This window comes from Papaver somniferum, chromosome 11 (assembly GCF_003573695.1).
Source record: "Papaver somniferum cultivar HN1 chromosome 11, ASM357369v1, whole genome shotgun sequence".
In the NCBI taxonomy this organism is placed as follows: Eukaryota; Viridiplantae; Streptophyta; class Magnoliopsida; order Ranunculales; family Papaveraceae; genus Papaver; species Papaver somniferum.
In genome coordinates this window covers 125,791,353-125,862,702 of record NC_039368.1, presented here as the reverse complement: position 1 = coordinate 125,862,702, position 71,350 = coordinate 125,791,353, and the positions used below count along the sequence as shown (strand labels likewise).

Genomic DNA, 71,350 nt, shown 5'->3' with positions numbered 1-71,350 from the left:
TATCTTCTTTTGCTGATTGTTTGATCTTACTCGTCTGCATCTTGTTGGTTTCCATATCCATTGCAAGCTACATATTGCCGGTTATTTGTGAAGCCGATTTTGTCGAGTATTTATAGAGAAAATAAGTAAACGATGTGTCTATTCAGATATTGAAATAAAAGTGCAACTCCAGAAAACACATCCTCTCCGGTTTTAAAAATAAGCAAACTACATGTCTTTTCGTGTAAGATTTGAAGTCTTTTAGTAGTACTATAAGATTTGACGAAAACATATTTCTTGAGATACTAAATTGAAGGGGCAACTCTAAAAATACCCAGAAATATGTTTTCTTCAAGTACGTATCTTCTTTTACATTCTAAAACTGTATTAGAAGATGCACCGCTTGGTGTCTTTCAATCAAATGTCGGTAAGAATTTACCTGAAAGGTAACGTTTGGTGGCCGGTGTTTCGTTGGAGTCTTCCAAAAAAAATCCGGGTCAGAAACTGAAATATGTGACGTTTGCTGTGAACTTACTGGGCTAGTTAAGTTGGCGACATAGTTGTGGTGAAATGGAAAGGTTTGCTGACGTGGGTCAACAATATATCAGAACAACTATGGTATCGACATGTGACATTTTTGGGGTCTCTTATTATAAGAAAAAGATGTGGGAAGAGCAATCGACCGAAGAGGTAACCAAGCAAAGGGAGGAGTGAAACCGGTACATGTCGGTCATAAAAAGGGAGATAAGCACGCATGGAGAAGTTGGGAGTGAAAAATCTGGGGACGTGGCGATTGCATTAACTGCTAGGGTATTCTCTTTTCTATCTTATTTCACTCGAGCGAAAAGAGAAAAGGAAAAATGTAGGTACAGAAAATATCTTCGCCACGTGTAGGACTACGAAGAAACGAAATCAACGATTAAATCTCGTTCAGAAGATATTATTACCAAGTTTCTAGACAAAGCATTTATTAAGATACCCAAGAGGTCAAATCAACCGTCAGAAGACACAACAAAACTTTTCTGAAAATTAGAAGTTACGAAGTGGCAGTCATGAAGCGAAGAAAGTAACAAAGTGTCAGTAGCGAGGTAAATAAAAGTCCAAATGAAAAACGCGAGTCGTCAATTTTAACGAGTAAAGAATATCGAAGCGAAGAGAAGCGATCTCGAACGAAGATAGAATGTTGAGCAAGAAATATGGACAGCTGTACTCACAAGTCTCCGGGGTTATCGCCGAAGTAAAATAGAATTTAACATCGAATCTAGGAGTAGCGAAGTAAAAATAGGATCACGTGAATTGTGTGAATATTAGTGAAGTAAAAAATGAGCTGTATTCCACTTCACTGATTGTGTATAAAAGGGAGCCTTAACGCATTGTAAGATAAGAGGGGTCGAGTAATTTTGTATTGAGAGATACACTGTGTGAGGTTTCTCTTAGTTTAAGTTAGGGGTTTTGATTGTAGTTTCACAAAAAGATTTATCATCTCTTCTCAATAATAACACATTCATTTCATTACTATATGTCTTGATTCATATATTTCGTATCATTTGGGTGTGGTGTAGGATTTAATGCGGTTACATTTTGGATAGGCAACAATAGAATACAGTTAAACCAACATGGAGCATAATCCTATACACTGACAAGAAAGAAGATATTTTGGAGCTTCAATGACGAGTGCATTCAGTGTACGAGCCCAGTTGGATGGGAGCTTATATATACATCCAATTTTGGTGCTGTCGACATTAGAGTAAACCAGTACTAGCCACGTCTACAAAGAATAATCGAGATTCCTCGTGGCATATTTAGCATGTTACGACATCAAAGTATCAAAATTCGTTTGTTTCCAATGAACATTATAAATACGATATTGTGATTGCCAATTACATAGATAGGCTCGAAGAAAGAAATCTAAACAAACAAACAAACAAATCAATCCTCCTCCGTCTGAACTCAAAAACCTCACACCATTCATGGTGGGAACTCTCAAGAAATTCTCAAGCTGTCAAGTCAGTAGTAGTAACAGTGTTAAGTTCGTTTGTAGCTATGGAGGAAAGATTCTCCCTCGTTATCCTGACGGGGAATTTCGTTATAGTGGTGGAGAAACTCGTCTTCTATCTGTCGCCCGTTCTTCCATTTCTTTTTCAGGTGCATTTTCATTTCATTTTTCATTTGTACCATCCACGTACCTTTGGATGTGAACTGACATGGGTCTTAATTTATTTATTTGCAGAATTAATGGTGAAGCTGTGTGAACTATGTGGATACTCGTCAGTGAGTTTGAGGTGTCAGTTACCGGGTGAAGATCTTGATGCGTTGGTATCGATTAAGACCGATGAAGATCTTATTAATTTAATGGAAGAATACGATTTAGCAGAGAAGAAATCAAGTAGGCCGTTTAAGATTAAAGCATTTCTATTTCCATTAAAATCAATTAGAAAGATCATTTCTCCACCAGTTTCAGTTTCTTCTGTAGCTGCCGGGAAATACTCACCGCCTTCATCAACAACATCATCTCCAGTTAGCAATCAGTCTGTTGTTAATTCTCATTATCAGCATCTTCGTCAGAATCAGATCTCTAAATCGTCACCAATGAGATCTTCAAATTTTCATCCACAAGCAGTACCACATGGTCCTTATTATTACCCTTCTTGTATTCCACCACATCAAGGAAGTCCTAGACAAGTCTACCTTGTTCGTTCATAATGGAAATACTAATATATTTTCTAAGTTTTCTATAATTTGAAAGATTAATAATGAGTAGAAATAGAAAAATTATGATTTCTTTTTATGATAAACCAATAGAAAAATAAAGAGAGAAGAATTATGATTCATAGAATAATTCTTGAAAATATCTGAAGTAGATATTTCTCCACTATTCAAGGACTGAACTCCAAATGAGAATGCATTTGGTTTTGTCTCAAATTTTTGTTTGTCTTTTTCTGCTTTAAGATTGAATGACTGCTGATATTTTTATTGACGATTTGATACCAATTCTCACTAGTCTCTATCTTATATGAGATGTGATTTGATATTTCACCATTAGTTTGGGGAGGTCATTTGATTTGATTAAAGAGGTGTCACTTCTTAAGTCATATGATCAGTGTCGACCCTGGCTTTGACACGCTCTTTTTCGGACCTTTGACTTGCTTACACTTTTTTTTTTTGAGTATTTGTTTGAACTTGTTTCCTTGGTTTGCAGGTAATGGCCACATGTTGTTGCCAAAATTTGTAAGTCGCAGTGTCGCACTATCCTTTGTATGAGCTGAACCCAAATTCTAGTACTTTGCTCAAAACTGCAAGCGTGAGAAGAAGAGATAAGAGAGCCAAGGGGAGATTTTAATTTGCTGAAAATTGGAGTTGATCTTAGAAAGGCGATTGACAAACAATTAAGCTGAGCATTATGTAAAACTGATATTGGAGTAGTGTGTACTTATGTAACTGTAACCTGCAAAAACTCCTACAGATTCTTCGCTCCATGACTCCGTTTGCAAAAATAAAAACAGATAAAACCACCGATTTGGATTCCACGACGTCACCTCTATTAGTCAACCAAAGACGTCCGCCATGTTCATTAGCTTTAGCAAGCTAGATCATGAATATTCTTCTACTATAAGAGAAAGCATAGTCTTATAGGTTGACTTAGCTAGGAACATATATATCAAGAAAGCATCGCATCAAAATGAATCAGCTTTTAGCTTGTCCGAGAAATTTGAAGTTACGGAAATTCATGGCAGTTACAAATTTGGCGCATTTCTGATACCTATTTTATGAGCCACAAAATTAAACTATTGGTGGCCAGCAGTTTGGTAACCCATGCCATTGTTCCGACAATATTTGACATGCTCACATGTTGCAGTGGAAAAGAACAATTTTATATGCCAATCTGATGGAATACGGGCACATCCATCGAATAGATGCAAGAGGTTTGTCAAATTGAAGAAAAGGGGGAAATGAGCCTGAGAAAATAGAAAAATCCTAGTACGTAGTAGATTAGATGCGGCACAAAAGTTGTTTAAGTGGTCACTCAAGACCAACAAGTAGGCAAGAAGTTGCATTATTCTCTCCAGTCTAGGGTAAATATACCACCTAATAATGCATATGGCCTAAAGATGTGGAAGAGAATATATATAGTAGTGTTTTCAAGAAAACCCTAAAGATGGTCTCTCCACCAGTTTCAGTGTCTTCTTCTTCTTCTGTAGTTGCTGGAAAATACTCACCACCATCATCAGCAACGTCATCTCCAGTTAGCAATCAATCTGTTGTTAATCCTCATTATCAACATCTTCTTCATAATAACCAGATCTCATCATTATCAGTGCCGATGGGATTTCCAAATTTTCATCCACAAGTAGTACCACATGGTTACAATTATTGCCCTCGCTGTATTCCTCCACATCAAGGAAGTCCTAGACAAGTCTACCTTGTTCATAATGGGAATCACTGGCAATACTAATAAATTTTCTAATCTTTCTGGGATTTGTAAGATTGATAATGATTAAAAATGAGTACAATAGAAAAAGAAAGGAGAGAAAAATTAAATTATTTGTTTGTTGTAATGATTTTTCTCCACTATATATAATTTTAAGTGCTTAATTAGTTATTTTTTTATTTTTGCTTGTAATTTCCTCATTTTGGGATTAGATGGACTCCCCAGGGCGGTAAAGAAAGAAAATGAAAATAGTAAGATGGAACAGGATAAAAATCTCCCCAAGAAGAAACTATTAGCAACTTAGATATCGTCATACAACACTAAATGAAAGAAAAACAAACTCTCTTCGATCAAAAAAAAAATCTCTTTGCAGTTCATTCCCATTAAGAGATCTATTATTCATGGCAGAATCAATACATTATGAGTTCTTTTTTTTGGTTTAATATATGTTTCATACTTAATAATAAAAGTTCAAGGCCTGCTCTCTAAATGAACATGCCGGTTTTCTTTCAATTTTTCTTTTTTGTTTGTGTTTTTCTTCTTTAAGATTGAATTACTACTTCTGACATTTTCTTTTAAGATTTGATACCAATTTCTGACTAGTCTCTATCTTCTTTGTTGTTGTGATGTTCGTTAACCCAACTCACTATTAATTTGAGGAGGTGATTTGATTTGATTAAACAGGTGTCACTGGTTAAGTCATATGATACTGTCCTCTGGCTTTGACACGCTCTTCTTCGGTCCTTGGAGTTGCTTACACGTATTTCTTTGTCAAGCTAGATCATGAATATATTTAGGACCGGTCACCGATACCTAAGAACATATGTATCAAGAATGCATCGCATCAAAATGAATCAACTTTTAGTTTGTCTGACAAATTTGAAGTTATGGAAATTTGTGGCAGTTATGAATTTGGTGCTGATACCTATTTTATGAGCCACACAATTAAACTATTGGTGCCAGCAGTTTGCTGGTTATCCATGTCATATTGTTCCGACAATATTTGACATTCACATGTTGCAGCAGAAAGGAAAATATGCCAAATCCGATGGGGAGATTGTTGAGGACAAGTATATAATATAGCATTATACAAATACAGGTATATCCATCGAATAGATGCAAAGCTAATCAAAGGTTTGTCAAATCGAAGGAAAGAGGAAAATGAGCCTGAGAAAATAGAAAAATCCTAGTAGTAGATTAGATGCGGCACAAAAGTTGTTTAAGTGGTCACTCAAGACCAACAAGTAGGCAAGAAATTGCATTATTCTCTCTAGTCTCGCCCAAGTAAGGTATATCCACATAAAGGTTGATGGATATGCCACACAAAAAGGGCTACCTGGTAATGTATGTTGCTGAGATGGGAGATTCCAAAATCTTGACGCATGTTTTAGGATCTGACTCTGGCCGGTGGCCAACCTTCAACAGATGATGTTGAACAATTAGTGCATCACTGATGTTGAACTATTATGCTAAAGTATGTTGACTCGCAATCTTCCACACCCATCAGAAAAATTGTTTAAAAAAAAAATGAAATAAGAGTTGAAAATTGAGCCTTAATCTACAGTGTTGAACAATGCTAACTAAGGTATTGATTTTTAACTGCTAGTTCCATTCTATGACCTCTTCTTAAGTGTTTACTCGTTCTTTTTTTTTTTTCTTCTTCTTGATCGGTTAGGTTTACTCGTTCTTCTTCTTCTCCCATTGTTTTGGATAGCTGCTAGTTCATTGTTATCTTATCATATCCCAACATCTGTTCCCGCTAACTTACTGCCATCTGGTCCCCATCCATTGTGTTCATGTACAAACAACACACATTCAAATGGAGGTGAAACTTTCACATCCTCGAGCACCTTAGTTAAAGTGGAACTGAACTAGCAATATAATTTCGTGCCACAGTAGGCCTTTCATAATAAATAGAATCCAAGGTCAGCTCTCTATATATTCTGTTGTTTGGATCATATAAAACTAATCCCCGATCGACCTCCCATAAAATCTCATTATTCTTGAAACTCCATATTAACTCCAAATACTTGCTATTAGTTATACACTCTTGTGTAATGGAAAAACTTTAGTCCAAGATTCTCTTACTCCATATTCTTGCATCGTCCACACATCAACGCGGATATTATAAACATGAAAAATTAAACATAGGAATCCTCCCATTACTACCACATCTATATATATGAAACATATCGTACTTCATAGGTTCTTCTAGATAAGGCATAGGTGCTTCAGGCACTGCTACCTCCTCAAATCTCTCATTCACAATATCAAAACTGACTCGTTTAATGGAGTCTTTATCGAAGGCACGTGCAAGCCAATGAAGAGATCCGTTGAAGAGTGTACCATAATTTGTACCGCTATAAATACGGTAAAGTATGCTTTGGAGGCTTTTCCAAGAATTTGATCTTAGTGTGTAGGATTCAACATTGGAACACTTTAAATCAGACTTGCGAACAATCCTTACCAATTGGTAGTCCTCATCAGTCTTGTAATCATGACCAAATTCATGCCCACATATGCAACCGTTGTCTGCTTGTCGTGCCATTGGTATGTTCTTGTATTTTGCGGTTGCCGGATTCCAAATATAAAATTCTTCAACCCAACTACGTATAATAAATTTACACACAAACATGTCTATCTTTTAGAGACGGAGGGAGTATATAAGAGGGCGTTACGTAACTTCTTGAATAAGCCTAGTTGGCCATGGGCCGGGTTCGTTGCCTCCAAGCCCGTCACAGTGTATTCGTAAAAGACAACACAACAGACTCTGGCTAGACACCGTACGAACGGCTTACATGAATAGAACTAACTTTTTGTTTGCATCCATCCATCATTAACCAAAACCTCTTTCGATCACTAAGCTAAGATGGTTTTTTTTTTTCCTTTTTTTTTGCTAAGTCCAAATGGTTTATTGCAACAAAAAAAACGTAATTACAAGAATTATAAAGAGCTCAAGGCCCCCATCTCCATAAACCAAAGGGGTGAAAAAAGAAAAAACACATAAAGGCCTATAAAAAAATATTTAAAATACAACTCGTAAAACTAGATAACATCACTGAAGAAAAACAAAAAATAGAAAAACTAGAGCGTCTATTTCCTATTTTTCTTCTTAGGAGTCTTCATTCTTCCCGATTGCTCTTGAAGTTCTTTGAAATACTCTTTTCTATAAGCTGAATCCTTCAAAAAAAAAAATAGCCTTAATATTTTTATTCTTAATTGTAGCATAAAGCTCCCTCTCGTTTTCATTCAAACTAGCCAGTCTTGTATTGTGCTTAGGTGAACTCCGTTGGGCTTTGTTTTCCAACTTTTTTCGCTCTAAAGACAATTCCAAATCCCGGCTGGTTTCTGAATCTTGTTAATCCTTACGCCTTGCCAAAATTTGATTAGCTTCCCCAGCCTTATTGTCTTCATCCATGTCTGAACCCTCACTAGAAACGTTAGAATCAGAAGAGAATTCTTCCTTTTCCTGATCAAAATTTGTTTCCCTTTCCTCATTATTAATATCCGTAGCCAACCCTAACTCCCTCTCAAGGGAACCATACTTGTTATGAACTATAATCTCTAATTTATCAACGCATCCACCTAAAGAGTCTTCATCTCATTAGAATTTTTATTTTTAACTTGCATCCAATCATCCACAACACCCTTAGAAACTGATGTACGAGCTAAATTATCAGCAAGAGCCTTCTTATTTTTTAACATGTCAGCCATAACCAATCCATATTTTTCTTCAGCTCTAGCAAGTTCTATCTCCAAATGCTTATCTATATCATTTATTTTCGCATTACAAATACCAGCATTCACCTTGTTTTCAATCTCGTTGTCCATAGTAGTACTTTTTAACGTTAATACCAACAGATTCTTCACATTCATCTTCAATGATATCTGGAATTACAGGAATAATAGGAGCTTGCTTAACTTTTTCTATCCGTTTCTCGTTGGTTAAAGAACCACCAGCACTTGAAGACGTACCACAATTGTTTTTAGCTTGTTCGGCACGCGCTGCAATAGTAGCAGCAACAACAACTTCTTGTTTTTTCTTAATTAAATTTTCCTTAGCCACACGATATTCCTTCTCGGAATCAGCCAACTCCAACTCTAACTTTTTATAATCAGCTTCCATACTGTAGGATTCACGTCAATAATTACATGAGAAGTATTTTTAACTTGTCATTCTTTTTTGCTCTTTGTATTGACACCTGCATATTCATTCAAAATACGTTTCCCATCTGTAACACGAATCCCAATATCTTAGGAGCTGCAAGACAGTTATCAAACTTATGACCCATAAATTTTCAATGAGGACAAACTTAATATTCTCATCATCTTGTATTTCCACATATTGCCAGAATTCTCTTCCATTGGTTTTAAGGCGTATCCTTTTGGGGATTTCCTTAGTAAAATCAATGTTAATAAGCACAGCAGCATAATTACCAACATCATGATCTAAATTTTCCGGTCAATAACAATTGGCTTACCAAGGATTCTTGCAATAGATAAAAGAAATTTTTTTGTCCATAATTCAATGAATAAGCCAGGAAAACTGTAGAAAATCTGATATCGAAGACTTAATGAAAGAACACGAAACTAAACTCAAACAAACTTCTCTTAATTGATGTATTTCAACTCATGGCTCAACAGTCTATTTATATGACTAACAAACTTGACTCTCAAGTAAAAATACTTTCCTAACATAATCAAAATTTAGCAAAGAAACTTCTAGACAATTCTCACATAAACAAACTCTTAAAACCAGTAATACTTGCAACCCAAGTAAACTTCTAAATACCGTACCAACGTATCAACAATACTTGTTGATCCCTTCACATCATGTCAACTGTACCATTTGATCCAACCTCATTCTGCCAACTATCATAGTTGATCCATACTACTTGTATCAACAATACTTGTTGATCCCTTCTATCTTCTTCATAGTATCTTGGTTTATTCTTCAACATCCTCCCTTAAACCAAGATACTCTTTTCTAATCATTCCTAGATTTCCACGCACGTAAATAAAAGTGTTAGACTTCAAAGACTTGGTGAAAATATCAACCACTTGTTCTTCACTTTCAACAAACTCCACAGCTATCTGCTTGTTACTAACAAGCTCTCTGATATAATGATACTTAATATCAATGTGTTTGCTTCTCTCATGAAGCACATGATTCTTAGTTAGTAAAATTGTCGAATTATTATCACAAACTATTGTTGTTGGTGTTGTTTGTTCTTGAAACAATGACTTCAACATCATTCTTAACCATACAGCCTGTGTAGCACAGTTGCTAGCAGCTATATACTCAGCTTTTGTTGTAGATAATGCAACAACTTGTTGCTTCTTAGATGACCAAGAGAAAAAACCAGTTCCCAACTGAAATCCATAACCTGATGTACTTCTTCTTCCTTCTGTATCTCCATCTCAATCATTATCAGTAAAACCAACCAACTTTGGTTCTTCTGAAACAATATAGAATATTTCCATGCTTGTTGTTCATTTTACATACTTCAGAATACGTTTTGCAGCTTGTAAATGTGATTGTCTAGGAGATTCCATGAACCTACTAACCAACCCAACTGCATACATGATATCAGGTCTTGTAGCAGTCAAATATCCAAACATCCAACAAGACCTTTAAATTCTGTTGAATTCACAAGCTCTCCTGATCCATCTTTTGTTAACTTCAATCCCTCTTCCACTGGTGTTAAAATTGGATTATAATTATCCATCTTGAAACGCTTCAAAATTCCTTCAGCATACCTTTGTTGATTAATAAAAATTCCTCTTTCAGTTTGTTGTACTTCAATACCAAGAAAATATGACATCAAACCAAGATCTGTCATTTCAAACTCCTTCACCATCCTCCCTGAATTCATTAATCGTCTCAGAATTATTTCCAGTAAATATGAGATCATCCACATACAAACATACTATAATATGATTGCCAAGAGTATCAGCTTTCAAATATAGAGTATGCTCATGTGGACATCTTGTAAATCCTTTCTTAAGAAAATAAGAATTTATTCTTGTATACCAAGCTCTTGGTGATTGTTTCAAACCATACAAAGCTTTGTTTAGCTTGTATACTTCATTCTCCTTCCCCTCCATAATGTAGCCAGCTGGCTGCTCTACATAAACTTCTTCTTCCAATACTCCATTCAAGAATGCTGACTTCACATCCATCTGAAATATCTTCCAATGCTTTTGTGCAGCTAAAGCAATGATCATCCTTACTGTATCAAGTCTTGCAACTGGTGCAAATACTTCTGAATATTCAACTCCTTGTCTTTGTCTATAACCCTTAGCTATTAACCTTGCTTTCAGTCTTTCTATTTCACAATTTGACTTGTATATTGTTTTGTAAACCCACTTAACACCAATAGGTTTCTTACCTGGTGGAAGTGTTGTTAGTTCCCAAGTATTATTCTTCTCAATTGACTCCAACTCTTCATTCATGGCTTGAATCCAACCTTGTTTTTTAGAAGCTTATTCATAAGCTACAGGATCACAATCTCCAAATAGTGCAAAATTCACTACTTCATCATCAGTAACTTCATCATCTCTTAATACAATATAATCATTCAACCTAACATGTATGATATATTTTCTTTTTGGTCTTGAGATTTTCTTGTTGTGTTATTGCTTCAGTTCTTGCTTCTTGATGTTGTTCTTCAACATTGTCTTAAGCTTGCACTTCTTCCTCAACTAAAATTGGAACTGTTCTGACAGCAGCAGGTGGATCAACATCCAATATTATGTGGATCAACATCCCTTGTTGATCCAATATTATGTATATCAACATCTCTTGTTGATCCAATATTATGAGGATCAACATCCCTTATTGATCCATTGTTATGAGGATCAACATTGATTGTTGATCCATTATTCCAATTCCATTGTCCATTGTGAATCTTCATCAAATATCACATCTCTACTTATAACTATCTTTCTAGTTTCTGGGTTATATAGCTTGTATCCTTTAGTCACTGAACTGTAACCAACAAGAATACATTTTTCACTCTTATCATCCAACTTCTTTCTCAATTCTTTTGGCACATGTGCATATGCAATACACCCAAAAATTCTCAGATGTCTTACACTTGGTCTTACTCCTCTCCATGCTTCTTCTGGTGTCTTGTTATTCAAATTATTTGTAGGACATCTGTTAAGTAGATACACTACTGTATCAACTGCATAACCCCAGAAATTCTTTGGTAAATCTTTTGTTCTTCTTATAGTTCTTGCCATCTCCATTATGGTTATGTTCTTTCTTTCAGCTACACCATTTTGTTTAGGTGTATATCTTGATATTAGCTAATGTAGAATACCATGTTCTTCCATGAAACTATCAACAACAGTATATTCTGTCCCTCTATCAGTTCTTAATATCTTGATGTTTTTACCAATTTGTTTCTCAGCATATGCTTTGAAACTTCTAAAAGCATGAAAAGCATCACTCTTTTGTTTAAGCAAATATACCCATGCTTTCCTACTAAAGTCATCAATGACAGTTATGAAATAGTTATTACCTCCATGTGATGTAACTTCTATAGGACCACACAAATCACTATGAATGATCTCCAACTGTTGTTCAGGTCTTCTTGCTTTGTTAACTGGAAATGTATCTCTATGTTGTTTGTCAAAGATACAATTTTCACATCTTGACTCTGGAATTTGAATGAAAGGTAATCCTGACACCATCTCCTTCTTTTCCAATGTTTGCAAACTGTTAAAGTTCACATGTCCCATTCTCTTTTGCCATAACCAAGTATCATTATGAACACTGCTACTGTAACATCTTTCCTTTTGATGTTGAATGTTCAAAGGAAATAGTTTGTTTTTAGTCATCTCCACCCTTGCTATCAATCTTCTTCTTCTATCTCTGATGAAGCATAAACCATTGTAAATATTCATAGAATATCGTCTTTCAAACAATTGACCCATACTTAGCAAGTTTTGATGTAAACCTGGAAAATAAAATGCATCCATGATAATATGCTTTAGAACCATTCTTGAGAACAATTCTTATTCTTCCTTTTCCCATAACTGGAATAGTTGAACTATTTCCAAACTTCACTGTGGATCTTACAGACTCATCCAAGCTTTCAAACAAGTCTTTTCTTCCACACATATGATTTCTGCAACCTGTATCCAAGTACCACTTAAGTTGAGGTTGTTCTTCTGGTGTATGACATGCTAGTAACATGTTTTCAGTCTTCTTCTCTTTTGTTTCTTCTTCTTCTTGACTTTAAGCAATATTGGCTTTGAAATTTTCTTTATAGTTATTTTCAGTAGTGTTTCTAGGTTTTGGGCACTCTTGAGCAAAGTGTCCAAAATCTCCACAATTGTAACACTGAACTTTTGATCTATCAACTGGTTTTCTTTGATAACTTCCAGTATTAGATCTTCCACCATTGTTATATCTTCCTTGAAACCTTCCAGCATTAGGTTTTCCTTGGTTGCTTCTCCAGCTAACTTGACTTTGAAGTGCTTCTTCAACTTGTTTTGCAGCAACTGTCTTCTCTAGCAATCTTTGTTCATAGGCTTGTAATGAACCCAATAACTCATTAAGAGTCATAGTTGCAACTGTGTTGCATTATTCTATAGCAGTCACTTTTGATTCAAATTTCTCAAGCAAACTTCTTAATATCTTCTCAATAACTGTTGAATCTTCTATAGTATCACCATTAGCCTTCATTTCATTGACAAGATTCAAAATCTTTGAGAAAAAATCTGATATTGTTTCAGTACTTTCCATCTGCAATAATTCATACTTTCTCTTTAGGGTTTGCAATCTAACCTTCTTGACCTTGTCAGACCCTGTGTAGTAGCTAACCAAACCATCCCATGCTGCTTTAACTTGCTTAATATAGATAACTCTGTCCATAAGAGATTCATGAATGCCCTGATGAAGAATATATGTAGCTTTAGAATTCTTTTTTCTGTTTTCAATTACTAGAGTTAGCGCAACTCCTTCAAGTACTACTCCTTCTGCTGGTTCAGCATAACCATCTTTCACAATATCCCAAACTTCCTGGTATGTGAAAATATTCTCCATCTGCAACCTCCAATGTTCAAAGTTTTTACCTTCAAACACTGGTACCTTAATCGAACTTAAACTCGTCATCTTCTTTAACTCAAACTCTCATACCCACAGCCCTAGAACCTGATACCAGTGCTCTGATACCAGATGTAGAAAATCTGATATCAAAGACTTAATGAAAGAACACGAAACTAAACTCAAACAAACTTCTCTTGATTGACGTATTTCGACTCATGGCTCAACAACCTATTTATATGACTAACAAACTTGACTCTCAAGTAAAAAGACTTTCCTAACATAATCAAACTCTAACAAAGAAACTTTTAGAAAATTCTCACGTAAACAAACTCTTAAAACCAGTAATACTTGCAACCCAAGTAAACTTCTAAATCCCGTACCAACGTATCAACAATACTTGTTGATCCATTCACATCATATCAACTGTACCAGTTGATCCAACCTCATTCTGTCAACTCTCATAGTTTATCCATACTACTTGTATCAACAATACCCTTATGTCTTCTTCATAGTATCTTGGTTTATTCTTCAACAAAAACTCACCCAAACTGTAGCATGATGGCGCTTGTTGAAAATTTTAGCCGCACAAAAGATCCAATTATTTGAAACAATCTACACAATCTGGATAGGAAACAAGAGAATACGGTCAAACCAACATGGAGAATTACTCATGTACACTGTCAAGAAAGAAGATGAATGGATCATATCCTTAATTTTGGAGATTCAATGACGAGTGCATTCAGTGTACGTGCCCAGTTAGATGGAAGCTTGTATATACGTACTGTTGAGTAGTGATGCAATGTTCACTACATAGATGTATGCAGGAAACTGTGCACAAGTGTTGTGCACCGCAGTCAGTTTACCATGCATATGAGTATGCAGTCTGTTTAGTAAGTAGTGTAGCGTTACGATGCACAAGGTTGTGCAGCGAACTCACGACATATGATTAATTCTAAATCAATAATGTTGTAGTCAATAATATTATGGTAGAAATGTATGGACTTAATTAGTCCACGTGTCATCATATCTTTAAGGTCTTATATTGACAATGTAGCATAAAAAAAATGTAACCAGACTTTTAAGTTCTCAGGAAGAGAAGAGAGTGAGGAAAAAACTATCAGTTTCCCACTTCTCCATTATCTAATTAATTCTAAATCTTCATATTAATTAATCAAAAAATCCAACATATACATCCAATTTTGGTGTCCCAAGAAGATCATCTGCACACGAGAGAAAGAAAATGAAACTATTAAGATGGAACATGATAAGAATCTCGCCAAGAGACATTAGCAACTTAGACATCATCATACAACACTAAAAGAAAGAAAATCGAAGTCTCCTGCGATTGTTGAAGATGTTGTGTTCGAGTTCATTCCCATTTAAAGATCTATTATATATGGCAGAATTAATACATTATGAATTTGTTTTTCTATATATGCACCGGTTTTTGTTTAATGTGTCCATTCTTGGTCAAGTACTTAATGATAAAAGTTAAGGCTTGCCCTCTATATGAAAATGCATTTGGTTTTGTCTCAATTTTTTTATTTTTTTTTTTAGTTTGACGCCAATTTCTCACTAGTCCGTGGTCTCTATCTTAGCTGCGATGTGATTTTATATTATGTGTTGGCACCAATTTCTTTGGTGTTGTGATCTTCCTTATTAACCCAATACACCATCAATTTGAGGAGGTGATTTGATTCGATTGAATAGGTGTCACTGTTTAATTTCTTCATGTCAGATAGGATGTCCAAATACCATATGCTACTGTCCTGGCTTTGACGCCCTCTTCTTCGGTCCTTTGAGTTGCTTACACGTATTTCTTTGGCAAGCTTGATCATGTATATGTTTAGGACCGGTCACCGATTCTTCTATTATTAGAGAAAGCAAAGTCTTATAGTTCGAATTAGCTAGCTAGGAATCAAGAATGCATGGCATCAAAATGTATCAACTTTTAGTTTGTCCGATAAATTTCAAGTTATAGACATTCGTGGCAGTTACGAATTTGGCACATTTCTCACAGGTTGTAGAAGAAAGGAAAAATTCTATATGCTGGAGAGATTGTCGAGGGCAAGTATACAATTATACGAATACGGGCATATCCATCAAATAGATGCAAAGCCAATCAAAAGGATTGAAGAAAAAAAGAGGAAAATTAGCCTGAGGAGAAACACTAGTAGTAGATTTGATGCGGCACAAAAGCTGTTTAAGTGGTCACTCAAGACCAACAAGTAGGCAAGAAGTTGCATTATTCTCTCTCTTTCTCGCCAAGTAGGGAGGGGATAAGGAGATAAAGGCTGAGTGGATATACCACCTAAAAAGAATGACAATCTAATAATGCATATGGCCTGAGATGACTCTGGAGAGTCTGCTTCTAAAAATAGGAAAACATCACTGATGTTGAACAATGGTGCCGCAAGTGCTCAACAAACCATCAAGAAAGGAATAAAATAAAACAAATTCAGTATTTACGGTGTTAAATTGAACAATTCTGAGTTGTTGCTTTCACCCTGGACCCTGGTAGTTCCATTCAATGACCTTACTCGTTTATCTCTTCTCCCATTATTTTGGATAACTATCTTATCATATCCCAACATCTGTTCATGTTTGCCCCACTAACTTACTGCCATCTGGTCCCGTCCCGTCCCGTCCCATTCATTGATTGTGTTCATGTACAATCACACATCTACAAAATTATTAGTTTTTGTACTGATATCGTGAAATACCTGCATTACTGCGGTATCTAAAAAAAAAAAAAAAAACCTGCATTATTCATCATCAAATGGAGGTGAAACTTTCACGTAAATAATCGTCATCCTTCCTCAAGTTAAAGCGAAAATAACCGAAATGATAATCCATTGTCAGCTTTCTATATATTCTGGTCCCCATCATTGCGTTCATGTACAAACACACATTCAGATGGAGGTGAAACTTTCATATCCTCAAGCACCTTAGTTAAAGTGGAACTGAACTAGCCATATAATTCCGTGCAACAGTAAGCCTTTTATGATAAATAGAATCCAACGTCAACTCTCTATATATTTTGGTGTTTGGATCATATAAAACTAATCCCCTATGACCTCCCATAAAATCTCATTGTTCTTGAAACTCCATATTAACTCCAAATACTTGCTACTAGTTATATATATTCTCATGAGTAATGGAAAAACTTTTAATCCAAGATTCTCTCACTCCATATTCTTGCATCATCCACACATCAATGCAGACATTATAAACTTGAAAAACTAAACTTAGGCACCCTCCCAATACTTCCACGCAAATATCGAACATATCATCATCCCAAGGTTCTTCTACATATGGCATAGGTTCTTCTGGTAGTACCACGTCCTGGAACGTCTCATTGACAGCATCAAAACAGACCAGTGTGTTGGAGTCTTTTTCGAAGTCACGTGCAAACCAATGAAGAGCTCCATTAAGCAGCGTACCAGTATATTTACCGTCATAAAGATAGTAAGGTATCCTTTGAGTGTTTTTCCATGAATTTGAGCTTAATGTATAGACATCAACTTCAGAACACTCTGAATCCCAGTCGATCACAACCCTCACCAATTTTTAATCATTGGTCTTGCAAACATAACAAAATCCATGACCACATATGTCACCATTGTTTGCTTCTCGTGGCATGGGTATGTTCTTGTATACTTCGGTTGAAGGATTCCAAATATAAAATTCTTTGCCCCAACTACCTCTAATAAGACTTAGCCAAACCAAGCTATTACATGAAGAAGAAAAAAACAACTTGAAGACAGTTATGAAACATGGAAGGGTAATTCATGTGATTAACAAATCCACACTTGGTTGTTGTTGATGGTGTTGACAATGGTAATAAAGATAATACTGACATATAATCTATCGTATAGATTTCTTTTCGAAGAGTGTCACAAAACATAATACCAGTGTTTATGTTACTCAGCTCATGATGCTATGAAAACTAGGAGCATCAATTAAGGTACAAAAAAACTTGCTAACGCACCTGAATCGCAAAAGACATCTCCCTGGTAGCCTTAAGAAGATTTCTTGGAGAATATCTTCCGGGAGGTAATTTAACATTGTTACAACTGCCGCTCTTTCTTCTTCTAACTTTCCCGTATTGTTGAGTGGAGGTGTAGGAGGAAGAGAATGGTAGTGTTTTCAAGAAAACCCTAATGAGAAAAAGACTAAGACTCTAAGAGGAGAGTGGCCAGGGGCCGGGGCTCGTTTCCGCGCGGTGGCGTCAGGCCCGTCCCAGTACGTATTGCACAATACGGGAAAGTTAGGGCATGGAAACCAACATGGGGATAGAAGTAGAAGAAGGATGGGCAGATTAATATTCATGAAGGATTCCTGATGAATCACCAAGGTACGCTTGGATTTAAAGAGCTTTACAAAAGATATGAAGGTGTTTATAATGAATATTTGATTTCTAGAGAAGCATGTTGATTATGTATCTATGTTGCAAGAAGTCGTTAAGAGGTGGGCAAATCACAAGTTGATGGTAACTAAGCTTGTTCCATATTTCAATATTATGGATCGCCATTATCTTCGTCTATCCAAACGTCCTCGCTGAAAGATGTTGGGTTTGGTTGCTTCCGTAAAATTGTGTATGGGAAGATGAAATTCAAAGTTAAAGATGATATTATTGCGCTGGTTAATCGAGAACGCCAGGGAAATGAAATTGATGGGAGTTTGATCAAGGATGTTGTAGACATTTTTGTTGAAATTGGTGGTGGAAATGATGATAAGTGGGATTGTTAGCAGTTATGTCAATGATTTGTAAACTGCATTTTTAACTGACTTGGTCTATTATTATACCGGGGAAGGTTTTAAGGAGATAACGCCTACAGAGTGTTTGGGAATGGAAAAGGATAGGGTCTCTCACTATTTGCACTGAGTACTGAGGACAAGTTGTTGCCCAAGCTAGTTGGCTGAATTTTCCCAAGAGGATCTTGAAAACAAAAGACTATGCAGGAACAAGGTGATCCGCTTTGGTATCTGTTAGAAAAATAAAAAAAATATAACCAACTTTTTGTTTGCATCCATGCATAATTAAGCTAAGATGAAGCTTGTTGAAAATTTTGGCCGCACAAGCGATCCAATTATCTTGAAACAATCTACACATCTGTATAGGCAACATGGAGCATTAATCCTATACACTGACAAGAAAGAAGATGAATGGATCATATCCTTAATTTTAGAGCTTTAATGACGAGTGCATTCAGTGTACGTGCCCAGTTGGATGGAAGCTTATATCATCTTAGAATAAACCAGTACTAGCCACGTCTACAAAGAATAATTGAGATTCGTCGTGCCGTGGCGTATTTAGCATGTTACGACATCAAAGTATCAAAATTCGTTCGTTTCCAATAAACATTATAAATACGATATTGTGATTGCCAATGAGATAGATAGGCTTGAAATTGAAAGAAAGTTAAACAAATCAATGGTGGGAACTCTTAAGAAATTCTCAAGCTGTGAGGTCAGTAATAGTGTTAAGTTTGTTTGTAGTTATGGAGGAAAGATTCTCCCTCGTCATCCTGATGGAAAACTTCGTTATAGTGGTGGAGAAACTCGTCTTCTATCGCTCGACCGCGCTTCCATTTCTTATTCAGGTTCCATTTTCATTTCATTTTCATTTTGATTATTTTCCATAAAACTTTGGAGTGAATTGACAGGGGTTTTATTAATTTATTGTACAGAATTAATGGTGAAGCTGTGTGAAGTATGTGGATACTCATCAGTGAGTTTGAGGTGTCAGTTACCTGGTGAAGATCTTGATGCCTTGGTATCCATTAAATCCCATGAAGATCTTATTAATATCATGGAGGAATATGATTTAGCAGAGAAGAAATCATCTACTCCATTAAAAATAAAGGCATTTCTATTTCCGTCAAAATTAATTAAAAAGATGGTCTCTCCACCAGTTTCAGTTTCTTCTTCTTCTTCTGTAGTTGCTGGAAAATACTCACCACCATCATCAGCAACGTCATCTCCAGTTAGCAATCAATCTGTTGTTAATCCTCATTATCAACATCTTCTTCATAATAACAAGATCTCTTCATCATCAGTACCAATGAGATTTCCAAATTTTCATCCACAAGTAGTACCACATGGTTACAATTATTACCCTCGCTGTATTCCTCCACATCAAGGAAGTCCTAGACAAGTCTATCTTGTTCATAATGGAAATCATTGGCAATATTAACAAATTTCCTAATCTTTCTCGAATTTGAAAGATTGATAATGAGTGGAAATGAGTAAAATAGAAAAAAATAATTATTTGTTTGTTGTAATGATATTTCTCCAAAATATATAATTTTGGTTTTTTTTTTTTTTTTTTTTGCTTGTAAATTTGGGATTAAGATAGACTTGTCTAGAACAGGAGAGAAAGAAAATGAAAATAGTAAAAAGATAGGAATCTCCCCAATAAACTATACATTAGCAACTATACAACACTAAAAGAAAGAAAATCAAAATCTCTTGCAATTGTTGAAGATGTTGTGTTCCAGTCCATTCATATTTAAAGTTCTAGCTATCAATATTATCCATGGCAGAATCAATACATTATGAATTCCTTTTCCTATGCAGCATTTTTTAGTTTCATAGTAAAAGGGTATATGTCTCATACCCTTTTGTCATTCTAATAAAAGTTCAAGGCCTGCCTTCTAAATGAAAATGCCTTCGGTTTTGTCTCAAATTATTTTTTTGCGTTTTTCTTCTTTAAGGTTGAATTATTCTGACATTATCATTTAAGATTTGATACCAATTTTTTCACTAATCTCCATCTTATCTGTGATGTGATTTTTGGCGCCTATTCCTTTGTTGTTGTCTTGTGATGTTCGTTAACCCAACTGACCTTTGACAAGTCACCATTAATTTGAGGAGGTGATTTGATTTGATTAAACAGGTGTCGCTGCTCAAGTCATATGATACTGTCCCTGGCTTTGACACGCTCTTCCTCGGTCCTTTGAGTTGCTTACACGTATTTCTTTGGCAAGCTAGATCACGAATATGCTTAGGATCGGTCATCGATCCTTCTATTATCAAAGAAAGCAAAAGTCTAATAGTTCGAATTAGCTAGCTAGGAACATATATATATCCAGAATGCATCGAATCAAGATGAATCAACTTTTAGTTTGTCCGACAAATTTGAAGTTACGGAAATTCGTGGCAGTTAGGAATTTGTTGATACCTATTTTATGAGCCACACAATTAAATTATTGATCACCCATGCCACTGTTCCGATAGTGTTTGACATTCAAATGGTGCAGCAGAATGGAAAAAATTCTAGATGCCAAATCTGAGGAAGATAGTATTATAAAAATACAGGTATATCCATCGAATAGATGTAAAGCTAATCATAGGTTTGTGGAATCGAAGAAAAGAGGAAAATGAAATGGATTGGGGAGCATATGCGACACAAAGTGGTCACTCAAGACCAACAAGTTGCATTATTCTAGTCTCGCCCAAGTAGGTAGGGCGAAGGAGATAAAGATTGGGGGAGGATAAAAAGGACTACCTAAAAATGCATATGGCCGAGATGAAGGATTTTCAGAGTTGGGACACATGTTTGGAGATGACTCTGGCCAACCTTCCAAGTATGGGGAAAGATCACTGATCGATGCTGAACATGGTGCAAGGGCTCAACAATAAGTGTTGCTTTTCTCCCATTGTTTTGGATAGCTACCTCATTGCTATCTTATCATATCCCGACATCTGTTCGTTCTTGCCCCACCAACTTACTGCCATCTTGTTCCCAGTAATACTGTTCGTGTACAAACACACATCTACATAATTATTAGTTTTTGTAGTGACCTATTGTGAAATACCTGCGTTCTCTCATTTTTTTTTTTTTTTATAGAAAAACTTAGGCAAGGCCTAAGAACCAAACATAGTAGTAATAGTGTTTGTGCCAAGCCTATTTTCATAATTCTTATACAAAATAGCTAAGTTAAGAGTTTGCAAGTTTTGGAGTCTATGAATAAATGTAAGACTAGTTAACACAAAAGACATTGGTTTGATTCTTAAGTAATTGTCTTCATTAGTGTTTCTCAAGTCTTCATGGTGACTTAGGTTGAATCTTCCCTTGATTACCTGGTTATATAGGAAGGAATCATAATAGAATTTCCCTGGATTCAGCTTGTACTTCAATGTTCATGTGATGCTGCTCCTTGGCCCAGTTGAAGGCTAGATCTGCACCTCCTGTTGCTCCCCATTCTCCCAAGTGGCCTGAGTGTCCTCTGCTATCAATGTTGTTTCCTGCAACATCCAAAATAGTTAGTGCAGAAAAGAATTTTAAGTTTTCAGGATCCTGTATAGTGCAGATTTTGATGATAAAACCAAACTCCTGTGGAGTATGTTGATTCAGATCATAAGGCACTCTAACATCTGCCTCATTGTCAGGCTCTTCACCATTCATAGAATAGTTATTTAGAGCATGAGTTGGTAAGTTGTGAACTCTTTTATAGTCACATAAGTGTTGCTTAATGCAAAGAGATGTTTGTTTGACATTAGGCTTTATGTTATTGAAAACTATATCAAATCTAGCCTTCCATATATGCCAACTAATAGTAGCATAAGTATTGTAGTTTTCAGAAGAACTTCCAGGTATGAACCAGGAGTTGAACCAATCCATAAATTTTGTGGCATTGTAAAACTTGCCATGAGATGCCCCAATGACTTCATGCCAAACATCAGTTGTTGCAAGGCAGTTTAAGAACAGATTTGTCATAGTTTCCTCCCTACTACTGCAAATTTGACATAGAGGATCAATATAGTGCAGAATGCTTGCAGTCTTTGTATCAGTGGGTATTTCATGAGCACATTTCCAGATAAATATCTTTATAAATGGAGCAATATTCATTTCCAGTTAGCCTCCCAATTTCTTGTTACGGTATCATTCCTGTATAAGTTGTCTATCTTTGCCTTGTAAATGGCTTTGACAGAAAACTTGCGAGTTTCATTTAAACTCCATTGAATTGGGTCTTCTTGCCTTGGGTGGGTTGTGAGAGCTAGTATGGTTTGAGCAATGTTAACATTAAAGATGTATTGAACAATGTGAGCATTTCAGTCCCCATACGGCTGCATAAGGTGTGCCAGCATCTCAACGTGTTGTGGGCAGTGAGTGGGTTTTATGAGCTTAACTGTGGAGTTTGGGATCCAGAGGTCTTCCCATATTCTGATTTTGTTCCAATTAAAAATCTTCCAATAACAGTGTTTTTGTATGTTCTATATACCTTCAAGAATACCGTTCCAGATCCAAGAGTCTCCATCTTTAGCTTTTGTATCCATATTCAGCACATTTCTTCCCAGCAGGTATTTAGCATTCATTAGTTGATACCATAGAGATTATTTATCTTGTTTCAGTGTCCAGCCAATTTTTGTAATCATATAACTGTTGCAGAGTTCCATGTTCATGAAACCTAATCCACATAGTTCCTTTGGTTTGTAGATAGCTGTCCAAGCCTTTGGGTAGTAGCCTTTGGGGTTTTCCAGATTTTTTCCCCAAAAGAAATCTCTTTGAAGCTTGTTTAAATCTTGACAAGTTTGTTTAGGAATTCTAAAGCAGTTCATTTGATAGATATTGGTTGTTTAAGTAACATTTTTATTGAGAATTTCCCTACCAGCAGGATTTAGAGGAACATTTTTCCAACTTGATAACCTTAACTTTAGCTTGTCAACCCCTGGTTTAAAAGACTTGATTTTTCTTCTGTGAGTAAATAGGGGAGATCCTAGATATTTATCCTGCAGTTGCAGAACTTGAACTCCCATTATGTTGCTGATGATAGGGATGAGAGATGGATCAGTGTTCCTGCTGAAAAACACCCCAGATTTATTGAAATTGATGAGTTGGCCAGAAGGGTCTCCAAAAATTTTAAGAATGTCCATGAGGTTCTGAGCTTCGAAGAGGAGGCGGTTATAGAAGGAGCTCCACTACAAATCTTTATTCCAGTGATGATGCCTAAATCCTCAACATGAATGAGAGTTCTGGAGAGAGCTTCCATACACAAAAGAAAGAGATATGGAGATAGATGATCCCCCTGTCTGAGACCTCTAGAAGGATTGAAGAACGAATCAGGAGAACCATTTATGAGGACATCAGAGGTGGTTGTAGTGATGCATTGCATGATTTTTTGGCACCATTGGTCATTGAAACCCATCTTGGTCATAATGGTATTGAGAAAATTCCGGTCAACTCTCTCAAAAGCCTTATCCATGTCAATCTTTATACCCATACTTCATTTTTCACCTTTGATACCTCTTTTGGATCTCATAGTGTGAATGAGCTCATGTGCAATAGCAATATTATCAGAAATTTGCCTCCCAGGGATGAAAGAAGATTGATAGGGAGATATTATTTTGCTGAGATAGGGTTTCATTCTTTGGGCTAAGAGTTTTAATATGATTTGTTGCAGAGGCTTATAGGTCTAAAGTGGCTTGCGGAAATTGGGTTGTCTATCTTAGGAATAAGGGAAATGAATGCAGAGTTCATCTCTTTTAGCATATGGCCAGAAATGAAGAAATGTTGCACCATCTTGACAATGTCTTCTCCTATCATCTCCCAATTTTCTTGGAAGGAATTAGGTGGGAAGCCATCAGGCCCTGGGGATTTATCTTTTGTCATACTAAAAAGTATGGATTTAACTTCATTGTAATCTCGTGTTCTATTAAGCATATTGTTGTCAGTGGTGGTGATGTAGTGGGAATTAGGTTGATAATTTCTGGGTTGATGAGGGTTTTTTCAGTAGTATCCATCTTAGAGAAATGTTGGGTCAAGAGTTCTTCAATTCTTGATAATCAGTAATCCAATTTCCATCACTGTGTTGGATAATATCTATCTTGTTTCTTCTTGTTCTGCTCTTGGTAGCTCTATGGAAGTAGCCTGTGTTTTGATCACCCAGTTCTACGATTTGATCCCTACTATTTTTCTTCCAAAAATTTTCTTCAATATCTTGTCAATCTCTGAGTTTTTTCATTGCTAAACTGAACGCATCACTTCTGTGAGTTCTGAAATAGTTGTCATGTAACCAAAAAAGATGTTTGCATTCTTCAATGTTAGTTTTGATATTACCATAAACTTCTTTGTTCCAAACTCTAAGATGAAGTTTGATATCTTTAAGCTTCCTAGCTATGAGAAAAGCACTTGAACCAGTGAGGTTCCTTCTCCAACACTCATCAATAATTTTCCTGCAATCCTTATGATCTAACCAAGGACCAAAGAATTTAAAAGGTATTTTACCAGTTTGCCAAGTAGGATTAGAGTTGAGAAGGATTTGGTGGTGATCTGATCCAATGGCTAGCATAATAGATATGGTAGTATTGGGATATAAGAGTAGCCAACTTTCAGTAGCTAGCCCTCTATCCAATCTTTGTTCTATGAGAGCATGTCCACTTCTTTTGTTAGACCAAGTTAAAGGACAACCAGTGGTGCTCAGATCAACTAAATCCAAATCAAGGATTTTATGGCCAAAGAGAGGAGCCTCATTAACATCTATAGGTTGGGTACTGAATTTTTCAGTATCATGAAGAATGATATTGAGATCTCCAATAACCAACCATGGCAGATTATTGTTGACAGCAGTGTTTTCCAACATTTTCCAAGCATCAAGTTTACTATTAGTGTCATAAGGGTTGTTAGAGCACTGCTCGGTCGAACTCGCATGCGTTGCTATCTCAAGCATTTTTGTCAAGTTTAGGTGTCAAAACTATATGTATTGATTTCTAGACTACTTATAGCTAAGTCTCGGTTTAGGACTGATTAGTGTAGTTGAGGTCCAGACTCCATGGCGAGTATCTTACGAAGATAAAGAACTACTCGAGGAACTAGTGGAACTTCATCCGACTAAAAGGTATGTGGAGACTTGAACTTATCTATCACTAAAAAGTCTATCTCTCTATCTCCTACTCTTGAGACAAAGTCGTATAAGTATGATATTTTTCATACATACACATTTGCTATTTCGAGCCGAGTTTACTCGCCTATCTTTTTCTCGAAATACGTGTTGGTAAGCTTTCGCTTTAACCAATTTTCATCTTTATTTGTGACGAAAGTCATGATGACGTTTCAATCTTGAAAGTAGCTTTGATGACGATAGTCGTGAATAACAATTGTTATAACATTATAGAAGAATGTTTCAATGATTGAAATGTAGAGTTGAGATTTTGTAACCAACTATGGATATAAGCATATATAGTGTGTTCGCACATTAGTGTATAAGTCCATGCGCCGGAAACCAATTGTGTGCACTTGTGCATGCGACATTGGTAAAGGAGACAGGTTGGGTACGCGTACCCGTACGCGTACTGGAGGAAGTTTTCTGACCGAAAACTTCTGCTGGAGTTTGTAGTTTACAAACTGGAAAACCAGTCACCTTAGGTACGCGTACCCGTACGCGTACTCACAGAAGTTTTCGAACCGAAAATTTCTGCCGAGTTTCCAAAATCAAATCCGGTAGCTAAGGTACACGTACCCGTACGCGTACCCAAGATGGTTATTTCTCAAATCGGAAGTTCATGAACTTAAAACGCTAAATCAATAAGGAATGCAATCTTTGCAAACCATGGCTATATTGTTCATGAATTGATTCAAGTGAATTAAACCGATTTTGTTTCAATTGTGTCCATGAATAAAGACCTAAGAAATTGAATAACTCTATCAACTAGTTCTTATGAGTCAGTTGAACTAGTTATGAGAAAGATGAATATGGTTGATATGAAATTACTCATATGGTTAACCTCGGTTAACTATTTGTGAACCAACCAAGTGTACACGTTTAGGTACCGTTACTCAAACCTAAATGAAACACATTTCATTAGTGTATGAAAAGCTAAGTTTCGATCTAACGGTTGAAAGATATTAGCTTGGAGAATTCAGGTTTTTCATCTAATGGTGAATATTGAATGCTTTGTTACCAAGGTAACTTGGATTGCAAACCCTGATTTGAAAACTATATAAAGGAGACTTCTAGCAATTGGAAAAACTAATCCCTACACCTTCTGTGTGATACTAGTTAGTTTGGTAGAGTCGATTCTCCTTTAACCTTAGGTTTCTTCCCGAGACCCTGTAGGTTAATGACTGAAAGATTTCATTGGGATTGTGAAGCCAGACGAAACTACTTCTCTTGTAGTTGAGCGATCTGATCTTGTCATTTTCTATCGTACGAGTTCAATTGAATAATTGACTTGAGATTATATCTCTGATAGGGCAAGATAAAAAGAAATCACAAACATCTTCGTATCATCGTTTGTGATTCCACAACATCTTGTTTAGCTACCATACGATTAAGATTGTTGTGAGGTGATTGATAATACTAGGTTGTTCTTCGGGAATATAAGTCTAGATTATCAATTAGTTCATGTTCACCTTGATTTATCAAAAGACGGAACAAAAACTCTTAGGTTTATCTGTGGGAGACTATATTCCCATGATTTATTTTTCAACTTGGGTTTCCTCTTTTGCACTATATACCCCTTTTCAACGGGAGTGATTAGAGATTGCAGACTTAACATCATTGTTTGGAGATTTCTCTCTTTCAACTGATGTGTGAATCTCCTGCTCATCAGGTTGAGTGAGGAGAAAATCAGGAATTACTTCTGAAACTGGATCTCTTTCAGTTTGAATAGAAGTAGACGGTATAGCAGTCTTTTCTGAACATTTTTGAATGGAGAGTTTACTCAAAAGATGTTCAATTTCTAAGGCATCCTTTTTAAGTTTAGCCTCGAGTAAGATACGAGCTGATCGAACTTCATGTTTTTCTTTAATAGAAGCCTTTTCACTAGAGTCACAGTCTGTTGCTACACCGAGAAGAACATTGACATGTTTTTTTAACTGTTTGAATCTTTCAGCTTGAATTCTAACAAGGTTTAGAATTAGTTTACTCTCTCTAGTTGTTTCCTCTTGAATAGTAGAGTTAGATTCATCAGGATAACACATGTCAATGTTAGTCTGTTTCATTTGAACACTGGGTTCGACTATTCCCGAGATTGAAACATCTTTCTCTTTAATAGACCTATTAGAAACAGATTCTTTATTTCTGGTGACGCGTTTATCAGAGATAACACCTTTGTCCATAGAGTCAGATCGCTACAAACACAGACTTTTGAGGTCTTAAACGTGTTTGCCTGCTCTGATACCAATTAAAAAAGCGGGGTATAACAACCACACTCAATATTTCGATTAGCAATCTGTATGGACGAACTCCAATATACTTTCTAGATAATCAACAAGACATTCAGACTCAATCTAGAGAAAAGTATATTGAGGAGTTAATATCTCTCTCACTTGATTTGATCTTTATTCAAGCAAATAGAAATCTGCGAGTCTTTATCAAATACAAGGATAATAACTTGGATGGTACCAAAGACCAATATCCAAGTGTCAATCAATTTAAATCAACAACCAAAGGTTGGATATTCTAATTGATTGATCTTAACGCACAACCTGTGATATTTCAATTATATAACGAAATATAATGCGGAATAGAAATAACAGACACTAGAAATTTTGTTAACGAGGAGACCGCAAATTCAGAAAAACCCTGGGACCTAGTCCAGATTGAACACCACACGGTATTAAGCCGCTACAGACACTAGCCTACTACAAACTAACTTCGGTCTGGACTGTAGTTGAACCCTAATCAATCTCACGCTAATTCAAGGTACGGTTGCGCTCCTTACGTCTCTGATCCCATCAGGATACTACGCATTTGATTCCCTTAGCTGATCTCACCCACAACCAAGAGTTGCTACGAACCAAAGTAGAAGACTTTAATAAACAAATATGTATCACACAGAAAAGTCTATGATAGGTAACACTACACCATATGGCCCGATTTGAGACATATTTATTTTTACGTTCGAGACACATACACATGTCTTTAGTGCTTCCACTCGTATAAGAGTCTCAAATCAAAAATATAAGTTGCTTAAATTCTGATTTTTCAAATACTCTTATAAGTGTCTTAAATTTTTTTACAAGTGTCTTAAAATTTTATAACTTTGCAAGATCTTTTAATTATATATATATATATATATCAATTTATAATTTCTTTTTCATTTTAATTCCATTTTGTTTCCCTCCAAAACCCCAAATTTCCCTCTCTTTCTAATTTTTTAAATCCCTTCACATTTATTTCCCTCTCAAATTTCCCCCCATATCTTTGTCTCACATCAAATCATATTGAAATTGAATTCATGTGATTTTAATGAATTCCCACCATTTATTTTAGATTTTGAGTTGTCTTAAATTTAGACAATATATTGAATATTTTTTCTTTTCTTTTTGTTTTGATAAAACTCGGTCTTGTCTTTAAATTTCGTTCATCTCTCTTTCTTTTATTTGCTTTCCTTTTCTCTTTCTCTTATTTCCTTTTCTCTTCAGCTCAAAACCAATAGAGATAAATCAGAGAAATCGAGTGTGAGAAATCGAGAGAAACCAGAGATCAACCAACTGATTTTGATTTTGTAAACCTGAAAAGTTGTAAGAAAAACCCTATTTTACAGAATCAGGCGAAACCAAATTAACTTTTACTTTTAGCATGAAATCCTCAGAAGAAGATTCAATTGAAGAAGAAAAAAACCTAGAAGATCTCTAACCTCAGGTAAGAAATACCTCTTTTATAGAAATCGAAATTTCATTTGTATAAACCCTGGAAAATTGATTTCCAATTTTTGTGTTTGAAACTCGCAGAAGAAGATTGAACTGAAATTTTTAGAAGGTTCAACTACAAATCCTTAAAGATTCATGTATAAACTCTAACCTTATTACTCGGTTGTTTTTCTCCATATTGCAAGTTTTTTGTATTTGTTTAGTTGATGCATGGTTGTTAACATATTTGATCTTTAATTAAGGTTATGAGTATGGTCTTAGCTTAATCAATCCAGCTTATGAGTTTGTCTGTTTCAACGTTGGTATTTGATTTATTTTCATATGACTTTGTTCTGTAAGGAAGATGAAAATAAAATCATTTGACGTTATTGGTTCGACATAGTGTAGCGATTTGTAGCTTCAAACTGTATGATTTGTATCTGTTATTAATATCTCAAACATAATCAGTGAAGCATATGGTTATGTCTTGTCTCTAAAGTGTTTAAGTATCTTGTTTTGATGCAAGCTTTGAAGATTGTGATTCTGGTGTGTTATTTATGAGTTTCAACTCAACATTGTTGTTTTCTCAGTGGAGTTTTGAGTCTTAAAATATGTTTGGAAACTGAAAACTGGTTATGCTGCTTTAGTTGTACATGGAAGGTGCATGTTCAGGGTATGTTTAGTTAGTAAAAATGCTTGGTTTGCAGTTAGATCTTGTATCGGTGCCATACCTGTTTAATATATGTCTACATACATATGTTTATATATCCATTAAAAGAAGAAGTAATGCATTTGGTGTGTGGGTACCCTTCTTGCATCGCTTATTTCACTGCTTGTTAAAGTGTTAAGAACGGTTACCTGGTTGTTTGCACGGATGTATGGATAATGGAAGAGAATAACGTAAGAGACTAACACAACTATCTGTTCTTGCCAATTGTTAATTTCTGACAATTGCATGTATTTGTTTCTGTGGTGGTGCATGGAGACGAAAACAGGAAATTAGAGGATACTATGAAAAAGAAAAAGGAAGGTCTTTACATATTGATTGCTATCTTTGAGAGTATCAAATGCTCAGAATATGTACTTTATGTAAATAAGTCAATTGTAAGTCCATGTGCCTGTTACATCAGATTCTTCATATGTTGGTTATCAGTGGTTCCTAACTTTGGTGGTCTTACCATAGCATTTTTGTGACTTGATCATTATGATTCGCAGAATTCGCTCGCAATACGTGACTTTGGAATATCAATTATCAAATGCCAATCTCTAAAGTAGGATGCACCGTGGAGTCTAGAAAATTATTCCTCTTACCTGCAGGACTGAACAAACCATGTGAGAAGATGTTGGAGGCTCAATATCTGGTAAGATCTTTGTACCTTGTTGTTTCCCTTTGCCGTGGATCTTGTGTTTATCAAAATAGCCACTGTAATTCAACTACGTGCTTCAAATGTAGTTATATGAATACCTATATCAAATTCATGAATATCCGCTGTCAAAGTTTGATGATCTGCTGATCGGATTTTTCTTTATTTGTACATAAGAAAGTATTTCTATAGGAACCCATTGCTTGAAATATTTTTAAGTATTTCTATATGTATATATATATATATATGTATATATATATATATACACATATTTATTTAAGTCCTTGAGTATATATATATTTATGTATCAAGTGTTCAAACGTTCATAAAAGCCTTGGAGTTCATAAAGGTGTGGAATTCGACTCGTAGGTATAACCTCATAAGATTGAGAATGTGCTTGGAGCGACAATTTCCAACAGGGACAACTTAAAGATGGTACTACACATTTAGAAAGGTAAAATTCGAAAAACCTGCATGTTTTTATCAATCTGAGTTTGTTCAATTTCAAAGTATATATATACATTTGTTTGTTTTTGTGTGAATGAAGAGTCGACTCTACATCTTGCAAGTTGAAATGCTAGATAATGGAGGAAAATTGGTGTTGTGGCCGGAAATGAATTGAAGGTTCAGAGTATTGATTCGAGAAACTGCAAGATAGAAGAAAATATTGTTGATGTCGTGACTGAAATTAGGAGATGGGTTTCGAATTAATGGTGAATGCAGTTGCAGCGAGGGGAGTTAGATCTTCGCAGTAGAATGGAGTTGTTGCTCTGAACTGGTGGTTGATGCCAAGGAGATCTGGCTCGAGTGGTCGTGCTGATGGTGGTGTGCAGCTGCAGAAGATTCAGACATTGGAGCTAGGCCTGATGCGCTGAAATGGGATGTGATGTTGAGTGTTGCAGTGATGATTGCAGTGACATGGTCTTGTAGTGAATATGGAAGTAGATTGAATGCGGATGAGCTGAGAAGGAGAGCCACTTACAGTGAAGCAGTAATTGGATAAGTGGAATTGGTGCTACAGGAAAGAACTGGAGTGTGTTGATGAATGGGGGTTTTGCAGTTGAACAAGAGAAGAGATGGCGATTGCTGATAAATGGATGGGAGTGACTGATTATGGTAATGCAGGATAGGGTGCAGCTGTGTAGAAGAAGGTTATTGCAGCTGAGTAGTTGATGTGTGTTGATGGTTCGATCGAAACTTGGGAAGAACAGTTGTTGCTGCTATGTTTTGGTAATGGAAATGAAGCGAGTAACTGATGTAGGAGCAATTGCAGGTGATGGGTGCATAGGAATGGTTGTTTGTCAGCTAGAAGTGGTTGCAGCTGAAGGTATTATGAAGCTATAGTGGGTTTGAGGCTGTGTTGATGTTGTGCTGCAACTTGGTGGTGATATGAAGGATGACTAAGGTGGTTTGTAGAGTGCCAGGGAGCGGTGGTGTTTATGAAGTGCAGTCAGAAGTTATGGCCGGGAGTTTGTGCCGCAGGAAATGGGAATTGCAGAATAAGCTTTGCAACCTGAAATGGATAGACAAGACCGACAAGGTTAGAGTCTACAGCCTGAGCTGTGAAATAGATGCCGCAACTGTGCAAAAACGCAGCGAGAATGGTGAGCCAGTGAGCCTAGCCCGGGATGCCGGACTTCAGAGATTAGAGTGTGGATCTTAAAGTTTCATTGAATTGTGAAGGGGGTATGTGTTGGATGCAAGAGTTGTCCGTGCGATATATGAGTTTGGAGTCGTGCTTTTGGGTTGGTTTTCGCAAGAGCTAGGAAATGATTCAGATGGTGTTGTTGCAACTTGATTATGGCTGGAATGAGAAGGATAATGGCAGTGTAAGCTGCAGATGAATGGATAGTATATGGAAAAAGGCAACAATGAGAACTGGGGTGGATTTTCTTGCCAGTGAGTCGACTCAGTGATTCTCGATCCAAATCAGATGGACTTGGACTTGTTCCAATTGGGCTTCACTCATGGGTTGTGTGAGCGACTGATATTTGGCAGAGAGTCTGTGACCTAAGTTGGGAAGTGAAAGGATACAAAAGGAAGACTTCTCACCTATTCTGGAGATATTTATCTCTCATCTTCTACTTTTGTTCTAGGATTTACAACATGATAGATTTATTTCTTCTTTGGATGAACCCCATGAACATGAGCTAGTTTATTTTGGTTAAGGAATAAGTTTGAATTCCAAACATAATTTTTATGCAATGAATTAGTTTTATCTCCATACTTTGTTGCTTATGATTCACTATTAATATTGTTATACAATTTGAATACATGTTTAGTCGAGTCGCGAATCGGTTGAATTAGTTTTCATCTCTATTGCTAGATTAGGATTATTATACGTAAAAGTGATAATTCCTGATTGCAAGTAGCATAATTGTGGGTATTGCTTGTAGTGATGCATCCTAATAGTCACAAGTGGATCATAATCTTGGTTAAATCGGATTCGTGCTTTTACACGTTCGATTGCTTTGATTAGTTTTATTCCATAAACTCAATGCTTTTAGGGAGTTAAACTTAATTGTGCTTTTACACTTTAGGTTGCTTTCTAGGAAGAATTCACATATGCATCTTTTAATGTGGTTGTGATGAAATCAGGGAATTAGCGAGATATATTTGCGATCAAGATATCTTAGGACTTTTAATAAAGTTGAGATTAAATATCAATTCTAGTTATTGTTGAAAAGCATGTTTGTGGATGAAAACGATATCCTTGACCAATATTTTCACATATTTGAATTGTGTGATTTATTTCTTTGTTTTGTTTTTATTTTATTTTAGTATATGAAAATTATAATATCCCCCTTTTTGTTTGCTTAAGATACCAAAACATATTGACAACCTAGTCCTCTCTGTGGGAACGATCCTTTCTTGTCCTTGCTATATTATATATTTTGAGTAGTAAGAAAGTGTAATTATTTTTGACGCCTACGACAGCGATCAGCCGCTTAAATGTTGATGCTAGATTTGTTTTTCAGATTGTAACTGGGACACCTCTAATATTGATGCTAGATGTCTTTTTCTGATTGTAACTGGTTCAGATTGTTGGAACTATGCAATGAGGTGTGTCTTTTTTGTGTATACAGTTCCTCCTCAGCTTTGATAATAGAAATCCTCTGCACAGTTTTGAGGGACAGCTTTGACTAGTAATTATCTTTTTTGTCCACAGGTGGTTCAAGAGGGTCAAAGGATGTGAGTCAACTGCAAGGCATGTTGTTTAATTCCTTAAGAAGATTCTCACCAGCAACCATGATGATCATAGTGAATTGAGCGTCATTTCTTCCGCTATTGATGCCCTTAAAATCTCTCCCGTAGGAATGAAGCTCATTGTGCCTATATTGAACTCATAATCATGTGTAAGTTGAACTACTGTAACGCTGTTGATATGGTTTGGTTCATAGAGTTGCCAAATTGGTGACGTTACAATCCTCATTTTTATTGTCGTTGTTGCCTGTGGTTTTGAACTTTATTCTGTGTTTGGTGTGTGTTACGCAGATGACTTATGAATGAAATGCTTATTGGGTCTGTGCAAAGAAGTAGTTAGGTGAGAATTCGGATCACAGTAAATTCTTGGCACAGGGCAGTTATAAGTCAAAGTTTTAGATAGAATTTGAAAGATATTATAGAAGGTGCCTCTAAATTTGGTACTTGTCTCAGATCTTAATCTGCTGAACTTATGATCTACATCAAGGGTGTCTCTCATGTGTTTACATATTTTCATTTGATTTTGTTTTCGTCAGGTTACAAACAAAACGTAAAGGATATCGTCCAAGGTGTTCTATTCCCTGGATCTGGTTTAGACAAGGCAGTTGGCCTTGGGGGAGGCCCACGTGAGCTCTTTATTGTTCGAGACCTCAAACCTATTTTAGATATGTGAATCTTGTTGACTGCCTTTCCAAGTTAAGTGCCATGTCAGATATGTTCCATCTGAATTACGAGTAGTGGGATTCAACAAGTTGTCGGTAATTCCTTTCTTATTTTCATGTAGAAATGTAGATGAAATACCATGATGATATTGAACAAGTATATAGGAAGTACCATGGTATTCAGTACCAAAATATGCTCAACTTTGATCCAGAATTGTAGTGAGAGACTTGCAGTTATAGGAAGTTGTTTTTTATTATAATTTTGAGTAACATATGTAATTATGACTGAGATTGATCATGCTTGAATTGTGCTTTCATATTTGATGGAAAATGAAATGGCTGGCACCTCTTGCTAGGTACCTGTATTCAGTTGTAAAAAGTGAAATATGCAGGAGCATGAACTTTTGATTCCGAGAAAAATTAAAAGTTTTAAAAAAAATCTATTTTATTTTTGAGACGCATATAAATGTAATAAACAAAAAATATGTAAGTGGCAAATATTTGAGACAGATATTTAATGTGTTTCCTATGAAACTAAGCGACACGAAATAAACGTCTCCTAATTAATTTATATATCGCACTAAAAATGTGTCGCTAACTAATTTAAGAGACGCTTAAAATGCGTGGCTGAAGTTAATTAAGATACACTTATTAAGGGTGTCTCTCATGTGTTTACATATTTTCATTTGATTTTGTTTTCGTCAGGTTACAAACAAAACGTAAAGGATATCGTCCAAGGTGTTCTTAATCAGATCCATATTTTCATTTGGATCTGATTAAGTGTCTCTTTAGGCGTCCCAAAGCATTCTGGACGCACAATTTGAGACACTTATATGTGTCTTTTAAAATTCATAACAACAGATATAAATGTCTCAAATCGGGCCAAATGGTGTAGTGACACATCTTGTGTTTCCCACCAGGAAAGTCAGTTCAATGAATTTAAAACTGATGTTCTCTCAAATGCATAAAAGCATAGTAGACCTCTTGACAAATATCATTCAAGAAGAACTCATGTTCTCTCTCCTGTCAGTAATGGAGATAATGCTAAAACTGATGTGAATCATGCATCAAGTGAAGAATGCAGATATGAACAGATGGATGACAATCTAAAATTGATTATTGAAGGATATAAGGAAATCATCAACAAGCTGTCAGCTCCATCTAGACGTTCTTCTTCAGGTAAGAATCCTTATTATGTGTCGTATTATGATGATAGTAAATTTTATGATAACTTCTCACATCATAACAATATTCTTCCTGGTAACAGAAGAAAAGGGTTTAACCAAAAACAATGTTCATTTGATGAGCTAAAAGCTCATACTTGTGCCACTTAATCACAAGGTTGGATGATCTCTTACAAAACACCTGGTTAAGAGAGATATGTTCAGGTATATTTGTTGTAAATGTGTTTTAGATTCTCAATCTATGTTCTTATCATCTTTAGCAGGAGTATCCTTACAAACATGTTTACATAAGTATTTGTTTTTCTTCAAAAGTTACTCTCTTTGATTTTTTTTGGTTTAAACCATTTGCTTCCTCTGTTCTCAAAAATAGGTTCTCTACGAGACATAATTTCTTTTGAGGCACTAAAGGTTCTTCATATAACAATTTTTTTTTTTGCAAGGTCATGTACGTACGACCCTTGTGGTTCTTTTGGGTGGAAATTGTACTCATACTGGTTACCCGTGTAACTAACACGAACCAATTAAGGAAACCCTATTTTTTTCCTTCCTATGAAACCTTTAAGTATCCAAGATACCGATTTACATAAGTCACGTACGCAAACTCTTCTTTTGGGTAGTCAAGGATGTCTTCTTTTTCATCTCATTATGGTGATTTTGCTAAAGGATTCCTTGAGAAAGGCTTTGGTTTAGAAACAAAAGGAAGGAAGAAAAGAACTCTTGTAGAAAATGGCACTCCTAATGTCTCATCTTATATTGCTTACTCTCATCAAGATGTTCAGAATGAGGATATGGTTTCTGTTGAAGTGGTTCATGACTTTCTTAAATACTTTGAGAAAGAAAAACAACAACTTGTTAAGACTATGAAGGATCTTGATATGGTGAGAATTAAGGTGAAGAAGGTTTCTACCGAACTTGGTCTCATAAAGTCACATGTTGAATAACTTCTCAATGAGGATATCTTCTCTGAAGACGCAGTTGTTAACATGAATCACAAGCTCGAAGTCCGTGAAGCTGCCGCACGTGAACTCTAATGTAGCTTGTGATCGGTTTCAGTAGATTTTGTCTTATGTTCTTTATTTTTGTCTAGGAAACTTCTTAAGAGAATTTTTATTCTTGTTTTTGTTTAAGAAGGACAACTAGGGTTTGGAATAGCCATATTGTGAGTACACATAGCTATGTTCAACGTTTTCATCTTCATGTTTTTAGATTTATTTGGTTAAATTCTAAAGTTGGTTTGGAAGATGATTTTTGCAATATTAATCTTTATGGTTTTATATATTGAAATATGTTATGGGATATGTGTGTTTACGTCCATGAACTATTATTGTCCCATACAATGTCAAAAGTTATCTTGATTATATGCAAGATCGATGAACTTTTTGACAAACAAAAGTTAAGCCTATTATGTAAATTCATTGATGGAAGATAGGTTAAAATCTTTTGTTTACGAGGATTATGTCTATTGTATGTCGTTATGCAAATATTGATGAAGATAGAATGAATCCTTGTATATTCCGCACTATTGATCTTTCCATGATCCATATTTTATGTGTATATTGTGTGGCTCCATAAGTTCTCTTATGCGAGCATTTCCAACTAAACAAATCATAGATTCGTTTGTGATTAATTTGGTTGTGTATTCCGATTAAATTAATCATGGGTTCGCTTGTGGTTAGTTTAATTGAGAACTTTTTGGATACAAAATCATTTTTTGGTTTTTGGTGTCCAAAGAAATCCTTCTTTTCTTGTAAAAGTAAGGTCGCTCTTGTTGTTCTCTCGGGAATGACATCAAATGGGGGAGAGTTCTTTTGAACTTGCGCTTAATTTCCATATCTTTGTGGGGAGTGCGGTTGTGGAATGTTGAGGAGTTATCTTGTATCTTTATAAACTCCATGATGAATGCATCTAGCTTCGGCTATATGATTGCATCAAAACAAGTTGATATGTGTTTTTCTTTGGTCTTGAAGTGTCTCCATGAAATTTTATTAGGATCCCGTTTTCGTACCTTTGCCAATTTTACTGAAAAAAAGGGGGAGAATTAATACGTAGTTCACACTACAAATACATATGGTTTTCGGATCATTATGTAAGGGGGGGGGGGGGGGAGGGTTTCGTGTTGAGACGAAGTATTGACTAAGGGGGAGTGATATATATCACCATAGTATTGTTGTCGAAGTTGTGATATAAGAACTTTGATACTGTGTAATAATATTATGGCATTGTATAACAATGATCGAGAGCTTTTGTTTTCTCATTGTTATGGCTACGGAAGTTCAACAACTATGATGATGAATTGAACATCCATGGAATCATGGGAGTACTTGGAAAAGACGAAGTTTTCGAGTAATGTTGAAGCACTAAGGAGATCAAGCATGTGGACGAGAAGATTTAAAGTTTTATTTATTTTGTAATCCATATGTATTGATAGTTTTGGCACTAAAATTGACAAAGAGGGAGATTGTTAGAGCATCAGTATAATTGACAAAGGGGGAGATTGTTAAAATCTTCCTTTTGTGATTTTCTTCTTTTTGCAGAGAGAACAAGGAGAAATACAAACTTTGATTTGTTTCTAGGATTTGGAGAGAAGATACAAACTTTGATTTGTTTTACTGTTGGAAACAGTTGATTCACATGTTTGTGGAATCAAGAGGTCGTCTTTGAAGAAACAAGGTGCGGAGTCAATTATTGAACAGTTAAAAGTTAACACCAGTTTAACTCCAGAATTTCGATTCCAGTGTAGGTTCACAGTTACAAACCGGAGCGATTACTTTTTTTTTGTTCCAAACTTCATTATTTTGCCGATGAAAGCCAAAATATAATTTATGCAACTGTTTATTCTCTAGAGGAGGTTAAAAGATCTCCATGGACATACACACGGGATCTAGAGATCAACTGGCTGATTTTTATGGAATTCGGAGCTGCTGTTGGTGGTATTTTATTGTTGTCCGGTTCTTATCACAATATTAAGCCATTAACGTAACTTTTCTGTAGTGATGTATTATTCCTATTCGTCCTTCCGTTTTTGGGGGTTTGCCTGGCAATGCATTCTCCTGATGTTTTTGGAAATGTATTCAACTGTAGCTCAGTAGCTATACGTGCATCCTCTTCTCATCGTAAAAGCAATAGAGAACTAGGCAGTCCGCCAAGGCCATTTATTTCGAGCAATTTGATTTTGCAGCACGATTTGATTTGGAACTCAGGTATATTTAACAGTGATTGTGGGAGTTTAGAGGCCGAAATTTAAAAGTTATCCTTGTATATATCACAAGAGTATACAGCTCACTGATACATACGGGGCAATGAAGTACTCCCCCATTCATGTGAATTTGAAGAATATTCAGAAAGCTTAAGAAATAAAAGTGCTCAGAGAGCTTATAAATTGTAAATATTTAATTGTCATGCATTATGCAGTCCAGAGAATGGTTTCATAACACGTTATGCAGCTAATTTTTTGTTAGTATTAAAACAAAAACAAAAAAAATGGTTGCATAATTTGTCATGCACCTACACTAATATATGCATAACATGTTATGCAGTCTAGAAAAGGGATGCATAACCTATTATGCATCCAAAAAATACGACTGCATAATACATTATGCATCGAGAAAATTGTTGCACAATCTTTTATGCATCAGAAAATAGATGCATAACCTGATATGCATCAGTAAATAGGATGCATAGTGCATTATACATTAATTTTTTATGTACCCACTAAAATCAACCACAACAATGGTTACATAACTTGTTATAGATGCATAACTTTGTTATCCAAATGCATAATTTGTTATGCAGTGGGGAAAATGGTTGCATAATTCGTTATGCGTCTGCAGAATGTGTTATGCATCTTTTTTGGTGGCCACATAATAGTTGTGTATCAAGTTTTCGAAAATTTTGCCTAAAATGATGATCACCTCCGATTTTTTCGTGAAAAACAAAAATTTAATATTTTTGTTTGTACTCGTTGCGTAGCTCTCTTAAAAAGATTTCCAACGATATAAAATTTGTAAAATTCCAAGGCGCGTATTTTTAGATATGTTATATTCAAGTTGTGTTGCCAATTATATCCCTGATGCATAATCCGTCATGCGGATGCATAATCCGTCATGAAGACATTTTTAATAATTTCATATAATTATGGGTGTCACGAAAATAATTATGGGTGTCACGGTACCTAAAATTAATTGTGGACCTGACAATGAGAATATTATTTTTTTTTGGGCCTGCACCTAAGTTTCCCTTTAATTATACTGTTGTCATTGTTTCCGGCCCATAAACGGTTTGAGTCGGCTCTAAACTGTTTCCGAGTCAGATGAGGTAGTTGTGTGTGTATTTGGCAAGAGGTTATCCAAAAGATGTTGCTTGTTACCCGTTTACTAGTCCCAAGAATGGCAATGAGCAGCAATTCTTCACCACCAGAAGTGTGTGTGAAGTGCCAGTCAGCAAAGTAATGAGCACTAGTCCGACGAGTAAGCCTGGTAAAATACTGAGATAGAATCGTTCTTATGGTTCGTGCGAGAATCCAAGTTGTGGTGCATGTCAAACACTTGTTGCCAGTTGTGAGTAGGCCCAGCAGATGGTCTCCATCTGTTAAAGAAATTTGTTTTGAAAGAAAGTCCTTCCCCTACAGTATAGGCTATAATGGCCTATGTGCGGGAGATTTGAAAAGACAGGGAGGTAGAGGGAAGTTTTAGAGTGGAGAGATTGGGATCTTTGGGAAACGTTGCCATTAATTGGCGAAACGACCAAAGACTCAAGAATGAACTATCTTATAAGAGGATGTCCATTAACCGATGAAAGTTGTGGTTTTTTTTCCTCTGCAGTTTGTTCTCTCAAAAGATTTCTGAAAAAATTCCTCCATTTCCTTTGTTCATGGCCGAGGACCAGCAGCACATTGATCGTAAAGGGAAGAAGAAAGTATCTGAAGTAGATGTGGAGCCTCGCATCCATTGGTACCTGTATGATCACGCTGTTAATCGCTTGCCATATGGGATTGCATTTTCTCAGGTATGTGAATCTCCCAATTTTAGAGAATCCTTTGATTGGTATTTGAAAGACCTGCAGCATAATATGGATGTTAAGATTGAGGAATGTTTGGAGCAGGGAGGCCCGCCTGGAGTGGTGCATGAGTTGTTGATAGATTCTCCTGTTGAACGTTTGATCCAATACTTCAAGCAAACAAAGCCATCTACCATTAATCAAGACACCGGCAATCCGTTTCTTAAGCCGGAGGTTGGTGTTGAGCAGGGTGTAAGATGCATGTAAGAGCAAAGAAAGGTGAGACCAGTGTTCTTGTTGATGAGAAGGATGGTAAGTTTGTTGGTGGAGATTCTGCTCCTGCTAGTGATCGATTGCAAACTGGATCGGATGATGGTTCTTGGTTGCTTTATTCCCATCATCCAACTTATGGACCATTCCAGGTACATGAAGGTGTGGCGATTGTTGCTGATCGTTTCTCATATCCGGATTGAGCGGGATTGGGTTCCAATCAATCACTCTTCCTGCAAAAGCACGCTTTATGGATCGACAATTGGCAGCGCAACCTTGGCATGAAGGAGAGGCAATGCACTTTCCTGTTTTGGATGCTCCTTGTCCGGCAACTGGTAAGATTGGACGGGCAATTTTTGCCGGATCGTCGCAACCCCCGACCGATCCTGAGACGGATCCAGCCAATCCAATGAGTTCTTCCTTCGGTAATGATGCAGTACCAATGGGTCCAGAGCCAACTAATCAGGAGATGGATGTTGATGAGCAAACCACACCACCACCACCATCCGTTCGAATTCCAGGTCCAACAAGACGCGTGACTCGGAGTGTTTATCATGGAACTCGTAGCAGGACTCAGCAGCAGCAGTAAGAGGTAATGGGTGTTAACTTTCCTCTTCACATCTTCAGAACTTATGAGAGGGAAAGGTTTATTGAAACTTGAATTATGATTAAACACAATGTTGTGAAGGGGTTGTTTTTCTTTTCGTATTTTGGGTATTGAATATGTTTTTGAAACTGGAATGCATATGTGTCTTGGAAATCATGCATAATTAAGGAGGACTGATACGCTCATAAATTGTATTTGCTCACTCTTACCCTAAGCTAGATCATGAACATATTTAGGATCGTCCATCGATTCTTCAATTATATATTAGAGAAAGAAAGCAGAATCTTATAGTTTGAATTAGCTAGGAACATACAACTTTTAGTTTGTCATGAAAATTTGTGTCAGTCAGACTAATGGTGGCAAGAAGTTTGTTGGTTATCCATGGCATCGTTCCGACAATATCTGACATTCACATGTTGCAACACAAAGGAAAAAAATTTCATAATTACCAGAGTTCAACATTCAACAAACTCGCAATCTTCCACACCCAACAGAGAAAATAATCAAATAAATAATATAAGATTTGAAAATTGAGGTTAAATAAACTCGCATTCTCATAATATATTCGCAGACAGTGTTGAACAGCACACCTAATGGAGGTGATCCTTGATAAATTTAGTTAAAGCGAAACATCAACTGAACTAGCAATATAATTCCGTGCAACAGTAAGCCTTTCATAATAGATAGAATCCAACGTCAGCTCTCTATATATTTTGTTGTTCGCGTCATATAAAACTAATCCCCGATCGACCTCCCATAACATCTCATTGTTCTTGAAACTCCATATTAACTCCAAATACTTGCTACTAGTTATACACTCCTGTGTAATGGAAAAACTTTTAGTCCAAGACTCTCTTACTCCATATTCGTGCATCATCCACACATCAACACGGACATTATAAACCTGAAAAACTAAACATAGGCACCCTCCCAATACTTCCACATGTATATATTGAACATGTCATCTTCCAGAGGTTCTTCTGCATATGGTGGCATAGGTACTTCCGGCACTGCCACCTCCTGGAATGTAACATTGAAAATATCAAAACAGACCAGCACAGTGGAATCTTTTCTCAACGAATGCGCAAGCCAATGAAAACCTCCATTAAAGAGCACACCATAATCATCTCCGTTGTAATAACGGTAGCCTTGTATGCTAGTGGTTCTCCACAAATTTGATCTTAATGTGTAGACATCAACATCAAGACAATTTGAAGCCCTGTCCTCAACAACCCTCACCAATTTGTAATCATCAGTCTTGTAATCATAACAAGATCCATGCGTACATATGTCATCCTCGTCTACTTCTCGTGCCATGGGTATGTTCTTGTATACATTTGTTGACGGATTCCAAATATAGAATTCTTCGCCCCAACTACTTGTAGTACGACTTACCCAGACCAAACCATTACACAAAGAAAATAAATAAACTTCACAATCTTGAAATATAGAAGGGTAATTCATGATGTGATTAATAAATTCACACTTGGTTGTTGTCGATGGTGTTAACAACGGCAATAAAGAAGATACCGACTTATAATCTATCGTATAGATTTCTGTTCGGATAGTGTCACGAAACATAATACTAGTGTTGTCTATTATGTTACTAAGCTCATGATGCATACGATAAAAACTAGGGGTATCAATTAAGATACAAACAGACTTACTGACGCACCTGAATCGTACAAGAGATTTCCCTGGCAGCCTTAAGAAGATCTCTTGGAGAATATCTTCCGGGAAGTAACTTGACATTGTTTCAATTGTTCGTCTTCTAACTTTCCCGTATTGTTGAGTGGAGGGGAGGAGGAATAAGAGGATAAAACCCTAACCAGAAAAACTTAAATAAGAGCGTGTTAACTTCTAGAATAGCCTAGTTGGCCGGGAGCCTGGGTTTAACTTAAAGCCGTGGTGCCGTCCCAGTGTCTTACTCACTTTTTGTTTACCATGGCACGACCAAAACCTCTTTCAATCGCACTAGGCTAAGACGGTTGTTGAGAGTTTTAGCAATACAGTAGAATTATCTTAAAACAATCTCCAATACTGACAAGAAAGAAGATGAATGCATGCGTGGATCTTCCTTACAGTTGCTTCAATGACGAGTGCATTCAGTGTTCCAAGACAGCAACAACCGTTGCTACTTTTTTTCCCTAAAGTGACTGATGTGATCGTCTTGGCAACCAATACTAGCCACGTGGACAAAGAATATATCAGATTCGTCGTGCCGTGTTGCGACATCAAAGCATCAAATTCGTTGGTTCTTTATGGGTTGACATAAAGCGGTTCCTGCTTCTCGTTTTCATACCTATTAGTTACTATATTTCAATAAACATTATAAATACGATATTGTGATTGCCAGATTAGATAGGCTCGAAAGAAAGAAAGAAAGAAATTCTCTTCTGAGCTCGAAAAACCTCTGCAGGACCCCAGAAATATAAAACATCATGGTGGGAACTCTGAAGAAATCATCAAGCAGTGAAGTAGTCAGTAACAGTGTTAAGTTTGTTTGTAGCTATGGAGGAAAGATTCTCCCACGATATCCTGATGGGAAACTTCGTTATAGTGGTGGAGAAACTCGTCTTCTATCTCTCGACCGCGCTTCCGTTTCTTTTTCAGGTGCATTTTCAGCTGCTTATTTTTCATTTGTGCCATCTACGAACCTTTGTATGTGAACTGACAGGTGGTCTTAGTTTATTTATTTGCAGAATTAATGGTGAAGCTGTGTGAAGTATGTGGATACTCATCAGTGAGTTTGAGGTGTCAATTACCGAATGAAGATCTTGATACCTTGGTGTCCATTAAATCTGATGAAGATCTTACTAATCTAATGGAAGAATATGATTTAGCAGAGAAGAAATCAAGTAGTCCGTTAAAAATAAAAGCATTTCTATTTCCTTCAAAATCAAATAAAAAGACGATTTCTCCACCAATATCATCTCCAGTTTCTTCTTCTCCTGTAGCTGCTGGAAAATACTCACCGCCATCATCAACATCAACATCTCCAGTTAGCGGTGGTATTAATAGATTCATCATCAATCCTCATTATCAGCAACATCTTCATAATCAGATCTCTTATTCATCATTAGTGCCAATGAGATTTCAAAATTTTCGTCCACAAGCAGTACCACATGGTCCTTATTGTTACCCTTGCTGTATTCCTCCACGCCAAGGAAGTCCTAGACAAGTCTACCTTGTTCGTTCATAATGGAAATCATTGGCAACACAACCCCCTAATTTCCTAATAAAATTTGAATCATTTCATGTAATGATTTTTCTTCGTCGCTGTATATAATTTTGTGTTTTTAGTTTTTTACTTGTTTGTAATTTTGGGACTTCATTGGCCTCTATATGAAAATCGATACTACTAGGCCTAGCTCAATTTTGGTGTGCGTTCCTTAAAGATTGTTTTGTTTTTGAAGATCAATTGAATTACTTCTGGCAGTTTTTCGTTTAAGTAGTCTTTTTTTTATCTTATCTTCAGGTTATGTGTGTCTTTCTTGGCGCCGATTTCTTTGTTGTTGTGATGTTCGGTTCGTTAGTGATTCTGTTTGATTAAACAGCTGTCATCGTTTAGTTTCGCTTAGTCATATGATATTGTCACTGGCTTTTGACACGCTCTCCACATCTTTGGTCCTTTGGGTTGTTTACACGTATTCCCTTAACCGTTTCCTTGCTTGCAGGAAATGCGCATGTTTCCTGCAAATATTTGCAAGTTGCGAGCTGAATAAGCTTTCTATAAACTGCTTGCAGTTGCAGGTATATTCTAGCATTTTTGCCCAAAAGTGCAAGCGTCGGAAGAAGAGATGAGAGCCAAGGGGCAATTGTTGCTAAAGGTTGGCCAGAAAAGTTGATCTTACTCATCTTAGAAAGGCGATTGACAAACAATTAAGCTGAGCATTATGTAAAACTGAAATGGGAAATGCTTCAAAAGAAAAAAAAAAAACTGAAATGGGAGAGAACTAGTAGTATAAAACTGCAGAATTTTAAGAAATATACACAAATACTACTACAGAAGTATAAAACTTAAGGCTCCTCAGCTCCATCTGCAAAAATAAAAATTGATGAAACCGGACAAGATAATAATTTTTCGGGAAGTTTCTCATTTCCAAGTCTGAAGTTTCATCTAACACTATGGATGAGGTACAGAAGAAACGGTTAGGCAAATGACTTTGTTTGTCCCTAGTTTCTTTTTTTGTTTTGTTAGATCAAAATTCCTCAAGAAAACAGATCCTATTACAAGATTCCACCACTACTAATAAGGGTGGTACCTACGGTTACGACCCCCATCACCGCCACCATTTCCTCCTCTTCCTTGTGATCTACCTGAGCCACTGCCTCTATCGTCTCTCCGAGTAGGTTGGGGCGCAGGAGTCTGTGCACCAGGCTGTTGTCTGTACCAATTGCATCATGAACAAGAATCGGTTAAAAATAAATAAAGTAAGACCAGCAGGAAGTTTAAACACTAAATCAGGTACTGAAGAGAACTTACAAAACATATCCAACTCGGCCATCTGGCAGAACCATCGGCACCATTGCCATTCCTGCTGGCATTGGTCCCCTACCATATATCATAGGCTGCAGCACAAATCAAACCCACTCCATGAGAAAATGCAAACTAATAACCTAAGTTATTACCCAAGATGAAAATATATTCACTACATATGATCCAACCAACCTGTTGAAATCCACCACCGGCCGTTACGCCACCATATGCAGCAGCACCACCACCATATGCAGCAGCAGTACCACCATATGCAGCAGCCGCGCCACCATATGCAGCAGCTGCAGCTGCAGAACCATACGGATCTCCATACTGATATGGGAGGTATGCTGGAGCAGCTGCAGGCTTGTAAGAATTATTTGTATCAAATTTCTTCTCATTCAGAGGTTTAGCAAGGGCAACATCCAAGACACGACCTGCAGAGATTCATTGTTAGCCAGTTACTTTCACAGAATTCGTGGAATGTAAAGATATATGTGCTTTGAACAAGCCAGTTATTTTGCACATTTTTATCAACTCTAACTAATTTGGTATTTATCATGTCCAGCTTTTGAACCAATCATATTTGTCACAGAATTAAAATAAAGTTTATCATGCGTATTATTACCATCAATTTCATATTTTTCTGTCCCTTTTATAGCTTTCAATGCACTTGATCTCTCAGCATAATGGATGAATCCAAATTCCTTCTTATTTTGCCCACCTTTACCAGGAGGCAAAACGATTTTTGTGACCTCTCCATGACGTCTAAATAATTCCTTCAGCTGTTCTGTTGTAGTGTTCTCAGGCAAGTTTTTCACATAAAGGGCCTTCACCTGTAAAATTCCAACAGAAGTAAATTACTGCTGAGCCACTTAAAGCATCAAGGTAAAACTGTAAAAGAGATAAAAAAGGATATGGTATCTTCAACAGACATGAATATACAAAATAATAAGTTGGGCATCATCTTTTAGGCAAAACTGAGAAGCCCAAAGGGGAGACATTGGTTTTCCAGGGACCAGTGGACATAATCAGTTTGGACTAACATTTAATTCTTGCGTATACCTTGCTCAGTTTCCCTGATTTCTAAGAGGCTCGGTAACTTGGTTGTGCCTTCAAATACAAAGGGGAGACACCAGTTCTCATGGGAGATAGGACTGTGGACGTAATCAGTTTACACTAACATTCAACTCACATGTGTATCAAATCCAGTTGCCCTAGTCTATAAGAGGCTCCGTAACTTGGATGTGCGTTCAACTGCTTTGCTCCTAATTCGGTCACGTCTTTGACTAGTGATCCTTAGGTGTTTAATCATCTAGTATATACCTGTTGAACCATCCACTAAATGACCGACTAGGAAAGGCCTCATGTAGACGGGAACTACTGCCCACAGTAGAGAGAGGTAAAATTTGTCCAAAACTAGCCCCGGAAAAATAAGGGGATTACCCACAAGAACAAGGGGATTAAGTATCTGCTCAGACCACACACATAATGTATGACTGGTCAAAGAAAACTTGTGAAACCAAGTTGGAAAATTTGAGCAGAATAATGTCTAGGAAGGCAATACCTGAGCTGCAGCAGCAGGATCAGGTGAACTTTTGGGATCAGCCCAGCTAACAGTTGGAGTATTCCCATCCAATTTAAATTTTGGGGTTGACATGTTCTGTCGTGCGTAATCTGCACAAGCATTATTGTAGAACTCGACGAAAGCAAAACCACGATTGCGGCTTGGATTTTGTGGATCCTGAAAGCCAAACAACACGACCAATTAAGTGAGCAACTAGGCCATTAATATTATAAGAAGAAGAAAAAAATCAGCTCGGCATGGCGACTCCACCTTCAAAAGTTCAATATTTTCAACTCCAGGACCATTCTCCTCAATGGCTCTTCGTAGTTCCTGCTCGCTCCAACTCTTAGGAATGTTTCCCATAAACAGCCTGTGTTTAGCTTGAGAGAGCGAACACCTTATGGTTCTTCCCTATATGAATAAGAAACAATGGGGAAAACCATCAATTTTAATATGTTATACAGAGAAGTCAACTACACACTGACCAGGTACCAAAACCAAATGTGAACAAGAGTTACCTTAAATTCTTTATTGCGGAACTCTTCAATGGCATCTTGTCCAAACTCCTTAGTTTTGTATGTTATAAACGCATAGCCCTTGTTTTCTCCTGTATCCTTATCCTTCATGAGTCTTACCTGTAACAATATGTATATCGTGATATAAGAGTTGGAAACTTGTCAAACTAAGAAGGAGAATCAATTCTATTAGTGCAAGAAGTTAAACATGAGTAAGTTTTTACCTCAGTAACTTCACCAATTGGCTCACAAAGGTTCCTTAGATCATCCTCTGTGACATCCCGAGGTAATCCACCAATAAAAACCTCAGACCCATGTGGAGGAAGTGCAAGAAGCTCAGCACGCTTTTTCCTTTCCTCATCGTCAAATTTAGATAGATTTGCCTTGTCTTCATCCTCCTCAATAGACTCAACACCATTGTGTGCTCCACCATCATCTTCAGATAAAGCGGCCTTCCCGATTGCATGCTGGTCATCATCTGATTTCAAGTTGTCTTCTTCTTCATCATCTTCTTCTTCTTTCCCATGCTCATTGTCATTGTAATCCTCATCCCTGGTTTTTCGCTCGTCCATTCTGTCATCCTCCTCGCTGGGTTCTTCGCTCATCTCTTCTTCCTCCTCCTCTTCTTCTTCAATATAGTTATCCTCATCAAGGTCTACATGTTCCTCAGTTCCTACCACATGTGAAGGATGATCCCCAGCAGCCATAGCTCAAGTTCTACTATAACCAACCTGCAAGCTTGAACGACGATGACAACTGTGGAGGATGCCGGAGACATTGACAGCAGAGAGGATGGATATGATGGGTTTGGATTGAAGAGGCAATAATAAGAAGATAAATGTTAAGGCCAGTAGTAGTAGTAGTAGGATGATGATTATTTGCAGAGAAGTAGTAGTATAGTAGTAAGAAGAAGAATCTCTTAGTAGATGGAATGTAGGTGTCATTTCTAGTTTTATAAAGGGTAAAAAAGTAAACAACAAAGATATTTGGTGTGTTTATTTTCACAGTATTTGTTTGTCTGCAATTTTCTTTCTGGTGTGTATTTTATCATGATCATCATAATAGATTGAAATGAAAAGATAAGGATCCCCCATAGTTGCAAACGGGACAAGACACTCAAATAGTTTAGACAAAATTGAAACTAAATTAACAAACAGATTTTAGGAAACCACTTAAAATCTAGACATGCATTTCATTCCCAATAGTGATAAATGAACCCTAGAAACAAGAAGAACATGAATGAATCAAATTCATACCAAATCTGGACAGAATAACACAGACAGAGAGAGTAAGTGAAAGAGGGTCTGCTTACCGGAGGAGATTTCTGGTTTCTCTAATCACTTTCAGAGATTTTTTCAGTGTTGTGAAAAAGCTCTTTCTCTTTTGGTTTTTCTCTCAATCTCAATCTCCAACAGTCTCTCTCAATCTTTCTCGAAATGTTTTCTAAATCTAGGGTTTTTCCTTTTAAGAAGCAGACTCCAGGATACTCTCGCCTCGTGTCGTGTCCCCTGTGGAAGGGAATTGATTGGACATTTAACAACAACAACTTATTACACCACAAGCCCATTAGTAGGGCCCACTAACTCTCGCTTTTTGGAAGCTTTTTTAATTTGGATATCTCACCCTACCGAAACCGAAATCCCATGTCGCTAGATTAAAAATGCACAACCAGCAAGATGAAGAGTCTTGATCCATAAGACAAGAGTACATGAATTGGACATCAACTTGCAAAGCTGGATAGAGAGAAAAAGGATGTGACTAGTACTACCTCTGAACTGTCAAATTCTAACAAGTGCTACACTCTAGAATGTGACACACATTACAACTTACAAGACATTGTACTTTTGACCAATGCTGAGCTTCTATTGCTACATAACCTTTACCAAGTTAAACCTTGCTGCACCCTCGAAACCTCCATTACAGAACCCAAGCATATCAAGCTTAAACCATCCGTCGATACGATGAAACATATCAAGCATGTATCCAACAGGTCCATGAGATAAACAGAAACATCCAACCTATTTTATGTTTTAACTGCCCCAAACTACTGAAAAAGCCATGAGTTATAATGACAATAATTCGTTTTTCTTTCGACAGGACAATAATTCATAAAACCAACCGAACAGAATCTACCTCTGTTCGTTTGATGGAAGTTTTTCTCTACGGATACTGATTGGTGCCAATTTTAATGTGCATTGAGAAATAAATTGAAATGATATCCCCAAAACCTCGAAGTTTCATCCCGTCTACGGTGCTAGAAGCAGAAAAAAAAAAAAAAAAGTCGGAATAACTGTAGTAAACTCCCTAGTGTATGTCATCGCGTTTCTCGCTCTCTATAAATATATGCATAGATAATCATATTTCTGTAGCTGCATCATCTGTCTCAGAGACCTGCAAAGATGGTTCAGTGCATGTTCGGACGAGGAGGACGTGGGCGGACTGGGGTCTTTGATGGGCTCACCCTGGATGATATCAACAGTGATAAGAAAGTTGAATTTTTAACACAACTCGAAAAAAAGACAAGGAAGTGGGAAAACAACAACAAAATCAACTGACCTTATAGGCAACGACCCAAGAACCACGCCACTACAATTTAGAGCAGCAGTTGCACTCTCTGCCTGCAAGAGGAAGAAAAACCATAAGAAAAGCCATCCATTTGCTGGGCCAGTTGGGCTAAAGGAATAAGCCTAAGTTAACAGCGGAAAACTACACTGTGATTCACCATGCGCAAGGGTTACTATGAGCTTGACATGATATCACTAATAACTTGAACAGAATCAAAATAGTATCAGGACATGCTTTCTCTGTAATGCAAAAACGAAGAATTTTTGGTAAATGAAAAATCAAAGGCAGGACCTGAAAGCAGAAAAGAAGTTTGGATACTCATATTAGGCTTTGTATCAGAGTCAAAAGGTCAAAGGGCAGAAAAAGCCTAATTCGTTTATGTCAAAAGGTCTTTCACAAATGACCTCTCCATCGGACTGCATCAATTTGATGCATTCTTGGTTGGCAGCACAACAATTCATCTCAGAGTCTGGCCCTAGTATCGGATTCCAAAACTATCAATTCATCTCAGTTCTCTTAAGTCTGTGTTGCTCTCTAGCTTAAAAATATGCTTCAAACAAACGGTGGTGTCGGCAAAGTCCAGAACTTCTTCAAAAACTTGATCATTCTTAATACAACGAAAACAAGTCTACTACAAAAATCTGGGGAAGCATGAAAAACAAGCATTACTTTGAGTTTTGACGGCTGTGTCTTAAACCGTGACCAAGTTTCGGGGATAGACCTACACCAGCCAGACGACTTGCAAGTTATTTTGCGTACGTATATGATGTCTTAGATTCTCTAAGTATATCTTTTGAAACTCCCAGTACCATCAAGAACTGAATCTACGCTTGACTCGAACCTATATTCAATTTTTGTTTTACATATCTATTTTCATATTCGTATTGGTATATACAGACACATAAGGCTCGGTATGTTCATAGTAAATTAATGAAGCAGAGGCGTAAAAAAGGAGAATTACCATAACAAACTCAACAAAAGCAATACGGGTGGAATGACGATGGTCTCCAAGAATCCTCAAGCGATAAACCTGTATAAAGCATATGTTGTCTCGTGAAAACTTTTCCTTAAAAATTAAGACTAACAGATCCACTAAGCGAGAATTTTAACGTTTCTTAAAGTGGCAGCAACAAACCTCCCCACAGATTGATTCAAAGAAGAGTTTGACATCAGCATGAGAAATCTACTCGAGATTAACAAGAAAGTCAGACAAAAGCTTCCACGGTCAAATTGTACACTAAACCAGTAAAAATGGAAATTGAAGGGAGACCTTTTTGTCAATATTTGTGCAATAAATGGTCCTAGCGCACATTTCGCGCTCATCTTCAGACTGAAACAAAAATAAAGTCAGCCTCAAGTTATAAACATGTCAATAAGTATATTACATCCAACATTTATTTACCGTACGACATAGAGCACTAATAAATTGTAAGATGACAACTGGGAAGAAAGATGCAAATACTGCTATGCATCGCATTCTTCGGTAACACTTGGGTACTGGTAGATTGTGTATGGACAAAATTTATGGCAATACAATATTAATGGAAATATACTTAAATATGACGGCACGAGATACTTATTACAGCTATCACTTCCTAACTTCATTCAATCCGTTGAGTTGACAATGAGAAAGACACAACAATAAGCATTTGCATAAAGGAAAAGTAAATGAACAATATCAGAAGCAATTTCTCACCCTGGGCAAGAACGTAGGGTTAACAGGTGCAATTGCGGTTTTTGAAGGCAGCACCCTCACTGGATAGAACCCAAGCATTGTTCCTGCGAGACTCAGGGCAGCCCTTGCACCTTCTGGAATTGAAACATACCAAAACAATCATCAGTGGTCGGGTCATGTATAAGACTGCAACAGAAATAGCATCGAATTAACAAAACCTTAAAAAGGAAAAAACACTAAAGTAAAGAGAAGTCACCTTCATCAGTAAATTCCACAAAAGCAAAGCGGAGAACAGAATTAGGATCCCCACATATCCGGCAGTCCACAACCTTGAGCAGCTCAAAAGGTGTAAAATTTGTTCAGAGAGAAACATTGGAGGGACGGACGTGATGAGAAAAGTTACACAATCGCTACAGATGACCAATTACCTGTCCACAATTGATAAAGAGTGCTGCAAGCTGTTCTTCAGTAACCTAATTGACCAAGCAAAGTTACTCTGGAAGTCAGGATTCAAGACCACATGCACAACATAGATTAAATTTAGCAACTTGAATGAGCAAACACATATACACACCTGTTGATCGATGTCAGAAACATACACAGTCCTCCTAATAACATCCTCTCGCTGTGCCATTCTTGTTCGGGTGTTCATTTTGCGCCTTCCTTGACTATAGCTAAATCTCTTGCGCCTACCATCAGCAGAAGCAGCAACATTGTTGTCATTATTATTGACATTGTTGTTGTTGAGCATCATCGGCATTGGTGTTGTCAGCACAAAGTTGTTGTTGTTGTAGTTGATAGGAGGGTATTGATTGGGAATTCCAATGTTAAACTTAGCAGTGACGAGGGAAGTTGGGCTAGGAATGAATTCTTCAGCCATTGGATTCAATTTGGAGAGGAGTTCCTCCAATTCCCTCATATTCCTTTGATGAATTACAGAACCCCCATTATTCCCATTGGTGGTATGGTGCTGATTGTGATGATTATTGGTAATTCCTCGACCCACCGGAGTAGGATTGGTTTTGGGAGCTTCAGTCTGCTGTTGCTGCTGGACCTTTTTGATTTGTACAGAAGACTGATCAACAGCATCATCACTAGCAGCATTGTTCTCAGGAACAGCCATGGACTCAGTACAGAACAAGGTCAGGTTTAACTCTGATCAACCGTAAATCTAGTTTATTTATTTTACAATCTCGATCTTCTGAAACAAACCCAGAAAAGAAAGGATCTTTTTCATTTCTTTAATTAAGAAAATGATCGAAAAAAAGATTGCATTTTTATTTTCAGATAAAGACCTAAACAAATCAAATGAATCAGAAAAGGGAGGCAAACCTTCGATTGTAGGTTCTACTACTAGTAGACCACTACCACGACCACCGCAGCTGCCGATTCAAAGAGCGATGGATCCAACCACAACCACCATCATCTTCCTGATCAAGATCGTGAAAAGGGAGAAAAACCCCAAGTTTTATTTTTTATTTTTTTTGCCTCAAAAGTGTAAAAGAGAAAGAAAGTATTATATTTAAAGTCAGAAGAAGAGTGATTTTTATATTCAACTTAAACTTACTGTATGTTTGTTGTTGGGATCTTCTACTTCTCCCTTCTTCTTCTTCGTCTCTGTGGGGTTTTTTTAGTAATATTTTTGTTAAGCTAATATTATAAACTGGTGATCCATTAAAAGACAAGAAATGGTACTAATAATAATGATGGATGATGATGAATCTTTGATCGATGGATAGATAGATAACCTCGCGTTTTTAGGGGCCATTCAAAAGGATTTAGGGGCCAACAATAAAATAAAAAAGGTCACACAAAGGGAAAATGTAGCCAGCCCTTATCTCGCGTAATTCGTAATGGCGAAATTACCCTTATATATTCGGAGGATATGATAACATTGTTATCCTCCGATTGCAATCGGAAGCCAAAATATTACCCAAACTTTCGATTGTAGTCGGTGCAGTATTAGAATGATTTTTGTTTCATTTTTTCCATTTCTTTTTCATTTTTGAGTTGTTAGAGTTATAGAGAAGAAGGTGAAGGAAACAAGGGAAAACCCATTTTATCACTACAAAAATGGATGGATATGAAGAAGAAGGTGAGAATCATGGCGAAGAACAAAATGTTGAGGGTTCACGACCGTTTAGAGAAGACGATTTGGGGTATATGTTGAATGATCCAAACTTTTGTGGAGAGGAAAACCTAGACGACCCTTTCATGGAAGAAAATGGAGAATCGCCTGATATTGAAACTAATGTGGAGAGATCTTAGTAGGGACGGGCTTATCAAGGGGCCAAATGAGGCTTTAGCCCGTCCCTTGATTTAACCCAGATCATTTTATTAGATGGAGTGGATTTTGTAGAGTAAAACACCTCATTTTCAGCCCATTTGATTTGATTCAGGGAGGATTTAGTGCTGAGAAATTTGTTGTTTGGTCCAAAACTCATATAGTTATTTATTATAGGGTCCAACTGGAAATTAAAGTTATTTTAGGGTCCATAATTATCAAATTACACGGATACCCCTACTTTCTATATGTGCGGATATATAACAATAAATATCAAATCCTCCTTTTCTTTCACTAATCCGTGAGATTCGAAATGGAAATACATCGTGGAGATTGAGTGTGTAGTTGCGACCATCTTCAGGTTTATCGTCTCTTTCATTGATTAGTTATAATTAGGGTTTTTTCTTCCGATTTGATTTCCTTTTCATTTCTAGAGATATGATCAAAGAATTGATTTAAAATTTTGGTTCAATGATGTCAAGAACAAAGCTCGAACTGTATAAGAGAGCACACAAGCTAATGACACGGTAAAAGGAGTGATTGTACACAAGAACTAGATGAAGAAAAAAATTACAGTTTAATCCAACAGTATATATATGTCTGAACCAAAATACTGGCTGGATTTTGTGATTTCGATAGTTTTATCACTTATTTTTGGCATTTAAGTTGATTGTTACATTATAATCCAACATTCCATATATGTTGTAGATTGAATACTTATTTTGACATTGCAGTTCATTTTTTTTAGATTCAATACAAATTTGAAGTTGATCATAAATAATCACTCTTGGTCTTTGATTTCAGAAGAACGACTTCGTTAGGATTCATAACTTGTTGGAATTATTCTTGGATAACCTTCAGTCTTGCGTCAAAGGTCACTTTAAAAGTTTAACCTAATAATCTCTTTCGACTGGATAAAATGAAACCTATAATAAAACAAACAACTACTATCATTTCTTCATTATAGATTGAGATATTCTTTGAACTTGATGTAGAAAGAAAGAGAATGGCGGAAAATGAAATCTTTTGATCCTTCATATTTGTTTTTGTTATTCTCCCTTTCGGCAACTTGAACGAGTAGGGGACTGAATGTTACCGAGTGAAAGATAACAATCTGAACCGAGACGCACCGAAGTGATTTTTATGTAGGTTGAAGTGGTATGAAACCTGATGAATCGAGCGTACTACGTGTTTAGTTATTTAGTGATCAAAGTCGAGAGATTCATGCAACTTGTTGAAAGAATAATGATTCTTGTTATACGACAAAATACGATGAATGATCAAATATTGCGAACAAGCACATTGAGTCATTTTTCGATTCTTTCCTTACTAGAAAGACGATCCGAACTTCTAGCAATGGTGGACCTATGGCCTTCCAGATGGTTTAACGGGTTCATTTCTTCCAGAATTTCAACTATAGATCTTCTCAACAACATTCATTAGGACACCAATCTATACCAAATATCAATCACAATCTAACAGTGCTATACAAAAATTCAAAGAAACGCATCATCTTGACAGAATTTTAATAAAACACACTGACTTTCCAAATTGTACATTTTCATAATATCAACAATATCATTAATAACACGATTCAAATGAAAATAATATAAATCATCATTTGTTATTTTACTTCCATTAAGTAAGACGTTAAACAATAATGTTGTTATCATTTCATATCTAAATTTAAAATATGTCGTGCGCCAAATTGATTGTAGAATTCTGTTAATTTATACCTTCAAAAAAATTTGTCTTATTTATATTGACATCGTTATTGGTTTTCTTTTACGTTGTATTTTGGTAAAGTATAAACCATTTTTGTAAGTTTTATATATACCGCGTTCTCCCTTAATTTTTTAAGAATTATGTCGTGGACAAAATGAAATGGGGGTGGCAATAAAAAGAGCATGTGTTAAACAATGTCTTAGGGTATCATATTCGTACATAGGACTTGTGTATAGTTTTGTGTTTGTGTTAATTCTTGAGCAAAAAAAAAGGATATCTTTCTTTGATTTCTGAGATTATTAGTGTGTAAAATCTGAGGGAGCAAAAGAAGAAAGAATTTTTCTGATGAAGAAGTCGTATTCCTCACAGAAACCACCATCAAGAATGAAGTAACAAGTCTCCAATGAGAACACAAATCATTGAACATTATTTATGGAACTAGGAACCTTGGAAAGTTGGAGTGGGTTGCAATGCCTTCTCAAGGGACTTCAAGGGGTTGGCTCATCATTGCCTTCGGGTATCTTCAGGGATACAGTAGACATAACATTTATCCATGAAGTGTACTGTATTGTATTTATTTGTGGAGCACGAAATATCACAATATATTCGATGGAAACTCTTAAACTTGGAAACAGATAATGAAAATTTCGGCTTATTTTCGAGAAACTTGTACGGGATGCAATAAAGAAAATACATGTAAAAAAAAATAGAGAAAAAAAAATCTTAGTTTTTTTTCTTTTTGAAGGGAATACATTTCGGGTGGAGCTAGCATACAAAGTGTTTTCTAGGATACTTAGCCATACAATACGCAGCCGAGTAAACCACCTACCTCTTAAGTGGCGTATCAGGGAGTCGGATCTTGCCAAGCGGGACGAAACCCGGTTCCTTGGAAGTCCAGATTTTATGGTACAGTTGGTATCAGAGCAGTTCCGATTTAAACGGGACTGTGCGTTCTGGAACTCATCAGTGTTCTGTTGGTGCGATGACTACAGATAATTCTTTTACTTCTGGTTTTGTTTTGAACTTCGGGACGAAGTTCATTTTATGGGGTTAATGGTGCAACACTCCATGTCTTTCTTCTCGGGATTAGCCAAATCCATTAACCCGATTTTTGCACTTTGAATGCCTAAACTCTACTCAAACAATTTTTAATATTATATATGTGGATGCCCACATCCATATATGATATTCCTAAAATCTATCCACCAGAAGTGGAATGGTGAATAACCAAGTAATTACTAGTCATGTAATGTGGTGTCTCTCTAATGAAAACTAAATGACATGAAGCAACTTAATGGATTGCTACTAGTTTAGTTAATAAGCTACTTGATGTCTTTATGCATGGTATACTAGGTGGGTGTTATATACATAAGTTGACACTAATGAAGTTACGTGTCATCCTTATAAACATCTACATCATAATTGGTTCCCTATAAATACTTGTGAAGTTGTAACTATTTAGTTATCTCATTTTCTTATAAGATTAATAAGAAATCACACTTCTCTCTTATATTTTCTAAATTTAATTACTTTGAGATTATATCTAATATTAGCGCCTAATTAATATTATTAATACCTTAATTATAACACGTTATCAGCACGAGTTAGCTCTATTTTCTTCAAGCTTTGGGTTATTATTGGTTCTGGTAAATAGGCGCTGCCAAAATTTTCCGAAGCAAAAGGTAACTTTAATCACTATATTATCGTTATGTCGTCGAATTTAACTAAGCTAGACTTTGCAGCTTTAGATATTTCTGGTAACAACTATATTTCATGGGTTCTGGACGCGGAGTTACATCTCTAGGCTAAGAATCTTTCCCACACGATTAAAGCGGGAAATGTTGCATCCCAGCAGGATAGAGCATTATCTTTTATTTTTCTTCGTCACATTCATATCCACTACCTGTTAAGATCAGAATATCTAACCGTTAAGGACCCTGGGGTTCTGTGGAGTTGCTTGAAAGATAGATATGACCACCTGAAGATGGTTATTCTTCCTAAAGCCAAAAATAAACTGGTTGAATTTACGTTTGCAAGATTTTAGATCTGTTTCTAAGTATAATTCTGCTTTGTTTTAAATCACTTCACAGCTGAAATTGTGTGGTGAAAATATAACCGATGAACAATTACTCGAGAAAACTTTTACCACTTTCCACGCCTCGAGTGTTGTCTTGCAGCAGCAATATCGAGAGCGTCGTTTTAAGAAATACTCAGAGTTGATTTCATATCTGCTTGTTGCAAAACAGAATAATGAATTATTATTAAGAAATCATGAATCTCGTCTTGTGGGGTCTGTTTCTGTGCCTAAAGAACATACAACAACGAGTTCTACCAATGATAATGGACGGGGAAATAATAAGGGTAAAGGGAAACGTGGTCGTGATAATAAAAAGAACCAAGACAAGAGTTCACGGCTTACGCCAAACCACCAGGACTGGAAAGATGGCACCCCAAAGAAAGAACATAAGCCAGATAAAGGAAAATATTCGTCTGACAAGCCTATAAAGAACAAGGAAGATGTTTGTTACCGTTGTGGTATGACCGGTCATTGGTCACGTACCTGTCGTACTGCCAAGCATCTTGTTAATCTATATCAAGCATCCCTGAAGCGACCCGCAGTTGATACTGAGACAAATCTAATGAGGCTTCTACTAGTTCTCCCCACTTAGACTTTGATTTTCTTACAAAGTCAGGAGAATGAAAGTGGGACATATCTGATTTTCTTAATAAGTCAGATGATGAAGAACTTAACTAGTTATGAAAACTAGTTGTGAACTTGTGTATTATTGTAATATAGTTGCATGTACTTTAAGTTGTGTTTTGGTTTGTATACTATCTTTTGTATGTATAATTACATGTTTAATATACGACGTATGTTTTGTTAAATTTATGTTGTTCATGTTTATATCTGTTATGAAGGGTATGGATTCCAGAAGTAATCTATCAAAAATTAATCTTGACGGTGAAGATATTTGTTTGGTAGATAGCGAAACGACTAATACAATATTTCACAGTAATAAATATTTTACTGATTTAAAAGGATCTAAGGCAAAAGTAAACACTATCTCTGGTTCAAAAAATTTAATAGATGGTTTCAGAAGAGCCGATATTATCTTACCAGGAGGTACAAAATTGATATCGGTGATGCTTTGTATTCCCCGAGATCTTTGAGAAATATGTTAAGTTTCAAAGATATTCGCCGAAATGGATATCATTTAGAAACAATAAGTGAAGATAATACTGAGTACTTATCTATCACATTATCTGACACACGCCAGAAACGTGTTGTAGAGAAGCTTGCATCTATCTCTTCTGGGTTGTATCTTACAACAATCAAAGCTATTGAATCTTATAGTGTCATAAACTAGAAGTTTAATGATCCAAAAATGTTCAAGCTTTGGCATGACCGACTAGGACACCCAGGATCTACCATGATGGGTAGAATAGTACACAACTCTCAAGGACATCCTTTGCAGAACCAGAAGCTTTTTTTAACTACGGATATAAATTGTATTGCTTGCTCTATGGGAAAAAATTGATCCTCAAACCGTCATTAACAAAAGTTGTTCTTGAATCACCAACTTTTCTTAAGAGGATCCATGGAGACATATGTGGACCTATCCACCCTTAGTGTGGACCTTTTCAGTATTTTATGGTCTTAATTGACGCATCTGCTAGATGGTCACATGTTTGTCTCTTATCCACAAGAAATGTTGCATTTGCTCGGCTTCTCGCCCAAGTAATTAGGTTGCGTGCACATTTCCCATATTTTCCTGTAAAGTCTATTCGGCTAGATGGAGCTGGTGAATTTACATCACAAACATTTGATGCATATTGCTTATATACTGGTATTGATGTTGAACATCATGTAGCTCATGTTCATACACAAAATGGTTTAACTGAATCATTTATTAAACATTTGCAGTTAATAGCTCGACCCATGTTAATGAGAATGAAATTGCCCGTTTCTGCATGGGGGCATGCTATTCTATATGCTGCGTCCTTAGTTAGACTTCGGCCAACTGCAAATCATCAATACTCTCCCTTACAACTTGTTCTGGGCCATCAACCAGATGTTTCTCATCTGCGTGTTTTTGGTTGTTGTGTATATGTGCCTGTTGCACCTCCACAACGCACTAAATTTGTCCCACAACGTAGAAAAGGTATATATGTTGGTTTTGACTCACCATCTATTATTAGATATCTTGAGTCTTTAACTGGTGATATATTCACAGCCCGTTTTGCCGATTGTCATTTTGATGAGACAATTTTCCCACCATTAGGGGGAGAATTTAAGCCGCCAGAAGAACAGAGTAAACTTTCTTGATATGTACCTACTCTGTCTCATCTTGACGCCTGCACAAATCAATCAGAAATTGAAGTGCAGAAAATTATCCATCTTCAGAACATTACCGATCAAATGCCAGATGCATTTGTTGATACGGCAAGAGTAACTAAATCATACATACCCGCTAAAAATGTCCCGACAAGTACTAATGTCCCAGTTTGACATGTCGTGACTGTTCTATCAAATGAATCGTCTAAGGTACGCCTGAAGTGTGGACGCCTCATTGGTTCAAAAGATTCTGCTCCTAGAAAAATGAAAAAACAACCAGAATCGACAAAAGATAGTGCTCAAAAGGAGACTATATATGAACGATCCTCATTTCCAAACTTACTACCTCCAGTCGAGGAAAATTCCCCTGAAAGGGAACTGGTACCAGGAAATGAAGAAATTTCCATAAATTTTGCATGCAAGAAAGAAATGTGGGATCGTAACAAAGTTCTTGTCGATAAATTTTCGTATATAGTAGCTACTGAGATTACTATGGATAAAGATGGCCCCGAGCCACAATCCATAGAAGAATGTCGTGAAAGACATGATTGGCCAAAATGGAAGGGCGCAATTAAAGAAGAATTAACCTCTCTCACTAACCGCAATGTTTTAGGACCTGCAGTCCTAACACCTAAAAATGTGAACCCAGTTGGTTGCAAATGGGTGTTCGTAATAAAAGGTAATGAGAGAAATGAAGTTGTTCGCTATAAAGCGAGACTTGTAGTAAAAGGTTTCTCGCAGAGACCTGGGATTGACTACGAAGAAACATATTCCCATGTTATGGATGCTATTACGTTCCGATACTTGATTAGTATGGCAGTCTCTTAAGGACTTGATATGCATTTGATGGATGTAGTTACAGCATATCTGTATGGAAAACTGGATACAGATATACATATGAAAATCCTGGAAGGATTTACATTATCTGAAAACAAACCACGCCATATGTATTCATTTAAACTTAACAGAGCTTTATATGGATTAAAGCAATCTGGACGAATGTGGTATAATCGGCTAAGTGAATATTTGATAACTAAGGGATATGTAAATAATGCTATTTGTCCATGTGTCTTTATAAAGAAGACTACAATAGGATTTTCTATTATAGCTATATACGTTGATGATATCAACTTAGTTGGAACTCCTGAAGAACTCCTAAAGGCAATTGAATGCTTAAAGGGAGAATTTGCGATAAAGGATCTTGGAAAAACAAAGTTTTGTCTCGGCTTGTAGATCGAGCACTATCCGAGTGGAATACTTGTTCACCAGAAGATGTACACTGAGAAACTTTTAAAACATTTCAATATGGATAAATCTTATCCACTTAGCACTCCTATGGTAGTAAGATCTCTTGATACTAAAAATGGCCTTTTTCGTCCGAAGGAAGAAAATGAAATTCTTCTTGGTCCAGAAGTACCATATTTGAGTGAAATTGGTGCATTATTGTATCTTGCACAATATACTAGACCTGACATTTCTTTTGCAGTTAATTTGTTAGCAAGATTCAGCTTTGCTCCAACAAAGAGACATTGGGCAGGTGTAAAACATATCTTTCGATATCTTTAGGGTACTGCAGATATGGGATTATTTTACTCAAAAGATGTATCCCATTCTTCGCAATTAGTCGGATATACAGATGCATGTTATCTCTCCGACCCACACAACGCCATTTCTCAAACTGGATATGTGTTTACGAGTGGCGGTACCGCAATTTCTTGGAGATCGTGTAAGCAGAGCTTTCCCGCTACCTCCTCTAACCACTCCGAGATTATCGCCCTCCATGAAGCTAGCAGAGAATGTGTATGTATAAGATCATTAATCACCCATCTCCGAAGTTCATGTGATTTACCTTATGTCACAAAAGTACCAACCATCACCAATGAAAGATAATGCAGCATGTATCTCACAGATGAAAGAAGGTTACATCAAGGGTGATCGAATAAAGCATATTTCACCAAAGCTATTGTATTCTCACTATCTAGAAAAGAATAAAGAGATATATGTATCCAGTAGATACAGTCGTTTGAAAACTATGCAGATTTATTCACCAAATCTTTACCAACAACAGTCTTCAGAAAGCTAGTTTATGGAATCGGAATACGACATCTGTACAAGAAGTAGACTCAATGAAGTTTCGATCAGGGGGAGTTAGTCTGGGATCTTGACGCATTGTACTCTTTTTCCTCGTCAAGGTTTTTATCTCTTGGGATTTTTCATTGTCTAGGTTTTAACGAGGCAACATATGCGTATCTACTTTTCTAGAATTGTTTTTTTTCCCCTTCGTTCAGGTTTTTCCCACTGGGTTTTTCTGGCAAGGTTTTAGTGAGACAATCTCTATGAAAGTGATGGACATCCAAGGGAGAGTATTATATATGTGGATGCCCACATCCATGTGTGATTCCTAAAACCTATCCACCAGAAGTGGAATGGTGAATAACCAAGTAATTACTAGTCATCTAATGTGGTGTCTCTCTACATGAAAACTAAATGACATGAAGCAACTTAATGGATTGCTACTACTTTAGTTAGTAAGCTACTTGATGTCTTTATGCATGGTATACTAGGTGGGTGTTATATACATAAGTTGACACTAATGAAGTTATGTGTCATCCTTATAAACATCTACATCATATTTGGTTCCCTATAAATACTTGTGAAGTTGTAACTATTTAGTTATCCCATTTTCTTATAAGCTTAATAAGAAATCACATTTCTCTCTTATATTTTCTAAAGTTAATTACGTTGAGATTATATCTAATATTAGTGTCTAATTAATATTATTAGTACCTTAATTATAACATTGGACTTTTTTTTAGATTGCCTTGAGAATAGATGTGAGAGCCTAATAGAAAAGTCTGCCTTGTGTTAAAATGAGAAACCGGAGAGAACGAGGGGGGCTCGACTTCATCCTTCTCCTTCTTTTCTTCTCCTTTTTCTCTGCTTCTCATCTCTACTGAGAATGTGAAAGAACTAGATTTGAATTGTGCATGAGTGGGCTTCGTGGACTAATGGAAATGTTGAGTTGCAGATGACGTTCCTGCTTACTGATTTGATGATGTGTTGGAGAAATTTCTCTTTTTCGTTTGAAGAAACTTGATTTGAGGCAAGTGATTTCCGCTTGATTGATCGATGTGATTTTTATCAATAGATGGGTTTGTGCTATTACACTTGATGGGTGTGCTGTTCAGGTATTTTGTTAAAATTTCATCCTAAATTGAAGTTGTTGTAAGCATTGTTTAGCTAGGGTTCTTACCGATTCGGGATTTGATCAAATTGGGTGATTTAAACTTAAATTTAAGTGATAATAAAGCATGGGTTTGTGGATTTTCACCCACTCATGTTGGATCGAAATGATTTTCTCACTGTCTGTTTCACCTGTAATCTCTTTACATATTTGGACAAATTTTTACATATAGATACCATATAGCTTTATATAAGGAGTAGTGAATTACAACACATGGGTTAAGCTAGTACAAGCAAACGATTATTATAAAATCTATGCATGAATAATTTATGGCTTTCAAAAGAGAAAAGTAGTACATTTTTTGCCTATGAACTGTTTGTTTAAAATGTTTATATGGTCGTTAGTCGGTTAGACTAGCTAGGTGTACGATGATGGACGTGAATGTTGGTATGCAAAGCTTTGTTCTGCTTTACAAATTTTGTTAGATACTTTTCAATTTTATATGCTTTTGAATTCTTGAATGTCACTGGAAATCGCAATTAAAGTGGTGGAGTATTGGACATTTGAGAATTAAGTTGGAAATAAAATGAAAAAAAGAATATATTTGGAGGTCTCTAGTTTGAGTAACCTTGTAGATTGCAGTGTATACTCATTTCCGTTATTAAACCATTAGCATTCACGCCGTCAGTGTGTACGAAATGTTGATATAGCTTGCCCCATTTGTAGAACTTAGAATCCTAAGAAGTCTGCCGATCCTTTACTGTCTGCATCATTTTTCTTAGAGAGTGATATCATGATTTAATTATTTAGATTTGGTATTTGATAGAATGAGTGTGCTAATGGCATCACAGTATATCAATAATGGTCGGAATAATAGTTGGCAGTAACATCATGGGTGAACTTATTTCCGATAAAATGGTAATCTTGATCGACTCTCATATTTTGTTGAGTTAGTCACGAGAACATGGTATACTTATACTAATTTGTCGACTAACATTGGAAATGTTTGCTGTCTGGGACTTGAGAATAGATACCTCGGTCAGTAGGGTCACTTCTAAATTGTGGTACAGCCAAGTACTTGACTGATTTTAAAGAGGACGTGGTAAGTTAACGTACCTAAGTAACGATACATGTTGTTGGATTGTTATCTAAATTAATGGGACTCTAGTTTAATGTAAATGGCCATCATTTTGTTTAACTAAGGTAAACCCGTTGCAGCTATGAGTCCGACTTTGAATAGTTTATGATGGTTGGTCATTCGCTTTGGTATATTTTTACTCTTAAATAGGGTACTATATATGTATATTTTGAACTGGTAGTGAACTTGGTTACGTCTAGACTGAAATGTAAGTTTTATTTGGGTGTCTACTGCGAAATTTCTCTTAAAGTCGTTAAGTACTTGTGCTGGGTTTAAACTCCTGGATTTGATTAAATTAATTGTCTCGCATTATTTAATAAGCATATATATACAGTTCTCCACTGTATTGCCAGACCCTCTTAAATTTATACCTTAGCTATTGTTAATTTCCAATTGTTATGAAAGTGGTGTGAATGGAGGTTGATTGTTTGTTGTTGGATTTTGTAGTGGCCTTGTTAATTAGATCGAAGATCTTAGAATTTGATCTAATTAAATTAGAGAAAATAAGTAGAAAATGTATAAGTTCTCTTTTACCAACTTAGTTGATTTCAAGTGGGAATATATGCAAGGAGAGTAGTTATACTGATCATGGTTACTTGCTTACAGTACTTGATGGAGATTCTCAAGTACGTGTTCATTTTTAATGGTTGTGTATTTGTATGTTGTTGGACTTAAACCAGTATGGTTTAATAAATCCAAAAGATTTCTTTTGAATGGATATAAGTATCCGGTAGAGTTTAAATTGTATATGGGTGGAACTCCGGGAGGAATTATACTATGTGCTAAATTTAGACAAATGGCGTCACAGTACAACGATGGCAACTGGCCAATGGCGTCACAGTACAACGATGGCAACTGGCCATATGAATTTTGAAATGGCAACTGGCCACATGAATTACCTGAATTGGCAACTGGCCATATGAATTATTTGAAATGGAAACTGGCCACATGGCAACCGGCCATAGGAATTATACTATGTGCTAAATTTAGACAAATGGCGTCACAGTACAACGATGGCAACTGGCCAATGGCGTCACAGTACAACGATGGCAACTGGCCATATGAATTTTGAAATGGCAACTGGCCACATGAATTACTTGAATTGGCAACTGGCCATATGAATTATTTGAAATGGAAACTGGCCACATGGCAACCGGCCATATGATTTTTGAAATGGCAACTGGCCATATGAATTGTTAGAATCGGCAACTGGCCGTGTTAATTATTGGGGTTGGAAACTGGCGAACTCCTATTTTATGCAATCAACCGTCTCTTATTTTTGGAAATTGGAACCCTTGTCGAATTTTATGAGTATTATGGTATGGGACATATGCTCATAGAATTCTGACCCTGACACTAATGAGATTTCCATTTTGTGCAAGATTATGAATGAACAAAGTTTTTCATAAGTGGGGTATCAGAGAGTCGGATCTTGCCAAGCGGGAAGAAACCCGGTTTCTTGGAAGTCCAGATTTTCTGATCTGCCACACCAATGGTATTTAAGTTGCCATGATAACAACATGAAAAGTTAATTTTAGGTGGAATGCAAGCTTTTTGAATAGATTCGGGTTTGTGTTATTAGTTTTTAATGCTCTCAATTAAAAAAAATCATATTATTTGTGATTTTAGGTTTTAGGGTTTGTTTTATTTTTTAGTTTTACTGTTGATATCTCATGGTTATGTTGATATCTCATGGTTATCCTATGTCATGTGGTATTCACCATTAGTGCGATTTCCTATAGCCTTTGGGCATTTCAACTGGAATTCGATGATATATTCAATACCATCAAGTATATCTTCAAAGACAATCAATTTCGGTGTGATTCAATCAAACAAGATCAATGGATACTGGAATTAGTTATGATCATGATGTTTAGTGCAAATTATCCTTTTTACAAAGGATTTTCTCTTGATGAAGAAGAAGAATTTTCCAAATGGTGGATGCAGAATCAAAACTCCATCCCTTTGATTACATCGATTACTTTTATGATCAATAATTATGTACTTTTATTATATTACAATTCCTATGTTGTGATATTTTGTTTTTGTATTTTTTTTGTTGTATCTATTCGATGTACTTGAATTAGCCTGTTCATGGCTTCCAATTAATATTATCTAAAGAAATTCTTCGTCTTTTTTCCTTCGAAAAAAATAATTTTTTTTTTATATCAATGCGATCATGCTTGGGCACAAAGGAGGTAAAAGTAGATTTGTGCCTAGCATCAATGTAGTTGTTCTCACAAAATTTCCAACACTTCATGAAAAACATGATAGGAAACTCATCGGGCTCAGAGATTTATCTTGTCATAAATCTTTAACAACGAGAAACACTTCGTAATGCAATCTAATCCCCTAGAATCTCAGGTTTCATAGTATTTATAAAATTGAATTGTAAAATAACTCTTTGTCTAGAATCTTCAGTTTTACAAGTTATGTAACACCCTCATTTTTCGCATGGTGCATGCTCAAGGATGTATCATTGGATGAGATGAAGCTTCATCTCAAGTTTTTGTTGCGCGTTCATGACATGTTGGTCCGAAACTGAAATTGCACCAACATTTGGTGCATCACGTTAGTGGGATGATGTCTAACAACGAAATTGCACCACTATGGTGCAATTCGCTAGTTGAGCATTGGCCAAGAGTTGAAATTGCACTACTATGGTGTAATTTCTGAAAATCGTTGCCGAGAAAGCAGGTGGACTTGGTACATGTTTATAGTTATAAAAATGTCAGTAAGACATATATAGGGAACGGGTGTTGGTTTAAGGTGCATTAAGGGGGAATGCACTAATAAGCCATAAAGCTTAGTCTGTAAAACACATGTATGCGAAAGCATCCTTATTCCACATTGCTTACTCGAGAGAGCATCGTGATGTTTAGGCATCATCGTTGCTAAACCAATAGTGTATCAGAATGATGAAAAATGCGAAAAAAGATGAATGTTGCAATAATTTTCATGACCCGAGATAGAGAATGCATACTTGCGAACTAAGTGACTCAATGATCCACACTCTTGTATATATCTTGTGAAAGACCCTTTGGTCTATATGGACTAGGCTTTGCTTGCCTTTGGCCTTGAAACATGAGTTGGCTGTAGTTGCTAGTTCCGATGTCGATGAACTAGGGTTCGTGCTTAATCTCTTCAAGGTATGAAAAATGGTACGTAGACATCCGTAATGAGTTGCACCATTTGTGATCCATCACCTTGTCGCTTATACCATATAACCGCAAGATATCGACATTTAGGAAACTCATATCATGTAGGCTCGGTAATGTGAGGAAAGCACTTGATGAGGTAGTTGCAATTCATTCCTTAGATTCCCATATATACTTCATATCAATCCATTTGACGTAAGCATGCGCCAATTACAAATTGAGAATGGCCTGAAGTGGAAGTTAATCAGTATGCAAGTTGGGGGAGCTTGCATAAGTCACTTGAATCACAAGGATGATGCAAGGCAAGTATGCCATGAGCCTGACCGATGCACCCTTGGCACGATCAAGATCAGTGCATGTTTTCATCTCAATGCCGACGCAAAGTAAGGAAGCCAGAAATAGGCTTGTAGTTTCCTGTGTGCAAGTCCAAGACATGCCTAGACAGGACTCAGAAGACAATGATACATGCAGATGTATCAATTTTAGTCTCTGTGGCTTTGCACTCTTTGCGGAACAAGGGTTCGTTAAGGCATCATGCTTGCGAAGCATGAACACATGCGTTTTTTATGGTGATGATGAAGTTTGATAATTGCGTTACGAATGGAGCGCCGGGAAGTTTCACCTTGTGTGGCTTGGCGGTGGAGGCGTAACTTTCCGGTCCGTCAAAATCTAATAATTTAATTTCTGAGAGAATATCACGAAACTAATGAGTAGTATGACCAATATGATTCATTATTCCATACTTTAAGCTTTTCTTTTAGACCCTTGAACTTCAACCACAACACATTACTACGAGTCCTTGCAAAATAAGAAGAAAATCATCACAATTCCACAAGGCCCATAACACCCGTCTAACTACAATTCCACAAGGCCCAAATGAGACATAATTTTTCTTTTTTTCTTGAACGGTTTTTTGGGGACCATGGTTATTTTGGGGGACCATGGTTTTATTTTGGGTAAAGACATTAGAAGTAAATCTAGGTCACCCCTTATCTAGATATTTATATTAATACCTAAATTACCCTCTTGATTAATTTTTTGGTAATGATTAGTTAGTGTTAGTTAGTGTTAATAATAGTTAGTGTAGTTATTACTAAAATGATTAAGTTAAAGATAATTAATGAGATTAAAAAATCAGATGGTTTTTGTTTTTTTTAAAGAAGCAGAATTATTGAGAGAGTAAAGTTGGAGAAGATGAAGAAGGAAAACATGAAAAACAAAGGATTTTACCAACCACAACCGGAGGAAGAGTATTTGGGTACCCATGTATGTTTCAAACTTAGATAATGTTGGTTGAATTGCTTCAAATTTTCAAAAAACTGTAAATTTTTAGGGTAGATTTGGGCTTGTTCGGTTACCTTATGTGAAGAACAGGTTACCGAACTCATCTGAAAGTGTAGTTCGGTTACCTTTTCCATATACGCAGGTTACCGAACTCGTTCTTTAATGGAGGCTTTTAGTTGTTCGGTTACCTTTTCCATACACACAGGTTACCGAACTTTGTTTATAGGACTTACAGAGTAATGTTCGGTTGGTTCGCAAACTTTAACCCAACAACATATCTAACCGAACTCCACATGTATGCAATTAGTAAAGAGTTCGGTTTGTCAAGAATTTTTGCGAACAAACCGAACATAGTGGAACAAGTTCGGTTAAATTGAAACTCAACATAGTAGGCAAAATAACACAGTTCGGTTACATTGGAAAAAAAAATCTTTTTGGAATATGAGTAGAGTTCGGTTACTAGATAGTTTTAGAAATTTTTGTGAACCAACCGAACAAGGTAGGTAAAGTTCGGTTATATCATAACTCAACATAGTAGGAAAAATAACACAGTTCGGTTACATTTTTTTTTTTGTATTATGGGTAGAGTTCGGTTACTAACTGGTTTTAGAATTTTTTGCGAACCAACCGAACTCCAAGTTCGGTTATGAAAAATTAAATTCGTGATAACCGAAGTGTTCTTCGTGTTCTTGGTTTCAGAATGTTCGGTTACAAAAACTAGCTTTTTTTAAAACTATTCCTAACAGAACATGCCACTTTAACATCCATTTAAACCATATTTTGATGATTACTACTCAATTTTCCTATCCAAAAACGAATTAAAAAGATTGATGGGTTTTTCAATCGAACGAGGAACGTCAAGGAAAGAGAGAAGAAGAAGAGAATAAACTTTTTTTCAAAACTAAAAATTTTTCATTGCTCTTTTGATTTTGATTTTGGTTAATAAATTTATTTAGATTAGATGTATATTATTAGATTAATATAAGTATTAAGTTAGTTTTAGTTAAAATTAAAGTAAGGATAAATGAATATTTACCTAACTTTGGGACACCCTTATAAGTATAGGAAGGTTAGCCTAATAAGACCATGGTCCCAAAAAAACCATCGTCACGAAAGAATGGTTTTTTTTCTTTTTTTTTTTGCTTTTCTTTTAATCACTGGGGAGAGGCAGATGCGGGATACCCCTGAAAGTGAATATATATGGGACCATCTGATCCGAGTGACATTTAGCTAGCTTAAAATCCTCGACGCAAGTAAGTAATAAAGAATCAAACACACAGCAGGGGTCACTTCACTTGTTTTATCCAATTAAGACAACAGACGTCTGTCTGTCTGTCTCGTACGTGGTGGTGAGTAGGTAAAATGTTAGTAGTATTCAAGCCACGTGCATGACCAGTATTGATACAAAAAATCCAAGAAGAATAATAGGAAAATCAGAGTTGAAATTCCTACAGTCAAAATACAAAAGTCAAACCTTGAAACCATCTAATGCTGATTCTGAAGCACTTGCCGACTTGCGAACCAGCAGCCAGCGTGTGTAGGAAAACGATGTAACTTGCAAACATGTGTAGGAAAACGAAAATCAACATAACCTGGAGGTTGTTTCATGTACACCTCTTCTTGAAGTTCTCCATGTAGAAAAGCATTTTCCACATCAAATTGATGAATGGGCCAATTGGAAGATAAAGCTAATGTAAGAATAATGCGTATAGTACACGGTTTGACAACCAGACTAAACGTTTCAAAGAAATCAATCCCCTCTTGTTGATTGTATCCTTTAGCAACCAGGCGAGATTTGCGACGTGCAATTGTACCATCAGGATTACGTTTGATTCGAAAAACCTACTTACAACCAATAACATTCATAGAAGGATGATATGGAACTAATGACCAAGTACCATTTTGAAGTAGTGCATTGATCTCGTCATCGGATGATGTACGCCATTGGGGATCCTTATGAGCTTGAGATATACAAGTAGGTTCAAGAGTTGAATCACATATAAGAGCATATCTTGAATTTGGTTTAAAAATACCATCTTTAGCCCTTATAATCATTGGGTGTGTAGTAGGAGAAGGTACTGTTAGAGCAATGGACGCATCAATAGAG

The 71,350-nt window shown here is 36.4% G+C and overlaps 6 protein-coding genes and 2 long non-coding RNA genes across 13 annotated transcripts; 5 read left to right on the top strand and 3 right to left on the bottom strand.

Annotated features, from left to right (window-relative positions):
• Positions 1-1,856: 1,856 nt before the first annotated feature.
• LOC113323421 lies at positions 1,857-2,714 on the top strand. Its single transcript, XM_026571725.1, has 2 exons — positions 1,857-2,124; positions 2,210-2,714. Exons 1-2 carry the CDS (start codon positions 1,950-1,952, stop codon positions 2,680-2,682), a joined length of 648 nt encoding a protein of 215 aa, XP_026427510.1. The 5' UTR covers positions 1,857-1,949; the 3' UTR covers positions 2,683-2,714.
• Positions 2,715-18,852: 16,138 nt separating this feature from the next.
• On the top strand, positions 18,853-19,957 carry LOC113321230. The gene is made up of 2 exons (XM_026569116.1): positions 18,853-19,075; positions 19,163-19,957. The coding sequence occupies exons 1-2, from the start codon at positions 18,907-18,909 to the stop codon at positions 19,666-19,668; spliced, it is 675 nt and encodes a 224-aa protein (XP_026424901.1). The 5' UTR covers positions 18,853-18,906; the 3' UTR covers positions 19,669-19,957.
• Positions 19,958-24,418: 4,461 nt separating this feature from the next.
• LOC113325071 lies at positions 24,419-25,057 on the bottom strand. The gene has a single exon (XM_026573307.1). The coding sequence runs from the start codon at positions 25,055-25,057 to the stop codon at positions 24,419-24,421; it is 639 nt and encodes a 212-aa protein (XP_026429092.1).
• A 3,749-nt stretch (positions 25,058-28,806) lies between these two features.
• LOC113322984 lies at positions 28,807-32,637 on the top strand. Of its 2 annotated transcripts, none has more exons than XR_003347393.1 (6): positions 28,807-29,062; positions 29,152-29,207; positions 30,045-30,153; positions 30,265-30,410; positions 30,783-30,867; positions 30,961-32,637. It is a non-coding gene; the product is annotated as an uncharacterized LOC113322984 (long non-coding RNA). The 2 variants fall into 2 exon arrangements; XR_003347394.1 differs by having other exon boundaries at positions 30,035-30,153.
• Positions 32,638-33,325: 688 nt separating this feature from the next.
• LOC113320936 lies at positions 33,326-34,662 on the top strand. Its single transcript, XR_003346363.1, has 4 exons — positions 33,326-33,476; positions 33,583-33,769; positions 33,909-33,957; positions 34,154-34,662. It is a non-coding gene; the product is annotated as an uncharacterized LOC113320936 (long non-coding RNA).
• A 9,060-nt stretch (positions 34,663-43,722) lies between these two features.
• Positions 43,723-44,537, top strand: LOC113325070. The gene is made up of 2 exons (XM_026573306.1): positions 43,723-43,948; positions 44,038-44,537. Exons 1-2 carry the CDS (start codon positions 43,777-43,779, stop codon positions 44,535-44,537), a joined length of 672 nt encoding a protein of 223 aa, XP_026429091.1. The 5' UTR covers positions 43,723-43,776.
• An 818-nt stretch (positions 44,538-45,355) lies between these two features.
• On the bottom strand, positions 45,356-49,383 carry LOC113320760 (heterogeneous nuclear ribonucleoprotein Q-like). Of its 2 annotated transcripts, none has more exons than XM_026568654.1 (9): positions 49,207-49,383; positions 48,119-48,926; positions 47,898-48,014; positions 47,650-47,790; positions 47,380-47,556; positions 46,441-46,648; positions 46,008-46,249; positions 45,822-45,907; positions 45,356-45,723 (listed from the first exon to the last, which is right to left on the bottom strand). In XM_026568654.1, exons 2-9 carry the CDS (start codon positions 48,599-48,601, stop codon positions 45,585-45,587), a joined length of 1,593 nt encoding a protein of 530 aa, XP_026424439.1. In that variant the 5' UTR covers positions 48,602-48,926; positions 49,207-49,383; the 3' UTR covers positions 45,356-45,584. The 2 variants fall into 2 exon arrangements, with proteins under 2 accessions (XP_026424439.1, XP_026424438.1); XM_026568653.1 differs by having other exon boundaries at positions 48,119-48,650; positions 49,207-49,382.
• A 511-nt stretch (positions 49,384-49,894) lies between these two features.
• On the bottom strand, positions 49,895-53,840 carry LOC113320762 (polyadenylate-binding protein-interacting protein 12-like). Of its 4 annotated transcripts, none has more exons than XM_026568657.1 (11): positions 53,702-53,840; positions 53,467-53,564; positions 52,709-53,335; positions 52,563-52,607; positions 52,391-52,463; positions 52,156-52,268; positions 51,730-51,789; positions 51,595-51,642; positions 51,421-51,489; positions 50,451-50,512; positions 49,895-50,356 (listed from the first exon to the last, which is right to left on the bottom strand). In XM_026568657.1, exons 3-11 carry the CDS (start codon positions 53,255-53,257, stop codon positions 50,299-50,301), a joined length of 1,077 nt encoding a protein of 358 aa, XP_026424442.1. In that variant the 5' UTR covers positions 53,258-53,335; positions 53,467-53,564; positions 53,702-53,840; the 3' UTR covers positions 49,895-50,298. The 4 variants fall into 4 exon arrangements, with proteins under 4 accessions (XP_026424442.1, XP_026424444.1, XP_026424443.1 ...); XM_026568659.1 differs by having other exon boundaries at positions 52,709-53,332; XM_026568658.1 differs by lacking the exon at positions 53,702-53,840 and having other exon boundaries at positions 52,709-53,332; positions 53,467-53,684.
• Positions 53,841-71,350: the final 17,510 nt, after the last annotated feature.

Coding starts and splice junctions, on each gene's coding strand:
- LOC113320762 (XM_026568657.1), bottom strand. CDS start 53,257: ATGGCTGTTCCTGAGAACAATGCTGCTAGTGATGATGCTGTTGATCAG. Junction 51,790..52,155: donor ACCCTACGTTCTTGCCCAGG/GTGAGAAATTGC, acceptor TTTTTGTTTCAG/TCTGAAGATGAGCGCGAAAT. Junction 51,490..51,594: donor TTGAATCAATCTGTGGGGAG/GTTTGTTGCTGC, acceptor TGCTTTATACAG/GTTTATCGCTTGAGGATTCT.
- LOC113323421 (XM_026571725.1), top strand. CDS start 1,950: ATGGTGGGAACTCTCAAGAAATTCTCAAGCTGTCAAGTCAGTAGTAGT. Junction 2,125..2,209: donor TTCTTCCATTTCTTTTTCAG/GTGCATTTTCAT, acceptor ATTTATTTGCAG/AATTAATGGTGAAGCTGTGT.
- LOC113320760 (XM_026568654.1), bottom strand. CDS start 48,601: ATGGCTGCTGGGGATCATCCTTCACATGTGGTAGGAACTGAGGAACAT. Junction 47,791..47,897: donor TCCGCAATAAAGAATTTAAG/GTAACTCTTGTT, acceptor TTATTCATATAG/GGAAGAACCATAAGGTGTTC. Junction 47,557..47,649: donor AAAATATTGAACTTTTGAAG/GTGGAGTCGCCA, acceptor TTTGGCTTTCAG/GATCCACAAAATCCAAGCCG.
- LOC113321230 (XM_026569116.1), top strand. CDS start 18,907: ATGGTGGGAACTCTTAAGAAATTCTCAAGCTGTGAGGTCAGTAATAGT. Junction 19,076..19,162: donor CGCTTCCATTTCTTATTCAG/GTTCCATTTTCA, acceptor TTTATTGTACAG/AATTAATGGTGAAGCTGTGT.
- LOC113325070 (XM_026573306.1), top strand. CDS start 43,777: ATGGTGGGAACTCTGAAGAAATCATCAAGCAGTGAAGTAGTCAGTAAC. Junction 43,949..44,037: donor CGCTTCCGTTTCTTTTTCAG/GTGCATTTTCAG, acceptor ATTTATTTGCAG/AATTAATGGTGAAGCTGTGT.
- LOC113325071 (XM_026573307.1), bottom strand. CDS start 25,057: ATGTTGGAAAACACTGCTGTCAACAATAATCTGCCATGGTTGGTTATT.